The following is a 69275-nucleotide window of genomic DNA, read 5'->3' as shown; positions in this document are numbered from 1 at the left end:
GAGAGTTCATCAAGAATTCTATACTCCTGCCTTTCCTAATGTTACAACAAGACAGGAATGGAGAGAAAAGAAGAAGATCACAGGTCTAATAGCTCATACATCCTTGAGAGCTTCTTCAAGAGAAACATGGTACTTTGATAGTGGCTGTTCTAGACACATGACAGGTGTTGAACACTATCTTGAAGACTTGAAGTCATATATGCTACCAGTTTTGTAACCTTTGGAGATGGAGCCAAAGGAGAGATCAAGGGAGTTGGTAAACTTGCAAACCATGGCTTACCAAAGCTTGATAATGTGCTGCTTGTAAAAGGACTTAAAGCTAATCTAATCAGCATAAGCCAACTTTGTGATCAAGGCATGAAAGTTAACTTCACAAAAGCTGAATGCCTAGTTACAAACGAGCAAGGAGAGCTGTTGATGAAAGGAGTAAGGTCAAGAGACAACTGCTATCTCTGGATCCCTAAAGAAGAAGATGTACCAACATGTCTTATTAGTAAAGAAGATGAGGTAAAGTTGTGGCACCAAAAACTTGGCCATCTGCACCTCAAAGGGATGAAGAAAGCAATAGCTAAAGAGGCAATCAGAGGTCTTCCAAAACTCAAAATTGAGGAAGGAAGTATATGTGGAGAATGTCAAATAGGGAAGCAGACAAAGATGTCGCATCCAAAGTTGCAACATCTTACCACAACAAGGGTTCTAGAATTACTGCACATAGACCTGATGGGGCCAATGCAAGTGGAGAGCCTTGGAGGAAAAAGGTACGCGTTTGTCATGGTAGATGACTTTTCAAGGTTCACATGGATTGAATTTCTAAAAGACAAATCTGAAAGTTTTGATGCATTCAAAGAACTTTGTCTTCAACTCCAAAGAGAAAAGAACTCTGCTATTGTTAGAATACGAAGTGATCATGGTAAAGAGTTTGAGAATGCAAGCTTTCTTGAATTCTGCATCTCTGAAGGAATCAAGCATGAATTCTCAGCTCCAATCACACCTCAACAAAATGGTGTTGTTGAGAGGAAGAACAGGACAATACAAGAGTCAGCCAGAGTGATGTTGCATGCAAAACATCTTCCATATCAATTCTGGGCTGAGGCTATGCATACTGCTTGTTATATTCACAATCGTGTCACACTCAGAACTGGAACTTCTACTACACTATATGAACTGTGGAAAGGCAGAAAACCAACTGTCAAACACTTTCATGTGTTTGGAAGTAAGTGCTATATCCTATCTGATAGAGAGCACAGAAGAAAAATGGATCCTAAAAGTGAAGAAGGATTGTTTCTTGGTTACTCAACAAACAGCAGGGCCTACAGAGTTTACAACCAGAGAACTAAGGTAATAGTAGAATCTATCAATGTTGTGATAGATGATTTGACATCTGCTAAAACATCTGATACTGAAGATGATGTTGCAACAACTTTGCCAACATCTGAAGAAGCTGTAGCAGAAAAGGAATCAGATTCAGATGATGAATCAACCATTCCTACACCTCGCCCTGTGAGTAAAGTTCCTTCAATAAGAATACAGAAGAACCATCCCAAGGATCTCATCATAGGAAATCCTAACCAGGGAATTGCTACAAGAAGGACAAATGAAGTGGTTACTAATTCATGTTTTGTCTCAAAGGTTGAGCCTAAAAATGTAAAAGAGGCTCTCACTGATGAGTTTTGGATAGAAGCCATGCAAGATGAATTAACTCAGTTTAGAAGAAGTGATGTGTGGGATCTTGTTCCTAGACCCAATGGTGTTAATGTTATAGGCACAAAATGGGTGTTCAAGAACAAGTCAGATGAAAATGGTGTTGTAACAAGAAACAAGGCAAGATTAGTGGCTCAAGGGTACACTCAGGTTGAAGGACTTGATTTTGATGAAACATTTGCGCCTGTAGCAAGACTAGAATCTATTAGGCTACTCCTCGGTGTAGCATGCATCTTCAAATTTAAGCTGTACCAAATGGATGTCAAGAGTGCCTTTCTAAATGGGTATTTGCATGAAGAGGTCTATGTGGAGCAGCCAAAAGGTTTTGTAGATCCTGCCAATCCTGATCATGTGTACAAGCTGAAGAAGGCGCTTTATGGATTGAAACAAGCTCCAAGGGCTTGGTATGAGAGGCTGACAAATTTCCTTGTTAGTCAAGGATACAGAAAAGGAGGCCATGACAAAACCTTGTTTGTTAAAGAACAAGAAGAGAAGTTGATGATTGCCCAAATTTATGTTGATGACATAGTATTTGGTGGAATGTCTGAAAAGATGGTGCAACATTTTGTACAACAGATGAAATCAGAGTTTGAAATGAGTTTGGTGGGTGAGCTAACATACTTCCTTGGTCTGCAAGTAAAACAAATGGAAGACACCATATTTGTCTCTCAAAGCAAGTATGCGAAGAACATGATCAAAAAGTTTGGAATGGACACTGCAGCACACAAGAGAACACCAGCTGCTACTCATCTAAAGCTAACCAAAGATGAAAATGGCATTGATGTTGATCAAAGCCTATACAGGAGCATGATTGGCAGTCTATTGTATCTTACAGCTAGTAGACCAGACATCACCTTTGCTGTGGGTGTTTGTGCAAGATATCAAGCAAAGCCAAAGATGAGCCATCTTGTACAAGTCAAAAGGATTCTGAAATATATAAAGGGCACCAGTGATTATGGGATTCTGTATTCCCAGACCAAGAACTCAACTTTGATAGGGTATTGTGATGCAGATTGGGCTGGAAGTGCTGATGATAGAAAGAGCACTTCAGGAGGATGCTTCTTTTTGGGTGATAATTTGATCTCATGGTTCAGCAAGAAGCAGAATTGTGTGTCTCTGTCTACTGCAGAGGCTGAATACATAGCTGCAGGAAGCAGTTGTTCCCAGCTGATGTGGATGAAACAGATGCTGAAAGAATATAATGTCGATCAAGATGTCATGACATTATATTGTGACAACTTGAGTGCGATCAATATATCCAAGAATCCAGTTCAACACTCAAGAACCAAACACATAGACATCAGGCATCATTTTATCAGAGACCTTGTTGAAGAAAATTGTGTGGAACTCAAGCACATTGGTACAAGTGAACAGCTAGCTGACATTTTTACAAAGGCGCTTGATGCTAATCAATTTGAATTTTTAAGGGGCAAATTAGGAATTTGCCTGCATGAAGAAGCATAGCAGTTACTGCAGTTGTGGCGTGCAAAAGGAAACCGTTTTCTCTCCCATCAATCAATGCACGCTAATTTAGGGAAATCATTACAAACTTCCCTTAAATACATCATCACACGCATTCAATTGTTTTTCTTCCAAATTCTAACCTTTGTCTGCAAACCCTATTCTCTCACTTTGCTCATCAAACTCCATCTATCCATCTTCCTAAACCTCAAAAATCGTCATCCAAACATGTCTGAATCTTCCCAAACTACAAAGTCCGGTCGTTCTACTCGATCAAAGGCACTAATCATCAAGGATGCTGTACCTGTTACAACTGTCCGTGCTTCCAAATCTAAAGCTCAAACAAATGTCGCTGAGAAGAAAGGGAAAAGAAAAACTGCTGAAAAGAAAGAAACTCCAAAAGTAAGTGATGATATCTCTCCTTCGACTGTTAAATCTAGCAAAGGAACTTCTAAAAGGAATAGAAGGGATTATAAATCTAAGTTTGCTCTGTCTATGTCCGATTTGGTTTTTGAATCGAATGTTAACACATCCGAGAAAGCAACGGAAGAAGAATCTCAAAAACCTAAACCTGTGTCTGAAGTTGTTGAAACAATTCCTCCTGCTGGTGACCCTAGCGAAGAAAATTTGGGATCTGACGCTGCAAAGCAAGATCTTAACTCTATGCCTGTTGAAACGGAGATTGAAGACACCCATACAGAAGTTGAGCCTGACATTGCTGATAAATCACCAACTCTTGCTGAAATGGTAACTGAAAAATCAGCCCCTGTGGAAACAGAAGAAGTTGTGATGAAGGATGTTGAGACATCCTTGAGAGAAGATGAAGAAACTGAAACCGCTGAGGAAGAACCTGTGAAGGAAGCTGATGCTGCAAAAGATGTTGAGACAACTATCACAACATCTGAGACCTCAGATGAAGAGACTGAAATTGCTGATGAAGGAGCTTCTGCTGATGAAGAAGAAACTCAATCTGAAGAAAGCAACCAGTTCATCCCTACAGATGAGCAAGAGGTTGAAGCTGACAAGCCTGCAGAAGCTGAAAAAGATGTAGTAGATGTTGATGATTATGTCACCACCAAGACTGCTGTAAAATCAACTGGTGGTATAACAAAAAGGTTGAGAAGCTGTACAGGGAAGGCTGTGGCCACTGCAAGCAAGACTCCTACACCAAGGGTGAAAACAAAAGGTGTTGGACCAGTCAAAGGTTGGAGTAAGGTTTTCTCCCCTCCCAGCAAGAAGAAGGAAACACTGAAGAGAAAGAAGGAGTCATCTAGTGACTCAGACTATGATGTTGCTGAAGATGTTGCTAACATCTCATCTGCCAACCCTAAGAAGACTACTGTGAAGAAGGCTCCTCAAGGTGTTGAAGAAGCCCCCTGTGATAACATTTCCTTCCATCGTGCTGCCTTTGCACTGAGATGGGACTACATTTACCAAAGGAGATTGGCTGTTGAAAGGGAACTGACCAAAGATGCTCTCAAATGTCAAGACATCTTTGACTACATCAAGGAAGCTGGTCTGATGAAGACAGTCTGTGACTTCAGTCCCTGCTATGAGCTGCTGGTGAAAGAGTTTCTTGTGAACATCCCTGAAGAATGTGATAATCCACTGAGCAAGGACTACCACAAAGTTTTTGTCAGAGGTAAATGTATCAATTTTTCTCCTGTTGTGATTAATAATTACTTAGGAAGATCTATAGAACCTAAGGCTGAATTAGAGGTTGCTAATGATGTTGTGAGTGCTGAGATAACTGGTGGTAAGGTTAAGGTGTGGCCTACAAAGAAGCTGATTCCCACGAGTAAATTGAATGTCAAATATGCCATCCTCAATAGGATAGGGTCAACCAATTGGGTACCAACCAAGCATGCAACCAATGTTGCAACCAACCTGGGTAGATTTATATATGCTGTAGGAACCAAGTTTGACTATGACTATGGGACCTTTATTTTTGATCAAACCATTAAGCATATTAGATCAACAGCTGTGAAGATGCCAATAGCATTTCCATCTTTGCTATGTGGAATTATCTTGGCCCAATATCCAGACATTAAGGTTGTGACTGACACTCCAAAGAAAAGGGAACCTGGTTTTACTTTCCATCACAAGCTTTTTGGTAATCACAATGTTACTGATCATGTTGGAACATCTGCTGCTGGTGCTGGTGTTATGTCCAAAAAGGAGATTATTGCTGGTTTAAAGGTTCAATGTCAGGAAATAGATAAACAGCAGGCTGAGCTTGAGGAAAGGAAGAATGTGTTCTTGAAGATGATTGAAGGATTGGAAGCTGATGAAATACCTGTCAAAACTAGTGCAAATGTGGCTGCTACAGGTGATCAAAACAATGCAGATGAGGATGAAGGTTATGCTACTGCTACAGATGAGGATGAAGCCTCTGACAGTAGTGATGATGAATGATTTTGTAATCTGTTTTAATGTTTTACTGCACTTTGTTTTTTGGTTTGTGGGTGTATTTGTGCCCTGGATTTTAGCACCTTCTGAGTGCATGGTCTGTACTTTTAATTCTGCACTTTGGATACGTAACTTTCCTGTTTTGGCACATTTTGTGGCTAAAAAGGGGGAGTAGTACTTTGATTTGTTTGTTTTTGTTTGTTTCTGCTACATGTTGTTGTGTCTTTTGTTATGACATGTTTTTAAGTAGCAGTAAGCAAGTATTCAGGGGGAGTAAAAATCTTTTACCCTGAGATGATGCACAATCTGATGAAGTCAGGGGGAGTTTGCTACTGAATGGATGCTGCCCTGATTGGACGAACATGTGCTAGAAGATGTGCTCCCATATGTCACAACACCTTTGATGACATATGACATATGATATATGTTTTGCTCTGATACCACGTTTTATTTTTGCTCGAGGCAATTTGATGATAACTCCGCTGCTGCTGCCTCTGATGCATATATTTTTCACCTATGTGAAATTTTGTTTAAATGATGCTCTAACATTCCTTCTTTTGTGTGACCATGGTGATTTGAAGGATTGCGCTTTTTAATCTCTCAAGAGTAATGGCCTGAAATTGTTTTAGCCAAAAATTGCCAAAGGGGGAGATTGTTGGATATTTGAATTGGCTTAATTTTGCTAAAACAAATATACTAACAAGATGTTGGAAAACATGTTACAACATCATATTTATTCAAGGAAATCTCGCGCATTTATGAGAGCATCTGCTATTTATGGAAATCCACTTAAAGAGCACGCTCAATGGAGATTTGATCTGATCAGGAGCTTTAAGGATAAGACAAACTTAATGGAACAGCTGGATGACTTATCCTATCATATAAAGTCCTTTAAACACTTTTGGAAAGTCTTGATATATCCTTAATGAAGATTGAAAAAGTATCAGATCATCCTTTATGATTCTCAAGGAGCGTCTGAGCATTTGTGAAGAAAGAGGAGCGTGCCTAATTATTATATATACGAAGACCAAGCTCAAGGCTAAGTATCTCATTGAAAAATATTAGTTCACATATTGAGTCTTTGTTGAGTCTTTTATTGTTTGATTGTAATTCTTGCTTGTGGATTCTATAACACGAGTTAAGAAGTAAGTTTATTATTTTAAGGTGACTCCCAAGCTTTGAAGTACGGAGTTTACCGTGTGTGATTCACTTGAAGCTTTTAAGCAAAAGTGAAGTGTTGTCTTGGCAAGTTGTCGCCACATTATTCCCAACATTGTATAATCAACACAGGTTGTGTTGTGTGAGTGGAAGTGAGATGGGATCTCATGTCTAGGAGTTCCTAGGCAGAAGTTGCATGAGTAGTGTCGAGGTTATAAGGCGTAAACCAAGGGTTTGCTGGAGGTCTTAGTTTAAGGCGTAAATCCTAGGGTTTGCTGGAGGTCTTAGTAACTAGAGCTATTAGTGGATTTCCTTCCTGGATTGGTATCCCCCAGAGTAGGCAGTTGGCTGAACTGGGTTAACAATTACTTGTGCACCTTATTTATTTTCTGTCAGTATTTTATATGTTATGTAAGATGTGCCAACAATAGAAACAACATTATTCATAAAGTAGTTGTTGGGACATCTTAGGCAACATCATTCTAGTGATACCAGAATTTCAAACTTATCAGGTACCTGAAATTTATGAAAATAAAGAGATCTCGACAAATTATGTCATGAATGGAATCCGATGAAACCGAAAGAAAATCAACGTTGACGGTGTTTATTTATATAATATAGCGCTATATATGATAAGAAATAATGAGGATCATAAATCAAAGTCTATTAAGGATTATAGACAATGAAATGATTGACTAAATAGATAGACGTAATTGATACAAAATTAAACTAGCTTTGCAAAGCGGAACGTTTTTGGACCAATAGTCCATTCCATCTGCAGATGGAAATAATTTGATATGAATAAATTTTCAAGAGAAAAATAATGAAAATCAAATATTTAGAGTTTGAATTGTTATTCAAGTATATTGATAAATGTCTATCTTTTATTTTCAATAAGCATATTCACCTAAAGTGAATTTCAAAACTTCTTTGTAATTAATTAAGTTGAGTAGCATATGAAATACTCAATTTATGTGAAATATGTGTTTTAACGTATTTGACTGGCTCACTGGATAATGATGATTATATGAAAATCCCAGAAGGATTTAATTTTCGTAAGACACATATATATTGGAGAGATGACTTAATAAACATGAATAAGTCTCCTTATATACTCGAGCAACATCTATATGCATGTTGTATAATATTCCTGTTGAATATTTCCAAGTGAGAAATATGAAAATGACAATTTGTTCATTTTAAGAAAATATTTGGCAATGAATTTGATATATTTAAGATTTATGTCGATGATAAAAATATGATCAAGAGACTCCTGAAGAGCTTGAGATATTGTCATTTCTTACAAAATAAGTATTTGAAGAATATTTTGTGAATCATGAAGTTTATATACAGAAGGTTCTAAAATGATTCTATATGAAAGATAAAATCAGTTACGTTTTGTAAGATCACCGATGTAAACAAATGTCATTTTAGAGTTCGAGTAAATGATGAAGAACTATAATAACAATCTCATGAAATAAAATGATGCGGAAAGTTTAGCACTATATGAAATAGATCAAGAATGTGATTTGTTTTGAAGTACGCTATTCACCAGATACAAGGGGTTGTGATTTTTCTAATAAAGGGTTTTTGCTACCATTCAACATGAAGATCATATCACAAACACTACTAATTTGAAGAATATAATAACGAAGATATAAGATTGTCAACACGTCATCACCAATCGTCAAAGCTTTGGAGCAACTAATATTGAAGATTATTTGACATTTTTCTTCTTAGATATATTTGTATTTATCAGGGGGAGATATAAATATGTTATGCACTCTTTTTCCCTTCACCATGGTTTTATCCCACTGAGTTTTTCTGGTAAGGTTTTTAATGAGGCAGTTCACACACAAAAGACTATGTACTCTTTTTCCTTCACTAGGATTTTTTCCCAATAGGTTTTTTTCTAGTAAGGTTTTAATGAGGCATATCCTCAATGGACATCTAAGGGGGAGTGTTATGAATATATTAGTAGATGTCCATTAGTCTTGACCCATATTCATTGGCCCATATATTGTCCTATAAATAGAGCATATGATACAATGTGATATACACCTTGAATAGAACAATACAAGAGTCTATTCTCTCTTCTCTTTCTCTCCTTCATCTCTTCTTCTCTATTCTTGTTATTCTCAATAAATATTCATAACACTTTTAATTTTTTTTTAATTTTTAAAATTTTTTTTTTGCAGTATTTTTATTTTATTGTAAGACATATGATAGACTATGGTTTTGTTTGTTAAACGCAATTCTTAATTTTGACTCACCCAAACGATCGTCCACAAGTAGAACTGTAGAACAAAACTCGGGTGTTTCCCTACAACAAGCTAAAGCTCCCGCAGCTGACACAGTCGTGCAGCACCGCCACATCTCAACACTTTCTCTATACACCAAACAACAAGAATGGGTAGACAAAAAGGAGAAGGTGCTAGAACCAAAGCACGTCCTTCAAGCAGCAGGTAAAATCAACAATCCTCTCCTTTCCTCAATCCCTAATCATCTTATCGATTTTTTCTCCTTCGCAGTCTTGCCGCATCGCTTTTATCTTCAGCTCCTTCCTCCGCCGCCGCTGCCTCCGTTGGATTCGGTGGTTTTGTCGGTAGCTCGCGTCTTGATCCTTCTCCTTCAACCGAAGATTCTCTCCCTTTGGCTGTAAGTGTTCTTGATTCCATTAATTTTTATTTATTTAATGTAAATTGGTATGATTTTGTTTCATAAGTTTATTTTTAATATAATTAGGTATAGTTTTGTGTTCATAACTAGGGTCATGTTTCAATTGACGTATCTCTGAGTATCTGAGCTTTATCTACTTGAATAAGTTTTGTGAGACTGTTTTGTAAAACTTATGAAAACAGCTTATGACATTTTTTATAAGTTTTTTTCAGCTTATTTTTGTAAGTTCTCCAAATTAGCTTATGAAAACAACTTATAACGTATACCAAAGCAATTAACTTAACCAAGTAATTGGGCTCAAGTGGTGGCTCTGGGGAGGAACAATTCTTGGCCAGATACTTACTTCGCAGCCGAATTCATGATTACCAGTGCCCCATTCCCTGAGAACCGGAGGGTTAACACAAAGCTAAAAAAATTAACCTTATTTTATCTTTTGTTATAGAAATATCTTATGTAAGCTTTATACATAAGTGGTTATAATGATAAGCACTTGTGCTAAGTTGCAAATAAGCTGTTTATCCAAATAGGGCTTAGATAGTAAATAGATTAACTTACTAGCATGACACTGTTGCTGCTACTTACACGTGTTTCTTGACAAGAATGAGCTTGAATTGGAAATGGATTGTCCCTTTACTATTTGGGGACTTTGGTGTATTTAGGAGATAGATAAATGATTAAAATGAGTTATTTAGATGAGAGAGAATTATTGGCTATGAGAAATATAGAGACAAAGTTACCAAAGGTAGATAATCTTTATCTGCTTGAATCAACCTAATAACCTATGAAATAGAGAAACTAGACATGACACTGACACATAAACACTAGTAATAATTTAAGAAAATAAAAGTGATTGAATGTAATGTAATCGTGGAAGATTACTTGTATGGTCACAACCCAAATAAATATAATTTGGACACACACATAAAAATACACATCATTTAACTTTGTCCTCTTCTAGCTTTTTTCATGCGTATGTGCCCAAATGATGTTTATTTGGGGTTGTGATCACCACACAGGACTTTCTCTTACATGTGACAGTGTCTGTAGTGTCGGACACCAAGGCACAACTTTGATCTCAAGTGTTTGGCGCTACATAGGAATTAACTATCTTTCATGTGTTCCTTTGTTTGTCTGGGTTTTTATGCCATGAAACTGTTTTCCACTTTGACTTGAGCTGTTGAAGCTGGCTAGAGTGTTAATATTTCTTTCTCATAAGTTTTTTTATGTCTCGCCTCAATGTGTGGTATTGTTTGTTACTTTCGTGCACACGCAGGATGTTGATGGTGAAATTGCGGTTCACTTGAAGAGGCTAGGCAGGAAGGATTCCACCACTAAGGTAATTTTGGATCAATCTCGATAAGAATTTGAGATGTCATATATATGTACATATGGCACAAGCTCAAGTTCCACTTATTATGATCTTTGTATCTATTCCTCTTCTGATACATCGTGTTCAAATCTGCTTTAAGTTTGTAAATTCGTGCTTTTAATAACCAGTAATCGTAGATTATGAGTGTTGAATAGATGCATGCTTAAGTTGAATTGAGAATCATCAACCATTGGCCCGTTTGGATTGACTTAATATTTGAGCTTATGCAAATAAATAAGCTTTTATGTATTATTGTAAGTTTTCCAAGGTAGTTTATGAGAAAATAGTTTATAAAGATACAATTTTTGTTAGTGAAAACTTATGTATTATTTGCATAAGTTATTTTCATAAGCTCAAAAATAAGCCAAATCCAAACGGGCCCCATTTGTCATTTTTAAATTTTTGTTTTCTGGGAACATGATGGTGCCACTTTCTTAATTAAAAACGGAGGTTTGCTGAGTTTTTGTGAAGCTTGTTCAATTACTGTGGTGATTATATCTCGGCACTTTGCATTGTATATAATAAGACAAGGTGCTGGAAATCACAGATATGCATACATGTGGTATGTTGGATGTATGTTTAGTTGCCCGATAGGCAGGATTTGCATCGCTGTTCTTTTCTCAGGAGTGTCTTTGGTCATGCTAATGCACCTGTACTATCATGAATTTACTTAGCTCTTGAAGTATGGACATAATCCAACAGGTTGATAACCAGTTTCTGACGGTTCGATTTGTCACCTTTGCCCAAGCTTTGGGGCACCGTTTTTAACACTAAAATCTGTTGTGCAATCTTCCTTTTATTTCGTATATTTTTTAACTGTGATTTATAAGTTTCTAGGCTGTACCTTTTTGTCCATATATTTTCATTTATATAATTTATCATTAGGGCATCATAGCTGAGCTTCACAATGTATAGTTGATTTCTTCCTCCTTATGTTTTTCAGTCTGTGACTGCCATGAGTCGCGACTCCATACATTTACTGTTTCTACTAGTAGTTTTGCAATAAATTAATCAATGATTGCAATCATTTTGCCTGGTCGTGGATCTCTTCTCTTATTTATCTCATTAGCTTTTTATTTACAATTTTTTTTTTATATAATATTTTTTAACAGCTTAAGGCGTTGTCAGCTTTATCTTCGCTGCTTCAGCAAAAGTCAGCAAAAGAAATTGTTCCAATTATTCCTCAATGGGTATGTGTTTTTAATATATACTGTATAGTTATTTATATGTATTAGATTACATGCTTGTCTCTGTATTTCCTGCATTAGGTCTCTTTCCCTTCATATGAGGAACATCTATGTGTTGACCGTTGAATAAGTTGTTCTTTTCAATGGCAATTTTCGTTTTTCCCATATATAAAACAGAAGAGTTTTATTCCCCCTCTAATGGTCTAGTAGTTCATAAATGGTCTTGTCTCAATTTTTGAATATACTTATTTAATATACTCGATCATTTAATTTGTTTTCGTGTAGGCGTTTGAATATAAAAAGCTGTTGCTGGACTACAACAGGGAGGTTAGGCGGGCTACTCACGATACCATGACCACACTTGTAACTTCTGTTGGGTTAGAACTTGACCTATTCTAATGAACATTTATTCATGTTTCTTTCTTGCATTTGCCACTGTATAATTTTAAGTTTTTGAACACTTGGGAATTTGATAAGTTGTTGTTGCTTCCCCTACCATGTAAGTTTTGCTGATTCATTCCTAGGTTCTATATCAAAACATGCTCCCCAATCATAACATTTGAAGTTTGAACTCTTACCATTCAATTTTCTGATTGGTAATAACTTATAAGTTACTTGCATCAATAGCGTATGAAGAAGCCAAATATCTTTTGGAAATTGGTGTCTACATTCTATTCCACCCAATAATAAACAAAGCATGATTCCAGTTTCCACCAGGCTTGGATATTTTAGTCTACCAAATATACATACATTAAAGAGCTGTTTTTAACATGTACCTACCTACCTACCTATTCAACTGGTTTTGAGCATATCTTAATTTTATTGAATTAAAATTATTTATGGGTTTAATATGTTTTTGGTTCTAAACCTGATCCTTCTGAAGTCTTAATATTCCATGAATGAGTGAATTAAATTCATTTAGTCGGTGACTTGTTGTTGACTTCACTTCCCACACCCTTCTCAGGAGAGATTTAGCTCCGCATTTAAAGACTTTGATGGGACCATGGTGGTTTGCACAATTTGATCCAGCTTCTGAAGTTTCTCAGGCAGCAAAAAGGTCTTTGCAGGTTTGCTATATTAATTTTATCTTACGTTCTATTTTAAATGATTTCTATTAATTATTGGTGTTGAGAAGGAAAAGAGACAAAACATGTGATGGAATTCGTGCGTTTAACATCAGAGAGTACAATATATACGAAGAGTCATAACATGGACATCAGAGAATGACCTTCAATTTCTACCATCATAGTCTTATGCTACTAGTGATATGTTAGGCGGAGACATGTCCAATGCCAATCCACAAACAAGCCTTACTTTTTCACTGGGATCCTTTGAGATATTGTGTTAGTTTGTGATATCAGCATAAGGATGAACCATCTGGAAAAATTATTTTTAATTGTAAATGTAAGCTTTGGAACAAATAGTAGTTGCCCCAAGTTACGTCAATAAAATCCTCTAATTTTTTTACTTGAGTTCATTATCATCATATCATAAATAATACATCTCGAAGGCTTATGCATGTTTTTCCCATGCAGACCTGTGTTAGGAATGCTCATATTTTGAATGCTGAAAATCATGACAGAATCCTGAGATTGTGTTAGGATTCCGGGTAATAGAATGAATAGTACGAATACTTTTATTGAGAAAATAAGAGAATAGGAGAGAAAACTCTCCTCCAAGGGTTCTCCCTTCTACAACAGAGCCAATGCTCTATTCACTTAAATTTTAAAATACTCGATAATGATCCTCCTCTATTCACGCGTGCTCCCATTTATACATGATACTTTCTGACTAATCAATTAACTAACTTCCTTAACTAACTCCCTGTTATTCTATATCCTAAAACATTGTTGGAAAAGGTTTTTCGTTTTGGAAACTTCAGTGTGATATAGAAATTTGTAAAATGGCTTTGTATTCTCTGGTCCTCTTCTACTAACGTTTTTGTTATACTACCTGGTTATGTTTCAAAAGTACAGTGATAATGTACCAGAAAAGAAAGTAAAGTTTCACCAACTTATTATTACACTTAAATTGAAATATGCAGGAGTCATTTTCGGTCGCAGTATCTCTAAAATTTTAAATATGTTGTACTCAATTGCATTTTCCTGTATTGTAACATTTATTCTCAGTGTACAGGACTGCCTCAGTATATTCTCTGATGGCAGCTTTATGCTTGTACCTGCATAAGTTTGTCAAATTTGTGCCACATGTGATTTTTGTTTTAATCCTTTGTTTGAATATGTATTAGGCTATCTTTCCAGCTCAGGAAAAAAGACTTGATGCTTTGATTTTATGCACAACAGAAATATTTATGTATTTAGAAGAAAACCTAAAGCTCACGCCACAAAGTTTGTCTGACAAAGCTGTAGCCAAGGATGAGTTAGAAGAGATGTACCAGCAGGTATAGAATGAAAATCACTTTAATATACTTGTAAATCAAAGTCTTGAATTTATTGTGTTCTATATGGTAAATCATGATTGTAGGATGTCTTATATTGGTATGAAAGGATTTTAAAATAGTGATTGAAATCTTGCTCTGGGTTTGAATAGCTATTACTTCATGGTAGCACGGGATACATAATTACTACAAACTAGGTTAAATATGTTTAGCTCCAATAAAATTATGAATCTTTCATGCTTGTCCCTATAAATTTTTTTGTCCTTTTGTAGTCACTAGTCATTCATTTTATAAAAACGGGGTGCTTTTAGAGGGAATAATAGTACCCAGTTTTTAAAAAATGAGAGACTAAAAGACCCCATTTTTATAAAAGGCAGGGATTAAAAATTTTCTAAAATAAAAAAATGGATGGACGGAATTCATATTTAACCCAAGAAACTAATATTGTGCATATAGCTAGTTTTAAGTTTTTTATATTATCTTTTTCTCTAATGTGTCATATATTCATATTATCCTAGTGTCACAGGAGAAAAAGGTTTACCTAGAAATGGAAAGAAATTACTTGACTTTATTTTCATTGAACTCCTCTGGCATAAACTAAAATTACTGTAGCTGCATTAAGCTTGTTAAACACAGTTCCCCTGTTGTGTCCATGCGGGATTCAATTATAACCTACTTTAGTTACTATCTTTGGCATAAACTAAATTTACTATAGCTGCATTAAGCTTGTTAAACACAGTTCCCTTGTTGTGTCCATGTGGGATTCAATTATAACCTACTTTAGTTACTAGCTTTTGTCCTCTACTTGGATTAAACTTTATTGGCACATAAGTAAATAGTAATATGGAATGGATGGTTTATGGTCTGTACTTTGCTGCCCATCGTCTTGGCTATGTAGTACCTGGTTTGCTTGGCTGTTATGTTGATGCAATGCAGAACCCAAAATATTCTGTCATACACTAGCTGCAGTATAACAATGAAATTCACTGCCAAACAATACATAAAATACTTTGTAAAGAGAGAACAGTGAGCAAAATTCTAAACTCACAGAGCTAAGGGATATCAAGTCCATGGCCAAATTTCATCACAAACTTTCCTTTGCATTCCATGCCTCTATATTTCAAACCTTCCATTGCCCTTTAGAACAGCCATTCAGCATAACAGACCCCCCTTCCTTTTGTTTGCCACTAGTACCAGTCTTACTTCATGATTACACTCTCTTTACCTTTGTGCCTTGGTTGATTTGACCCAATATTTAGCCCAAACTCTCTTGGGTTTATTACATGGTCCATCTTCAACCCAGATAGCCTTATCTTTGGTTACAGTTTAATAATTCAGCGTGTGATGTATCCTACTTGTTCAAATATTCTTTTTGAACGATGTACTTTTACTTCATGAAATTTATCCTTTATTTTGGTCTTACAGGTCATATCATCAACATTATTGGCATTGGCCGCTCTTCTTGATGTTTTAATTTTCCCGCAACAAGAGCAACCTGCTTTTGAGAATACAACTACTGAACCAAAACATGCTTCAAAGGCCAGGGTGGCTGCTGTTTCTTTTGGTGAAAAACTGTTAACCGATCATAAGCACTTCCTAGATTTTTTGAAGTCTCAAAGACCTACTATACGTTCTGCTACCTATACTGTATTGAAGAGCTTCATAAAAAATATGCCACATGCTATTACTGAAGGAAATATAAAAAGTCTTGCGGGTGCAATTCTTGGTGCTTTCAACGAGAAGGATCCAAGTTGTCATCCCTCAATGTGGGATGTAATATTACTTTTTTCTAGAAGATTCCCAGGGGGCTGGAGTTCCTTAAACGTTCAGAAAAACATATTGAATCCCTTTTGGAATTTTCTTAGGAATGGGTGCTTTGGTTCCCAACAGGTCTCATACCGAGCTTTGGTTTTATTTTTAGACAGCGTGCCTCCTAAGGCTGTTTCAGGGGATAAGTTTTTTCTCGAGTTTTTCAAAAACTTGTGGGTGGGAAGGAAAACTTTTCTATCAGCAGATAGACTAGCATTTTTTCAGGCATTCAAAGAATGTTTTCATTGGTCCTTGAAAAATGCTTCAAGGTACATATTTTTCCTTTTAATAGTTGCCTATATTTGGATTCATTTACTCCATGCCTATGTCTGCCCTATATTCATTTTTTTTTCTTCCTGTAACCAAACTGTCTTCTAATTGTATTAGATATAATGATGGAGAGGACTCAATCAGTCATTTTCGAGTTACTCTCGTTGATAATATCGTAGTAAAGCTTATGTGGCGGGATTTTCTTACAACTGGAAGCTCCAAAGGTTATGATATAATCAACACAGGAAAAGAATCAGATTCATCCGAGAAAAATGTTTCTCATAGCAAGAAAGCGGATATGCTAAATACGAAATGCTCAAAGCCCTATTTGCAAGAGTTGCGAAAGTGCTTTGTTGAAATCCTTTTAGGCATTCATATATTAGATAGCAATCTGCTATCTGTTTTTACTGTGGAAATTGAAGATAATTGTATGAGTGTCCTTCAGCAAGCAGGCAATGTGGAGATTGTTGAACAAATCATATTGTTCATGTTATTGCTGGAGCAACATGCAGTAATGAATGGTGCAACTTGGCCCTTGGCCTATATTGTTGGACCGATGCTGGCAAAGTCTTTCTCATTCATTAGGTCTTCTGTAAGTTGATATTACTACAAACTTGTTTGCCACTATGTTTGTAATTTTTTATGTGATATACTGATATTAATTATTGGGTTGATTGTGAAAATTTTGGTATTGACACCTGTATTATGGAGCATATTCTTCAATATATTTATCTTTGTCAATTTAGAGTTCCGGTTCCTACATGCTCACATTGTAATTATCTTCTGGTATAACCATTTATATCTTAATTATGCATATGGAGTGGGAAAAGGTTTTGCTATTGTAGAATCACTTAATCAGTCTCTTTTTCACACTTGGTGATTATGTCTTAGGTTTTTTAACACAAGTAATTTACAATATCTTGACAAAGGTGGTATACCAAAAACTTTTTTGGTCCTCAACAAGAGACTGATTCTATGCATAAAGTATATCATCAATTTAAGGGAATTAATTAAGCTGTCAACTCTGTTGTAGATTTAGCCTGTTAATAAAAAGGGGGTGACTGTTGCATAGGCTTATGTTATTTTTTAATTTTTTATTATTTGGATGATTGTTTTAAAAGAATAAATGGATGTTTTCTACCGAGTTCTTCCTTACTCACCTGGTTTTAAATATCAGGATTCACCAGATACTGTGAAACTTCTATCCGTTGCTGTTTCAATATTTGGACCACAGAAAATGGTCCAAGAAGTTTTCAATCAGAAAAGAGGGCACTGTACTAATCAGCTTTCATATGGTGGGGATGAATTATTAGAAGCTGAAGACTTTCTGCAAATCTTCAAGAACACTTTTGTCCCTTGGTGTCTGCAGCCAAATAGTTTCTCGACCAATGCTCGTTTAGATTTGCTGTTGGCCTTGCTGGATGATGAGCATTTCTCAGAACAATGGTCTTTCATCGTCAATTATGTGATTAGCCAAAATAATTCTGGATGCCCGGCAGGTTTGGTAAACTCTGACCAAGCAGCAATGTTGGCCATGCTCCTGGAAAAAGCAAGGGACGAGAGTATGAAGAGGAAGGCGAGAGATGGTTCCAGTTATAGACCAGGGACTAATGCTGAAGATTGGCATCATGAATGTCTGGAATCATGTGCTATCACTGTTTCTCATTCTCTGCCTCCACATAGCACTTCTCATGTGCAGTTAATATGGTATGTCAACAAAGATTTTTCATATGAATTCATGCAGAAAATGTCTTATACTATGAATTTGTCACCTGTTGAAACTTAATTTCAACAATGTAATATACTCATCTGTCTTCTTTCTGATTTAAGTTCGGTTTTCTTCATGTATAAATTAATCTTAGTCCCCATGCCTTGCATGCATGGGACAGTCTGAATATGGATACAGCAAGAAAAGAAATCGAAAAAGTCAGCTAGAAATGGAAGGCATCAGTTGGTAACAACTTACATATATTGTTGTATTAGGGAAATCTCGTTCTGTTTTTGGGGTTGTTTTGTCATAGTACTGTTTTTTTAGGCTGTTAGAAAGCCGTAACACCTCAAATTTGAGTTTGACGGATCTGAAGTTTTTTGGGGGTTTTCTGTCTGTTTGAAAGCCATAGCATGTTCAAGTCTGATCTGGTAAGGGTTATCTTAGAATTTTGGGTTGGGCCTAACGCAACCACACAAAACTGGCTTGTTAGGTGAAGATTGGCCCCACTTATAAAGATATCTTCAGGCCATCTATTGTTCAATGTGGGGCTTTTAACACACTCCCTCACGCCCAACACTATTGTGCTTGGTGCGTGGATATAAATGGTGGGTGGCCCGATAGCAGAAACCTGATTGTAGGTGGCCCAATGGATCTTAGAGGAGGCTTTGATATCTTAGAATTTTGGGTTGGGCCTAACTCAAGCCTACAAAACCAACTTGTAATGTGAGGATCGCCCCCACTTATAAACATATCTTCAGACCATCTATACTCCAATGTGTGGGACTCTTAATAGGTTATTAAAAATAAAAGGCATATTTAGCTATTTAAGGAGAGCACTATGCGAAGCTGTATATAAGATTAATTGGCTTGAGTGGTCTTGACTCTGACCTTAAAACTTTTTATATGCAGCTCCCTTCTTGGTGGTTTAACAGAAGGAAGATCTATTCCTTTTCTGTCCAGAAATGCATTGAACCTCATCTATGAGGAGATTCTGAGGAAGTTAGTCAGTTTTATACAGGATTCGTCTTTTTCATGGGTTCATGATGCAGCTTTTGTGTTAAGCAATGATGCAGAAATCTCTGTAGACCATGATAGTTCTCTCAACATTGTTGAGATGGCCAAGTTCTCTCTTGAGATACTCGATGGTAGTTTCTTTTGCCTGAAGACACTTGATAGGGAAGGTGGAATTGTATCAGGAATTTTATCAGCAATATTTGTCATTGAGTGGGAGTGTAATTTAAGTAAAGCTTTGGAATATTCACTTGATGACAAATCAATGACCAAAGCCAAAGACCGACAATCATTTGGGGAATATGTGTGTGCTTTCCATAACAAGATAAATGGCCACTTTTTAAAAAGCTTATGCAGAGATAACTGCCGGAGGATGTTGAATTTCTTAATTCAGTCAGTCAAGTCTGCAATTTTTGTTGAAGATAGACTTGTTAATGATGGAATCACATCATTATGCTGTACATGGGTGCTTGAAGTTCTTGAGCGTGTCTGTGTGGATGAAAGTGATGAACTCAATCTTCTGCATCAGCTGCTGAGCAAAGATGAAAGATGGCCTGTGTTTGTAGTGCAAAAATTCAGCTCAACAAAGGTATTCACACATTTGGTTATTTGATAGTATGTAAAGTAGAGTATGTTATTTTGGTTTATGTTGCTATTTATATTGGGATATCAATGTCAATATTGGTAAGTGAGTGACCTGTCGTAGGCTTTACCAGCCAGATAATCTGCATTTTTTAATGCTTTATCCAATATTAGATAGTATGTTACAGATGGAACAAGTGATAACTTGCTTATATGATATATTATAATTCAGACATATAAGATGTAGTTGAAGATCCTGCCGAATATATAAAGAAAACAAAGTAGTACTTCTAATCTGCAGTTTTTACTGTCTGCAGGCTCCAGGACACCAGAAATTCGTTGCTCTAATTAACAAGCTAATCCAAAAAATTGGAATAGATAGAGTTTTTGCTGGGTGTGCAACGTCTGATTCACCTATGCTCGAAAGAAATCAAGTGATTGCATCATCTGCATGGCTAGCTGCTGAAATTCTGTGCACATGGAGATGGCCAGAAAATGGTGCTATGTCTTCTTTCTTACCTTCACTGAGTGCATATGCCAAAAAAAGTGATTCTCTCCACGAAAGCCTGTTAGATGGCGTATTGAGCATCTTGCTTGATGGTTCTCTCATTTATGAAGGTGATAGCACAAAGAGTTCTGTGAGTATGTGGCCAGTTCCAGCTGATGAAATGGAAGGAATTGAAGAACCGTTCTTAAGAGCGCTTATTTCCTTTCTGTCTACTTTGTTCAAAGAGAACATATGGGGGATTAAGAAGGCATCATATCTTATTGAACTTCTTGTGAATAAACTCTTTATTGGTGAAGAAGTAAATACAAATTGTCTTAAGATTCTTCCTTTGCTTATTAGTGTACTTCTAGAACCATTTTATGGATATGTACAGCCTGGTAAAGATGTTCAACCTTGTTCTATAGAAGAAAACTTTGTGCAAAACATCATTATAGACTGGCTTGAGAGGGCTCTAAAGCTTCCACCTTTGGTCACATGGAAAACAGGACAAGGTAAATTCCTCTTTCTTTAAAATTGAACACGCTACATGCTAATTCCTGAGTTCATTTTTTATCAGCAGGTATAGAAGGTTTAACTAAAATTAACTAAAATTCCTGGGTATTTGTGTTTGCATTTATGGCTTGTGCTTATTTGAAATATTGCAAATATCTCATTTCGTTTAAAAAACTTTTTTAACATAATTTTGTATTCATTTTTTTTAAACACTATGTTAGGAACCAAATTTTAGAGAAAATAGAAAAGTATTATTAATGATTAAAAGGAAAATATTACAGAGATTAAATCCCTATAATCCCAGAGCTAAGCTCCTCAGAGAAAGATAATTCTCTCTCTGCCAAAACCTTTCGTTTCCTAAACTGAGAAAATACTGAATGCCCTTCCCTCTCTCTCATTCTCCTTCTTATAACAAACCTGATCACATCATTTCCTCACACTCACTGCCACATCATTATTTACCTCTCCTTATATTTTGATAATATCACTCTCCACTTAAACGGATTTGTGCAACTAACTGTCCAATTAACTATTTGGGCCTACACTCTCATTTGAGGTCCTAACAATACCTCCCCCTTGAAATAAAGACTTGTCCTCAAGTCTGAGTTTAGACACCTGACTTCTAACATTAACTTCCTCCTCCCATATCGTTCTTCCACAACTACTCTTCGGCACGGCACGACACTGTAATGAGAACTTGAGAGTAGTATTGTTTCTTCCATAAGCTCTCCTTTTGCAATAGTTACTGAAAAACATGTTCCTCCCACCTGGATCCCACTGTTGGGAGTTGGATGGTCCGTCTTCAAACACTTGAACTCTCCACACAGTGCTGCATTTGGGAAGCAACCTACAGATATTCTCTTTTATTTGCAAAGTGTGTAATCCTCCATCACTCTCAGCTGGGTCAAAGAAAATAACAAGTTCGTTTGAAATATCAACTGTATCTAAGGCCACCTCATCAACAGATTGCATCAACATGAGTAGATAAATTGTTGTGTCGTCCACCAACAAGAATCTTAATATGAGGAATACCAACACTGGCAGGTTAAAAACCTCTTGTGTCAACCCTCTAAACTGACCAAAAACTTTCCCTTTGTAATAGTAATTGGAAATCAAGCATTTCTCCCCAGGATCCCATTGTTGGGAGATTGATGAGTCAACTTCAAACCACTAAGCTCTCTGCATAGCTTCACTTCCACTACATCTGGGTGACAACTTGCAATTACTTACTTCCAAATTCCAATAAGCCACTGTATTATCAACCCCAACTCCCATTAAGAAAACAAGTGCATTTGAAGCCTTCAGTATATCAAATGCTGTGACTCCTGTATTACCCAGCAGTGTGACAAAAGCATTGGTTATAGAATTTTCCAGCAACATAATAAAACAACTTGATATATCCTCCATAAAAAAAAAAAAAGTCTATATGAAAAGATACTAGTGAGGATACTATATCCCTTTTCCTATTCATTCCAATGATAGCAAGAACTAACATCTCAGTTGCACAAGATTCTTTCATTGGCTTCCTCACCTTCCAATAATAACAATACCTCAAAACCTTGATGTAGAAAATTGAGGTGGAGCACACATAAGTACGTATAATATTTGCTGAAGAAACAAACCAAAGGGTGCGGCAGATGTTCTTCGATTCCATGCATTGGCCTACCCAAGGACACCAATGATCTAAACACTCAACACCATTGATGCAAAGAGAGTAATATGAACAATGAGAAGGACAATACAACATATAAGTGTCACCATTCTTCACCTTTATAGGAAGCTCATTGACCATTTCTTCATCTATTAGAAGGAATCCAAGGTCTACTATTTGCCACTTCTTAAATTCAATTGAGGCAGGAGAGTGTTTCTCAACTGCATCCTTATAGACTAATGTCTCCCCCACAAATGAGACCAAGACAAGATTGCAGTAAACCCACTTTGGCAGTGCTCTCAACAATGGTTCATTATTTTGCAAATGACTTGATGTATGAATTAGAAACATATTTGAATCATCCACTGAGGCTTCTTTTGTGACATCAGTATCCTCATTTTCATAATGCTTAGCTAATATGGGAGTTTGAAGTCTAAGTGCACGTGTCAGCAACTGCTTAACAACTCCTAGTTGAAATGGGTCACAAGCATTTACCATGACTTTAAACTTGGGTTGTAGGAAGCAACAATCAATTTTATTTACTGTAGTAGATTTTCCAACTCCAATAGATACAACAACATATGGTTTACTTAGCTCTCTGGCAGCATGAATACCCATCATTATGTCAAAAGAATGATTAGGAATTAGAATAGGAACAAAACCTATTTTCATTGCCGCATGCACTAATGTGGACATCCTTGTAAATGAAACTAATACTCCTATTTTTCTTTCAGAACTAGCTGCCACGTATTCAAATAGTTTCTTATCTATCTCCTTAGCTTTAATTTGGGTTTGACACGTTAGTTTAAAAATTAGCTCCAATTCTCTAACCTCAATTTGGGTTGACACATTAGTTCCAAAATTAGCTTCAGTAGACAACTATGCAACCTCCATTGTTTTTTCTCTTGGACCCAGTCACTAAGATTAGTTTGGGCCTGGCCCAATAGAATAAGACAAGTATTCAACTTACGGATTACCGAGATTGCCCCTTGTTCCTCCTCAGATTCGCAAGTTCCTTCAACCGAGAGTCTTCGACGATGGCGGTTGGCGGCAATTCTTCGTCCGGTGGCTTGGCTGGTGGTATGATTGTGATATAAGAACAACCCACATGCCTCTTTCGTAAACTCGCCTTCTTCAACTGCATCGGCTTTCTCGATGGTTGCTTCCATGGTGATTCGTTCATCATCTCCTCCCACAGTGATTCCTCTGATCGTGGATGTACAGAAATCCCTGGGTTCCACGTTTGGTGAATCACTCCGACCACGATGTGCAGATTTGGATCCGGTGGTTTTGGTTGCGACGGAACCGTAACAACTGAGTCGGAGTATGGAGGCTCTAACAGGTCCATGGTAGTTCCGATAGCGGTTCCGACAGTTCTGGTGGTGGCTTGGTCGAAATCGCATCCCCGTACTAAGAAGCGTCTCGATCCGGTGGCTTCGGCTTGGGAAGCTCCTTAACTGATGAACCCGACGGCTGCGGTGTATCAACCACCATTGTATGACTCTCCGTGACACTTATCCTTGTGCGATCTGCTTCTATCTTCTTAGGTGCTACATCAAACTCAGTCATCGATTCATTGCAATTTGCACCAGAGCTAAGTCCTCTTTCCAAATCTTCTCACCAAAGCTATGGAAAATGTTTTCCAATCAGCATCTAAGTTCTACAGACACCATGACTCACATCATAGCTACCCCTTCCATTCTCATGAAGGCCCATTGCACCTTGTCGGAGGAATAAATTTTCTGCTCATCAATGATCCTTTCTGCTGTAACGATCCACCCCATTGGGTCTTCACCCACAAATTCTGGCAACCATTCATCCATGAAATTGTACGACTCTTCCATCTCCATCTCACACTGGCTCTCTGTCGATAATCCGGCAGGTGGGACCATTTGTTAGAAACCAAATTTTAGAGAAAATAGAAAAGTATTATTAATGCTTAAAAGGAAAATATTACAGAGATTAAATACCTATAATCCCAGTGCTAAGCTCCTCAGAGAAAGTTAATTCTCTCTGCCAAAACCTTTCGGTTCCTAAACTGAGAAAATACTGAATGCCCTTCCTTCCCTCTCTCTCATTCTCCTTCTTATAACAAACCTGATCACATCATTCCCTCAGACTCGCTGCCACGCCATTATTTACCTCTCCTTATATTTGGATAATATCACTCTCCACTTAATGGATTTGTGCAACTAACTGTCCAATTAACTATTTGGGCCTACACTCTCATTTGAGGTCCTAACACACTACACATGCTAACTCATCAGAGTCCTGAATTTTCATTTTTTATCAGTAGGTATAGAAGGTTCAACTAAAATTATTTGTGTTTGTGTTTGCATTGATGGCTTGTGCTTATTTGATAGTGCAAATAGTTCATTTCGGTTAAAAACATTTATCAACATAATTTTTTATTCAAGAAGTTTCTTGCAATCAATTGTGCATACTATATGGTATTAATGAACTTGGTCATGGCTCTTGTAGATATGGAAGGTTGGCTTCAGTTGGTAATTGCCTGTTATCCTTTCAGCGCAATGGGTGGTCCACAAGCATTAAAGCCAGCGAGAAGTATCAGCCCTGATGAGAGGAAACTTTTATATGAATTATTCCTGAAACAGAGACTTGTTGCCGGAGGGTCTGCAATGACTAACCAGCTTCCAGTAGTGCAGATGCTGCTGTCAAAACTTATGGTTGTTTCAGTAGGTTATTGCTGGAATGAATTTAATGAAGACGATTGGGACTTTCTGTTGTCTAACCTAAGGTCTTGGATTCAATCAGTAGTTGTTATGATGGAGGATGTAGCGGAAAATGTCAATGGTTTAGTTGATGTATCATCTGGTAATTCAGATGTAACGTGTACAAAAATTGAGAAAATTATTTCGATTTCAGATCCTTTTCCCTTAAAGATTTCTCAAAATGCCCTTTTATCCTTTTCACTTTTCCTTAAGCATTATAAGCATCAACAAACTGAAAACGGGGATGATTTAAATACAATGAAAACAGAGAAGTTGGATTCTGCTAAAGATCGGATCATAGAAGGTATACTACGCTTACTCTTTTGTACCGGCTTATCTGAGGCTATGGCAAATGCATACTGCAAAGAAGCTGCATCAGTTATTGCGTCGTCACGGGTTACACATACATCATTTTGGGAATTCATAGCTTCTGCTGTTCTTAATTCCTCTTCACAGGCTAGAGATAGAGCAGTGAAATCAATTTCATTTTGGGGACTAAGCAAAGGAGCTATTAGCTCATTGTATGCTATACTTTTTACTTCTAGGCCAATTCCTTTGTTGCAGTTTGCTGCATATTTTGTTCTCTCAACTGAACCTGTTTTAAGCATGTCTGTTCTTGAAGATAGTCCTTTCAACGCAGACATAAATGCAGCTAGTGACCAGGATTCCAGCCGTTTCGACGCGTCAATAGAAGAAAAGGTCTGTTTGAAAGAGGAAATATCTTACATGGTTGAAAGGACACCTCATGAGGTTCTTGAAATGGACTTACTTGCGGATCAAAGAGTAAGAATACTTAATTTGGAAACATAGCTTACATGATAGGTAATGTCTTAGTTAGTTAGTTAACTAGTGAGCTAGTTAGGGGTGTGAGACGAGAAGCTATCAATAATAGGAGGGATTACAAAGAGTATCTCGGTTTTGTAAGGAAAACTGATATCATTTTCATGAAAGACCTGATTCTTTTCCGCTCTGATTTCCTTATAAAACCGAAGACACTCTAATATGTCCTATTATTTACAGTTTCTCATCTAACACCCCCTAACTTACTGACTGACTAACTCTACCTAGCTAACGAAGAGATTACCTACCAATATGCCAAACATTTTTATGTTCTCCTTTCCATTGGGGCACTAATGGTCTACAAAAATTATTGCAGGTAAATGTCTTCCTTGCTTGGTCTTTGTTGATATCACGTCTATGGTCGTTACCTTCATCATCATCTGACAGGGAGAGACTGATCCAGTACATTCAAGATTCTGCTACTCCAGTTATTTTAGATTGCCTTTTTCAACATATTCCTGTGGAGATTTCTATGATTCAGAGTCTGAAGAAGAAAGACCCAGAGCTTTCTGGTGGCTTAACAAAAGCTGCAAGCGCTGCGACCCAAGCTACCACAACTGGTTCACTCTTGTTCTCTGTGGAATCTCTTTGGCCTATTGACTCGGAGAAACTTTCAGCACTTGCTGGAGCAATATATGGCTTGATGCTTCATGTTCTTCCTGCTTATGTCCGTGGCTGGTATAATGATTTGCGTGACCGCAACACATCAACTGCCATTGAATCCTTTACAAGGACTTGCTGTAGCCCTCCTCTCATTGCAAATGAATTGTCCCAGGTATTGTGTAGTTTCATGTCCACGTAAAAATGTATAGTTTTTTTTTCTTTTTTTGTTGAACTGTTAGATTCTGTTATGTTGCACAATATAATCAGTACTTATTTGGTGAAGGGGAGAGGGAAATGAGATAAAAAACATAAATTAATTGAACATTTTAGTGCAATAGTCAGGTCACTACTGCCATATCATGTTGTATTGTGATAAAGACAAAGCTTTGCATTATTAGACATCAACTCATGATTGAAGCAGTTCCCCTGCTACTGATTCTTATGTATATTTATTAATTTGTTAGTTGTCCACATCTAACAGCGTATGATTTTACTGCCTCATTTGCATTAACTGTGACATTTGCAAGGACTGAAAATTTGTTTTTGTTAATTGTTTCTTAAAGTTCAACTACCAACCTGATTTTATGCTGTAAATTACTGATAATCATTGTTATAGTTACTGAGAACTTGTTTTTAGCCGGTTCAGCATGTAATTACTGAAAAGGACTTCTAAGAGTTGCTTTTAGCTCAAACAGTTGACATTATTTAATCCATGCAACTGTCCTCACCTAGTGAGGAAAAAGTTTTAGTTGTTACTCATGCAGTTAATTTAGTCACAGTCCCGTTCTAATATGGATGTGTATATTGTCTCGAATGCAGATTAAGAAAGCCAACTTTCGTGATGAGAATTTCTCAGTTAGTGTAAGTAAATCAGCAAATGAGGTTGTTGCTACTTACACCAAGGACGAAACAGGAATGGATCTAGTCATCCGTCTCCCTGCATCTTATCCACTAAGGCCTGTAGATGTTGATTGCACTAGGAGCCTTGGAATTAGTGAGATCAAGCAAAGGAAATGGTTGATGTCAATGATGCTATTTGTTCGTAATCAGGTAACTTCTTATAGCTCAGTATTATATTTTGCCATTGGCTTCTGCTGCCCACTTTTGTACAATACCTAGATGTGTAAAAACCCTTTTCGAGTTAAAAGTTAAGATATAAATTACTCTTTTCAGTATGTAGTGAGTCATTAATTTATGTATATCTGAATGACATTGACTTTATTTTTCTGTTGCTGAACGCTATGCACTTATTTTGTGAAATGCAGTAGAAAATACAAATGTCAGAATTAACGACCATTAGATCACATTCTTGATAAAGTTAACAATTTCTTTGCTGTTCCTGCAGAATGGTGCTTTAGCAGAAGCTATTGGAATTTGGAAGCGCAATTTTGATAAAGAATTTGAAGGTGTTGAGGAGTGTCCAATCTGTTACAGTGTCATCCACACCACAAATCATGGCCTTCCCCGCCTTGCTTGCAGGACATGCAAACACAAATTTCATTCTGCTTGCCTCTATAAATGGTTTTCAACTTCTCACAAATCATCTTGCCCCTTGTGTCAATCTCCGTTCTGAGGTTGCACCTGAATCTGAATGATTGAAAACTACCAATTTTGCTTGATAGAGTTATCTACCACTGAAATTATTAGTGCATGGTGAGAATGTGCTGATAAATGAGAATCATTACAATGTTTGCGAATCAATGCTGGCTTACAAATTACTACTGGTTCATGAAAAAAACTTGAATGATTTCCAGCTTTTCTCGGTTATGCTTCACGAGAAGCAGACAGCTCCACTCCTTGAAACTAAAAAGGAAACTGGGCAGCAGTTTTGCAACAATGACATTGGTATGTCATAGTTTCTATTTGAGGTGAAAGATCCAATTCCTTTTACTAATCAATTTATCTTCTCGATTTAGATCTCTCTTGGTGGTTGTAGAAGTTAGTTATGCAAATTTTTGTGTGTGCTTAGAAAAGGTCAGTTCTGATGATAGGAGGTTATCTCAGCAAGAATGTTGTATATCAGCGTTATTATTGATCATGTAATAATTAGAAAATTTGCCCTAGTAAGAATAAGAATAGTTATTATACATCTGTATGGGAAGTATCTATATTAACCATATGATTATAGCGAAGAACATACTCTTAATGAATAGAAATGTTAACACAATTTTTATCACATTATGGTTGAGGTGTAATTTACGTGGGTCTTACTCTTAACAAATTGAGTTAGATTAAAACACGATATCTCAAAAAATGCCTATACTATTATTAGCCTTGAAATTTCCTCTTTAGCCACAAAGTTGTTCTCATGCGCTCTAAAATTCCGTTTTTTACCCGTTCCGAATTTGATGTTGGTTCGGAATTTAACTTCCTAACCAATTTCACATGAACACAATTCAGAATTTATCTTTTGTTGCTTTATCTAATTTGCTTTTTTTTTTTAATTTAATTTAATTTAATTTTTTTCACATCTTTGTTTTCTTTTTAATATAGAAAATTTGCAACACTTCAAGCACCGAAATTTCTACCATAAACTTCATTATCACTCTGTGAAGCTGTTTCTAAACATATTCAAAAGGGTAAGGTTCTTCTGCTTCGCAAAACGTGTCGAAATCTCTTGGGAGAAAGCTTTGTCAGACAAATCCATAGGTTTCTAGCTCTTTAAGTTTTTGAACTCTGGTGTGAGAGATTGAAACAAGGTTTTCGAACTATAGTTGAACGATAGGAATGGGAAGGTCTTTAACTACAACCTACAAACAAGATAGTGATGTTCTTCTTTTAACCTAAATTTCATATTGCCATTGGTTCAATGTGAAATTGGTCTGGAAGCTACGTTCCGAACCAACATCAAGTTTGGAATGTAAGTTATGAACTGGATTTAAAGGTAAAAAATAAATTTTGGGGTCCTTGTTGCAACTAAGAGAACCTAAAGAGCAGAATTCATTAGCCATTGACCTTGAGTCTTACATGGATCTTGCCATATTTCTGATGAGCTACAGATGCAGATCTAAATCGATCCTTGTTACAATGCCATTGCCCATTTCAAACGATGTACCGTTGACTCTCTTTGTTTTATAATAATTGGTTTGAAATGGTTAGTCCTTCTAGGCAAGCTTCCAGGTTTCGAACTGAGTATCTCTGGATTGAAGATCTCAACCAAGTGACCTCTCATATTTGAAATGGTTAGTCAATGTGCATGTATAATGTTGACTTAGATTTCCGTTTCTCTATTCAGTGGAGAAAATGACACAATAACCAATTATAAGTTATTTTTTTGTAAGAGCTAATATAATCTATTTATAATATATTTTGACTTTAAAAAAAGTATAATAATAATAATAATAATAATAATAATAATAATAATAATAATAATAATAATAATAATAATAAATCCTCTCCTCAAAGGAAAGTAATAGAACCAAAGGCATTTTAGTGGGAAGGGAAGTGCACAAATGAATGTGATTCTTGAGGATTTTTGTCTATAGCAACATAAAAACTAAGATCATGCATACCTAAATTCTATTAAATTGGACCAATACTATAAAACTAGAGCCACACATTCATGCAATGTGACGTGTAATGCACCACGCGCAATTCTTCATGTTTTGGTGGGCACTCCGTTAGGTATAATTAACTTTTGATGCTGATGCAAAAATTTACTCACAATTGCATGAAAGAAAGATTTATGAAGCAAATGTTAGTTGGTTCAGTGGTGATTGACACTGAACTTGGTAGGGAAGACCACGGTTGGATCCCCCGCAACTGCATTTGGGAGGGGACTAGGACCACTTGATGTCATAACTCGGCCCGAACTCTAGACTACTAGGGCCCCATTCCCCTAAGAACCAGAGGTGAAAAAAAAAAATTATGATTAAATTTTAATGGAATCAATATTACATCAGAAACATACTCACAAGTCACAAATTATATTTCAAAAGGCCTAAATAAGACAATTTTCTTCACGATTTTTAACTAATGATATTGAATTTTAACTTCAACTCGTTTTGTTTAGATGGAATTAAAACATAAATTCAATTCGTAAATTTGTATAATTTAATTTATATTAGCATCTATTTCAAAATTTCAACTTAATTTTAAATGAAAAATATACCAAAAATCATACCATTAGTTTCTAATTCAACTATTCATCATATAACACATTAACATGTAAAGTTTGAGCAAAAATGGTACCACACTTACTTTTTAACATTTGCCATTTGAAGTTTGAATACAATTATTAACCAAAGAAACAAAATTCAGAGAAAGGGAAACTATTATTGAAGAACCGGACCACTTACTTTTTAACATTTGACCGGTTGAAATTTTGAACAATTTATTAACTAAAAGAAACAAAAATTAGTAGAAGGAGAAATCAATAGAAGTAACATTTGAAGTTTGGACACACTTTCAGAAAGAAGAAAAAATGAAGAGTACTCTGGCATACACCAAACTTGAATTCATGTTGCGTCAGCGACAAAATCACATAGCGTCGTGGTCATCTTAGGGTTTAAAGATCACATTTTCACTTCTTATGGAACTAAAATGTTTTCTAACTTGTTGTTTTGTTTCTCTTCAAAACTTGTCTAGGAAGTTTTTAAAAGTAAAATCATTCAAGTAGTTAAAAACATGTGAATTTAAGAAATTTTATAGAGAGTTTAATTGAATAACTCAAAAATGGATATTTAACTCGATTTAGCACGAGAACCGTAGAATCGATAGAATTTAAGATTGCAAATAAAATATTTGTCAATTGGACAAATCTTTGTTATTATTTTTTGAAACAACCAATGTTAGTAGTTAATCGAACTCGGGTTCTCCCGAACGATATATTATTTGGTGATGCTCATTAACCACTTGAGGCCAATAACTTAGTTGATGATTTCTACCTGGTAATCTATTATTGGTGGATTATAAGTCCTTGCCTGTTAATCTATTATTGGTGCATTATAAGTACTTGTTTTTTTTTTTGTTTGTTGAAAATTATAAGTCTTGGGTGGGACTTTGAAATGCAATATTTTTCACAGCACTAAATTAATAAAGGAAAACTCATTAGAAGTTATTGCTTGCCAAATGTGATGACAAAAAAGGAGAAATCCCATAAGAAAAAACAAATATATATATTACCAACGAGAATTAGAGGAGAATATAATGCACCACGATTATGACTTCTCTATTTTTTTCAGGTGAAGTTTTGAGACCAATTAGAGCTCTTTTAATTGGTTCATTCTTGTTTAGGTCGGTGTGTACATATATCTTATGGTAGGAAATCAACCACGATCTCATGATCCCTAAAGCTTCTTTAATCAAAATTATATTTAATATGAATTAAGTAGCCTAAGATAATCTTTTATATTGAATCCATTGTGAGATATTTTTTTGTTGCATTTTATGTTTTCATTGGGATGAAAATGAAATGAAAGTGATGCATTACACCATGTTTTATGAAAGTGATGCATTTTATGTTTAATCATAGGGTTTCTTTGTGCAGGCATTGATAATCCTAGTAGGTCAACTATCATTAGATTGAATATTAATATACTAATAGTAGTAGGCCTCATATTCGGATGATCTTCTGTTTTAAGTTTTGAAAATTTTCAAAAACTATAATTAATTTCAAACATATAAATAAATATTTCAGAAATATATATAATGTATTTATTTAGTAGTAAATTTAATAATAGTAGTTGAAATTACGTGGTAGTTGACAGCAGACGGATGTCGTAGACAGTGGTTCAGAGTGGTAGTCGTTGGTAGTTAAATTGGTGATCGGAGGTGATCGAAGACCAATGCAAGTGATGGGCAATGGGCCAATGGCTAGATTTGTAGTCGGTTGTGGTCAGATTGAAGAGAAGAGATGGATAGAGTAGTGATCGACGATAGTCACACTAGGATCACACTCCAACTATGCCCCAACTAAGCCGAAGCAGGACTCTATAATAATACTTGTTGAAGAATCATAGGAGTGCTAGGAAGAACAATGGGTCTAGAATGCATCACCTATAAAATTCTTAGAATGTGTTTGGATGAAGTAATTAAAAACTCTAAAAGAAAATTAGAGTTATATATAATTCAAAAGCTAGCTTCAATTGAATTTTCTTCATTTCTATTAACATAGTGTTGGAAGAATTGACAAACATGACTTCTCCCAAAAAAAAAAAAAGAAATAGGGTACGATTCATGGAGTCATCCAATTGGGAGGTAGCATAGCTTTGATTAAAAAAAAAACAGATGTTTTGTTTTCGACTCGAGGATTAGTCATATAGTGATTTCAAGGAACCTAAGTCATGGTGATACCTTGGAGTGCATACTGTGAGTCAAAGATCATAATTACGATGGGTTATAAAAAAATAAAAAATAAAATGTTCATTCTTAGACATTGTTGGGATATATTTATAAACTTTAAGTTTTGAGATAAAAGTATATAATGAAAAGTTATCAAAATGTGAATTTCAAAAACTTACCAAATTTGACATGACAAAAGGTTGAGGGATCAATTTCAAAATATAGAAAAATATGAACCAATATATACAATTTGAAAAATATGGGAAACAATTTGCAAAATTCAGGAAATAAAGGACTAGTACTCAAATTATAGACTTTGATATATTTATCATGTGTAGTTTCTATTTTTCTAAAATATTTATATATCAAAATATAAATTTAGTGCTCCAAAACTCTCTAAAAACCAACTCACAAATAAAGTCTTGTGGTAAACTACGATATTGTGTTCAATTGGTTATTAATGAACTTTCACTAGGATGACTCGTTTGAGAGAACTTGAGTTCGATTTCTAATAAAACTAATTCTTAATTAGAATTTACTTATCTTACAGTTGAATTCTAATTTATTCGAAACCTATTCTCCTAGAAAATTAATACCAAAATAAATAAAGTCTAAGCTCCAGGACATTGCATGAATAAAGTCCTTTGATTTCTTTGAAAGTGATATTTGCTTATTTCGGTACTCAATCAATCCTTGTTGGTTTGAATTTTGGAATCATCTAAATATTTATCTCAACAACATGCTTCACATTATTTATCATTTTTTCTTACTCAAATCAAATTGAGTTTTGTATATTTCATATTCTTAAAGTCATTTTCAATACTACAATATTAAATCATTTAGTATATTTATAACCACTACAAAAGTTGTCCCGTAGTTCGGCCTCAGTCAGGGATAATTTCAGTTTTTGTCCTGTCACTCGGCTCTCAATATGTCCAGTACCAAGAACAATTTAAAATTAAACACAGTACAGTTAAAGTTATTAAATTCAATCCCTTATTTTTTAGCAGATCAAACGCACCATAAATTTCACTATTTTTTAATGAACCATTCATTTATACATGTAAACCTTACCATACCATACCATGTATTTGAAATGGTGCAGAAATGGTGCAGAAAAGTAGTGGAATAAACTAATTAATTAATTCATTCATAAAGGGTGTGTTTGTTTAAGCTTTAAAAAAAAGTAATTTTGTTTTGAAAAAATTTAAAAATTCTTTTTTAGAGATTTTTAAAAAAATCTAAAGCTACTTTCCATTTGTTTACTATAAAAAACATCATTCTTTTTTAAATGGGAAACTCCTACATTTAGATTCCTTAGTTTAAAAAAAAAAATTTCTTGAAAAGCTATTAGGAATAGCTTTTCATGCTGTTCAAAAAAAAAAGAAAAAGGAATAGCTTTTCATTTTGGTGTTAAAAATAATTTGTTTTACAAAATGATTTTTTTAAAAAATCTATAACAAACACTATCAAAATGATAAAATGAATATTTTTAAGAGAAAAATAGATTTTTTCTTAATAAAGTCCAAAACAAACGGACCAAAATATCTTAATTGATATGTCCCTATCACTCATCTCACCTCCAAACCAATATAAGAACACCCTCTCCACCTCCACACCCCATCATTCATTTCTATCATTCTTATATTCTCATAAATTACAGTATCTTTTGAAATTCCAAATCTTTGAAACCAAGACATGAAGACTATAATAGAGAAAGAGGACCACAACAAAAAACTAGTAACTGACCTATACAAAGCCTTAGTTTCCAAAGACACAAACACAATGCAACAACTTCTTGCATCTGATTTAGAATGGTGGTTCCATGGTCCACCATGTCATCGTCACTATTTAGTCTCTTTACTCACAGGCTCATCATCATCATCATCTCAAAAATCATTAGTTCCTAATCTTATAATTGGATTTGGATCAATTATTGTTGCTGAAGGATATGATGAAAAAAACATGGTATGGTGGGTACATGCATGGTCTATTTCTAATGGAATCATTACTGAGGTTAGAGAGTATGTTAACACTTCAGTTAGTGTTACTAAACTTGGTTTTCATTCAGAAGATGTTGTTGTTGGTTCAACTTTTAGGTGTATTTGGCAAAGTAAGCTTTGTGATGATTCTGTTCCTGGACTTATTCTTACAATCTAGAACAAGTTTCCCTCAAAATGAAGTACTACTTCCAAAACTTCCAATCTATATTCAATGTTGAATTTCTCGGTAAACATCTTATTTAGATATGTATCAATATAACACTGGGGTGAATAATTCTGATAAATTCACAAATAAGATGTGTAATGAGGTTTATTAATTTTTGAACATGTCAGAATTATCCACATCAACGTTGTACCGGTACATATTCAAATAAGATGTATACTGAAATATTTACCATTTTCAATAGAACCGTTTAATTTGAAACTCTAATTTTTAGTCTTTTAATAAGTACGATTTTCTCTTCAAAATAATGATTAATAGAAATAAAGCCCCATCTAATAGAATTGATCTTTATTTGTTTTTGATGTGTATGTAAGTTTTGATGTTTAAAGTAAATCAAAATATTTTTTTTTGAAGGAAAAGTAAATCAAAATATATCTTTTAATATATTAGGTAAAAAACCATTTGTGCGTCTTTTATTATTATTATTATTATTATTAAACAAAAACTGAATTTTAAGAAACGTAAGGTGTAGTCGATCCTTACAATTTAAAAGAACATTCCTAAGATCTAAAGGGTTATTACACGAGTCTATAAAGCTAAACGAAGAATTACAACCAATTCAATTGGCAAGAGAGTTGCCATCTTTGTCATCTGAACCTTACGATTTTGAAGAAAAGTATAAGTTGAATGCTAAAAAAGAAAAAAAAAAAAATAACCGAGGCTGCAAGATTCCACCGTCTCCTATATCTTCCCTATTCATAGGGGCTGAACGTTAGCCAACAACAATCCTAAGATCTAAAGGTTATTACACAGATCTATAAAACTAAATGAAGAATTACAACTAATTCGACCTATGAGTCAAAACAAGAAAAATAGATAATTTGATCAACAACCTCTGTCTCTGCTGTTTGAGACATTCCCTAATCCCAATCAGCTGCTACACCAGCTGTTGTCCTCCCAATAACAACAGATTGTTGCAGCGATGAATACCTAGCCACTTCTTTTCCAAAATCTAATATGATGACCATTTTCCAAAATATTACTCCTTATTATAAGAGAAGTTTTCCTTTTTAGATTCATCGTAAAACTAATGTAGGTGAACAATATTATAGTCTAGATATATTAGTTTTACAATAATTATGATTTTAGTAATAAAAAACTATTATAATAGAAAGAAATGAGATTATTGTCAATCTTCCAAGATTTTAAAGGATGTTTCCGCTAGGAATGCAAAGATGGAGCATACTAGGAACTAGGAAGAAGTAGGGAGAAAACATAAGTTGGATTTTAAAAAAAAATGACATCATTTTTCAAAGAATCAAAGGGTTAATTACAAGGAAAAAAGAGGCAACACCTCTTACATTAAAATGGTGCTCATCCATAAAACACATCCATAATTAATCTACAACTAATGGTTATAATTGAATATTCAAACCAATTATCATAACCGGTTTTGTTTTCATAAAACCACCCGTTACGTCCATAATTACTGTTTTTATTTTTAGTAACTCTAAATTTTTAATTTGTAATTTTGAAAACTGAAAATTTAAAGGGACCAAAGTTCGAAGAAATTTTTTAAAGGTACTCAACATAAAATTTAATAATTTAGAGGACCACAAATATATTATCATTTTATTCATTTGAAACAAAAGTATTCTTTTGATATATACCATTTTTATTGGAATTTGTTTTCTAATAAGTTAGGTTTAAATGCAGTTTTATCCCCTATTTTGATTGAATCAGAATTTTACCCCCTATTTTAAAATTTGAAATTTTAACCCTCCTATTTTGTAAGTCCTTGGATTTTGCCTATCCCTATAATATTTGACTCATATAAACACATATGATAAACACGTATTCAATACTTAATCTCATTCAAGAAGTTTAGGGCCCGTTTGGTGCACAGGATAAGAGACAGGATAGGATAACTGTATCATGTCCTGCCACAATCCAGTGTTTGGTGATACAGCAGGATATGATAAGTTAATCCTGAAGATTATCCTATCCTGTCTCTCTAGTTATAATTCTTATCCTGAATTTGAGCTGGGTTACCGGCAGGATAGGATAAGAAAAAAAAATTACTGATTTATTTTATAAAATATATTTTAAAATACATAAAATAAAATTAATAAAATATAAATAATAAAATAATTAATTTTTAAATATATATGTGATTTTCTCATATGGGTAATTTTGTAATTTATATATTCTAAAAAATCAAAATTTTACTAAAATTACAATATTTTAAAGTAAAATGATTATTAAAAAAATTGACAAATAGGGATATTAATTTAAATTTTATAAAAAATTAAATATAATTCTTTTGCAATAGTAGTTTTATTATTTACGTATGAGATATATCATATATTTATTTGGCTTATCTAACATGTATATATTATTGAGTTATTTATTTGATCATGATTCATAAAAAATTAAACTTGATTATTTTCTCATGATTTTTATTTTAAATTATATAAAGTTATTTGATTACTTATTTATATTTTTTATTTATAAAATTTAAAGTATTACAAAATAATTTTAAAAAAATAACAATTGTTTTACAATAGTAATTTTGTCAATTTAATATGTTATATATCTTATCATATTATTATGAGCAAGTATATATTAAAAACAAAATATAATAGTTATCATGTTTGTTATCCTGTGTGCACCAAACACAGGATATGATAACTGAGTATAACTGTTATCCTGCTGTTATCCTATCCTATCCTTATCCTGTTTTATATCCTATCCTGTCACTATGCTATCCTGCGCACCAAACGGGCCCTTAAGGCATATTTACCATACAAGTATTATGCAAGTAGTCAGAAGTTACATCATAAATCACATTAAGTAAATCTCAACATATGTTATGGTGATTTCACCCAATAGAATCAGTAATTTCACTTGTTAAGTGAACTGAAAATTAAAAAGTATAGGTTTTGCCAATTGCAAACTCTACTGATAACACTATGCTAAGCGTGTATGTCATTGGAGTCCAACATTGGTTAAATATAATAAAATATGAGTTAAATATTATAGAGGTAAAATCCAAAGAATTATAAGATAGAAAAGTTAAAATTCAGAATTTTAAAATAGGGAAGTAAAATTTCGATTCAATCAAAATAAAGGGATACAACTGTATTTAAGTCTGTGTATTAAAAATATCATGAGGAAAAAGAGGGAAGAGGGTGTCACACTCTACCCTTTATTATATTTTTAATTCAATCAACTACCTTCGGTGAAAACAAACAAACAATTTTTTGCATTGTCTTCTCTAGCCATCTTATCTTATATAGTATAATGGAATCATTACTGATGTTAGAGAGTATGTTAACACTTCGGTTACTGTTACTAAACTTGGTTTTCATTCAGAAGATGTTGTTGTTGGTTCCACTTTTAGGTGTATTTGGCAGAGTAAGCTTTGTGATGACTCTGTTCCTGGACTCATTCTTAAATCTAGAACAAAAGTTTCCCTCAAAATGGAGTACTACTTCCAAAACTTCCAACCTATATTCAATGTTGAATTTCTCCGTACACATCTTATTTAGATATAATGATATACTAGATAGGTGAATAATTTTAATAGATTCATAAATAAATGTGTACTGAAGTTTTGTAATTTTTGAACCTGTCAGATATACCGAAGTGTTCACCCTATTCAATAAAACTCTCTCTTCAAAATAGTCATTAATGAAAATAAACCTCATCTAATATTTTAGAAGTATTGATCTTTATCTGATTTTGATGTGTATATAAGTTTTGATGTTTAAAGTAAATCAAAATATGTCTTTTTATATAGTATGAGGTAAAACCATTCGTGCGTCTATCTGTTTGTTTTATTATTCTTTTATTTTATATAAACAACAATTGAATTATAAGAAATGTAAGCTGCAGTGAATCCTTACAATTCTAAAGAATATTCCTTAGATGCGGTATATGCAATGTAAAGGGTTATTTTATACCGGTCCATAAAGTTAAACTTAGAATTACAACCAACTCGACTAATGAGCCAAAATCAAGAAAAATAGCAAGAGAGCCCTTAAACAAGATGCTCAATCTCCAAATGTACCACGTGGTGGACAACCAAATCAAGTGACTTACTTTTGCTCGTATTTTGCCTTTCACCATCAAACCAAAAAAATTAAAGGCGCTCCACCCTTCTTCAAGAGGTTGAAAATCAACACCCGTCTACCCACTAATTCTTCGCCAAACTTGTAAAGAAAAATCACACTTAAAAAACATATGATTAATATCTTCAACCTCTAAAAAGCAAAAAACACAACACATTTCATGTGGATTATCAATGATGCCGTTATAAGCTAGAGCCAAACGAGTCGGAAGTCTTTCCAGCAAACAACCTCCACCAAAAAATGCTAATCTTGGAAGGAACGTATCGTTCAACCATAATCTTTTCAAAGCTCCCACCACATTAATATTAATAAGTTTAATTGCATTTTTTGTCCCTTATCTTTATTTTCGGTTTCAAGTTGGTCTTTAAGTTAAAAGTTTCAAGTTGGTCCCTTAAGTTTGGTCTCTGTCATGTTCGATGTCATTTTCTTTTAATTAAAAAAAATAAAATTAAAACATAAGGGACCAACTTGAAACTTAAAATAAATGTAAGAGACCAACTTAAAACCTAAAATAAACATAAGGGACCAACTTGAAACCTAAAATTTGACAGGAGGACTAACTAATGTTACGGAAGAAAAGATAAAAGACTAACATGAAACTTTTAAAAGATAAGGGACTATCTTAAAACTTAAAATAACGATAAGGACCAAAAATGTAATTGAGCCATATTAATATCATATGTACCTTACGATTTTGAAGAAAAGTATAAGTTGAATGCACCGAAAAAATACTTGAGGTTGCGAGAATCCACCGTTCCTATCTCTGATGTTTGAGACATTCCCTTGTCCCAAGCAGCTGCCACACCCGGTTGTTGTCCTCCCGGTAACCCATATTAGCAATAACAAGAGATTGTTGCGGCGAGGAATGATAAAACAAAGAAAACAATTCACACATAGAGCCATGCCTAACCATTATCTTTTCAAAATCCAATATGATGACCATTTTTCAAAATATTACTTACATTATGTGAAAACCAAGACTAATATTCCACAGCACCCATTTTCTTTTATCTTATTTCACTACAAAAAATTTGCCGTTTTCCTTCAGATTTGGGCAAAAAATCTGCAGGAATCAGGTTCCTAAAAACCTTCGTGGGTAATTGTTTTCTGCGGTTTTTAGAATCCTCAGGAAACTTTCCTGCAGAATTTTCTGCCGAAAATGAGAGCAAACCCACAGATACATTCGCAGAAACATCCTTGGAAATATTTGCGAATTTTCCCCAGGGGCGGCCTAGGCCCATGTGCGACATGGGCCGTGACACAAGGTCTCTTAAAAATGAGGGCCACAAATTTTTTTTTATAGGGTAGTAGTATTAGTAAGTTAGGGGGTGTAAAAATTAATTTTTTATGTTAGAAAATATTGTAAAGGCAGTAAGACCCGGCCCAACCCGTTTTCCTAAGGGAAAAAAAAAGCAAACAAGAGAAGCCTATCTTCTTGCGTTTTGCGTTCTATTATTCGTTCTACGTATTCTTTCTCAAAAACTCCATTATTTCACCACCACCAGGTGTGAGGCGTTGACCTGCCACCATCACCGGCGACATTAACGTCGGTTAACCTCCTTCCTTCTATTCTCAAAAACTCCATTAAAGTTGAAACAAAGGTAAAAACTAAATTTTACAAGTTAGGGTTTCTAAAATTTGCAATGTAAAATCACTATTTTTCTATTTTAATTGTGTTTCCCAATTCTCATTATTCTTTAATTACTGAAGTCTTACTTGCGGTCTACCATGTTACAAGAAAGACTTAACGGCTTACTTAGCATTGATAGCAATTGAGAATAATCTCTTGGATGACATACAATATGAAGACTTGATTGATGAATTTGCTTCAAAAATTGCAGCAAGAATGAGTCGATTTAAGTAGCGAGAATTTTTTTTTATAAGCAAAGTAGCTATAATGTATTTTGTTGTTATTGTTAGACTATGAATCTTTTTTATGTTAATTACAAGAATGATTATAATTTTATATTATTTGCAATTTAAACCGATGATGGTTTTTTTATAAAAAAAAGTTACGTTTTTTTTTATTAAAGGTCCACTTTCATATTTCGCACAGAGCCTCCAAAAACTCGGAGACGCCATTGATTTTCCCAATACCTTCAAATCCGCAGGAAATTACTCTTAGCGTGGCAAAATCTGCAGGAAAATCCTTATGAATATGTGGATTTTTTCCGCAGCAAAATCCGCAGGAAATTAACAAATTTATTGTAATGTTTATTATAACAATTTAGTCAATTTTAAATTTTATTTTTAGAATTTTTATATCTAGAACAAAAATGCTATGTGGAAGTTGCATGTGATGATGTGAATATTACCGAGGTATCAATTTTTACTTTTAGAATTCTTACTTTTAGTAATTATAAACTATTATAAAGAAAGGGTAAATATGTTTTTGGTCCCTATATATAATTTTCCAGAATTTTTGTTTTAGTCCATGAAGTTTGTTTTCACATTTTTTAGTCCCTGAAGTTTCATCAGTCAATGTTTTTAGTCCCTACTTTTCATTCAACTCGTGCGTACCATTTAAAATTTTAATTTTTTTTTTCTGCGGTCATGATTAATACATTATATGAATATTTGTTACAAAAGTTTAAACTTTTTTAACAAAAGATGAATTAAATATAGATTTTTTAGTTTTTTGCACATAAAAATTCATAAATAATTCATCTTATGTCAAAAAATTCTAAATTTTTATCGGAGATGTTCTTATAATATTATAAACATGAATAAAAAAATCATTCAAAAATGTGAAAGTATACATAAGTTGAATGAAAAGTAGGGACTAAAAACATTAGCCGATGAAACTTCAGGGACTAAAAAGTGTGAAAACAAACTTCAGGAATTAAAACGAAAATTCTTGAAAACTATAGGGACCAAAAACATATTTAACCTATAGAAAGAAATATTGTGAAGCTTCCTAGATTTCAAAGGATGTTTCTACTAGGAACATCCAAAGATGGTGCATACGGGAGAAAAAACGCAAGCATGTGATGGAGAGAAAACATAAGTTCGACTTTATTTTTCTTTCTAACGAAATAAACATAATGTATTACATTAATAAGCAAAAGTTCAATATATAAAAGAATAATTTCAAATCTATAGAAACTAGTCCAAGAATTGGCAGCCCTAGCTAGCGTATATGAGCAATCAAATTCACTTGTCTCTTAATAAACTTAACTTCAAAGTTTGCACAAGATAACATAATAAGAATAATATCATTAACGATTGAAAGAATTATGAGTTGTCTTGCCTCTTGGTACGAATTAATTGCCTCAGCCAGCACTTGAGAGTCACTTTCGAATTGTTATAACTGAATCATGCTCATCGTGCTCATTGTGCTATTCGATTCGCTGATATTTTTGGTAATTATTGGGCTTGTGGTGTTCAGTCCTATTGATTGACCATCCATCGATCTGGCTATCAATTGGTTATGTGCTCTTTGGTTTCTAACAAACTAGTGTCGGGGTTATCACAATATATGAATCATTCCATGACTTTGGACTACTTAGCTTGAAAAAGTCATCATAACTTGTTGCTTGCTGTATGAAGTGGTGGGTACGTGGATTGTTCTGTGCTGACGGTAAGTGCATTCGCCTTAAATTACTATGGACTTCTATTTTTAGGATTAAAAAAGAGTTGATATGCTTCATTACTTGTATGGTATGTTTAACCTATTCCTATGGATCACATGGCAAATGTTATCATAATAAATGTTGTTGTGATGTCGATCGTGTAGCTGAATGTGCTAGATCATAGTACTCTTGCAATATGTTCTTGAAAGTGTATAAATGAATGGATCCGACTCCTTTAAATTGGAAAAATCACTTTATATAGTTAAGTATTATAAGGACTGTTCATTTACAAATAGATATTGTATATTATAAGAAATTATGTGTAAATAACAACTCTTTATTTCCTCGCTTTATTCATGTACTATTTTTCAGCATAACAAAATAAATACATACAGTAAGTATCATATATATATATATATATATATATATATATATATATATATATATATATATATATATATATATATATATCATTTTTGCCTTTCAAAAAAAAAAAGATTTGTCAAAAAAAAAGTATAAATTAATTTTTTTTTATAAGCAAAAATTGAATTATAAGGAGTATAAGGGGTACTCAACCCTTACAATTCTTATAGTAACCATTACATGCTAAAGGAAAATTTCATTAGCTTGCCTAAGGAGAGTGGAGGTTTGGGGGTTAGGAGGTTGCGGGAGTTTAATCAGGCCCTTTTGGGCAAGTGGTGTTGGAGGATGTTGGTAGACAGCGGGGGACTGTGGTTTAGAGTGTTGGCAGCTAGGTATGGGGTTGAGGGAGGCAGAATTCGGGATGGAGGTCGGAGGGGGTCCCTGTGGTGGAGGGAGATAGTACGCATTAGGGAGGGAGGCGGTGAGCCAGGTGGTAGGTGGTTTGGGGGGCATGTGGTGAGGAGGGTGGGGGACGGGTCAGAGACTTATTTCTGGACCGATCCCTGGGTGGATGGTACTCCGCTGTGTGAGCGTTTTGAGCGTCTGTTTGTCTTAACGGCAAACAAATATTGTACGGTAGCTGAGATGGGTGCTTTAGGGTGGGGCGTAGATGGTGGAGCGTGGGTGTGGCGGAGGCAGTTGAGGGCGTGGGAGGAGGAGATGTTGGGGGAGTGTCAGACTTTACTTTCTAACATTTCCTTGCAGGCTATTTCTTTGGACAGGTGGCAGTGGCAGCCTGATCCTGACACAGGCTATACTGTTAGGGGGGTTTATCAGCTCCTGATATCTCATGATTTGGTTACTATGGATGCTGCGGATAATCTCATTTGGCACCCTCAGGTTCCTTTGAAGGTTTCCATTCTTGCGTGGCGTTTATTGCGTGACAGATTGCCTACGAGAGTGAATCTGGTTACTCGTCGGGTTTTATCTCCTACAGCTCATACGTGTGTTTTTGGGTGTGGTGAGGCTGAGTCGGCTCATCATTTATTCATATCTTGTGATTATGTCGGCTCTCTTTGGGATTTAGTGCGGTCATGGATTGGCATTCCTTTGGTGGATTTTGTTTCTCTGCGCGATCACTTTATTCAGTTCACATCATCAGCAGGTGGATCTCGAGCGCGCCGTTCTTTCCTTCAGCTCATCTGGCTTGCTTGCGTTTGGGTCGTATGGACGGAGAGAAATCATCGTCTGTTTAGAGGATTAGTAGATTTACCACAGGTTTTGTTGGACAAGATCAAGCTATTTTCATTTAGGTGGTTGAAGTCGACGAATATTACGTTAGCTTTAAACTACCATAGCTGGTGGTCTAGTCCTCGATCTTGTTTGGGCTTTGTATGACTGTTGTATTTGTTTTTTTTTATTGTTTTGACTATTCTTGTAAACTTTTTGTAGTCTGTCATGGTACGTCTTGTGCCAGGGAGACTGATTTGGTTAATATATCTTATTTTGGTTTGTTCAAAAAAAAACCATTACATGCTAATAATGTATTTTAATGGATCCTTACACCAATCTGAAAAAACACAAGAAGACTTACTAGCTATTTTACCTATAAACCAAAACCATGAAATATAAATAATCTTGTCTTCTAATACTTTCCAATTAATAGCTTCTCCTCTAAAAACCACATTGTTACGCGCACGCCATATACACCAAGTGGTGCCAACCAAATAACGTGACGAGCTTTTTCATATTTCTTATTTTTCAATAAAGCTCCAAAAGAGGAAAAATGTTTCCACCCGTCATCAAAAGAGATGAAATCCACATTCATCCATTTAAAAATCCGCTTCCACTACTTTTGAGAAAAAGAGCAATTAAAGAGCAGATGAGATAATTCCTCTTCTTCTTCAAAACAAAAAAAGCAACATTGCTCATGCGGATTAACAAGGATAGATTTTCTTGCCAAGGCCATTCGAGTTGGAAGTCTTGATAATAATAACCTCCATCCAAAAATGCTTACTTTGGATGAAACATCATTTAACCATAATTGTTGTAAAGCTTTCACTACATTTTCATCAATAGCCACAACAACTTTACGAGAGTGAAGGAACTCATAAGTCGAATTCACCGAAAAAATACCTGATTGAGTAAGCCCCCATCGTCTGCTATCTGCGCCATTGCTCACATTAGTCCTGAACCACGCATCATTCTCAATACCCCCAATCTTCATAATATCACGCCACCACAAAGATTGACCTTTGACATATTGCTAAGATTAGAGTGCAAAAAATTATCAGCCAACCTCCCATATCTATGCTCTAATAGTTTGGTCCATAAGGTATTATGATCACACAAACCTCTCCACTTCCATTTACAAAGTAAAGCTTGGTTGAAATAATTTAGATTATTTATACCCAAACCACCTTTATCTTTTGGGAGGCAAATTGTGTCCCAACTAACCCAACAAATTTTCTTAATATCAGAACATCCTCCCCAAAGAAATCTCCTTTGGATACTAATCAATTCTTGTAACACACACACCGGTACCTTGAAAAAAGAGAAAAAATATAATGGGAGACTAGAGAGTACCGAATTAATGAGTGTAACTCTTCTGCCAAATGATAAATTTTGACCACTCCAAGTATTAAGTCGTTTCTTCATAGCTTCCACTATAGGATTCCAAGTGACCTTTCTCCTTGGGTTAGCTCCAACTGTAATTCCTAGAAAACGAAAATGGATCGATTCTACTTCACAGTGTAAAAAGGAGGACGCTGCGGACAAAAAATTATTATCAAGATTAATGCCATAGAGCTTACTTTTGTAAAAATTAACCTTCAGTCCCGATACTAATTCGAAACTTCTCAACACAGTTTTAAGCGACCACAAATTCTCCCACTTTCCTTCACCTACAAGAACGGTATCATCTGCAAATTGGAGAGTGTGCAACTGTAAGTCATCACGAACTTTAAAACCATGATATTTGCCATTGTCAACAGCCTTCTGGATTAAGCAAGTGAGACCTTTCGCAACTATCAAGAAAAGAAAGGGAGATAACGGATCCCCTTGTCTCAGCCCTTTACCAACAACAAAATCCGCCGTAGGACTACCATTTACAAGCACAGACATTGAGCTAGTAAAAATACAAGCTCTCATCCACTTCAGCCACCTCTGTGCAAATCCCATTCTCCGCATCATATACTCCAAAAAATTCCAATTTACCGTATCGTACGCCCTCTCAAAATCTACCCTCAATAATAAACAGTTGTCTTTTCTTCTCTTGGCAAAATCAATCAGTTCATTCACTACCAAAACTCCATCCAGAATCTGACGATTAGGAACAAAGGTCGTTTGACAATCTGAGATCAATTTACCGATAACTTTTTTTAGACGAGCCGCCAACACCTTTGAAAGGATTTTATACAAACAACCAACAAGGAAAATGGGTCTATAATCTGATAATATTTGAGGATGGTCCTATTTTGGTACTAGTGTCAAGAAAGATGCAGTGATCGCCTTTGGAAGGGAAGCACTACTGTGAAATTCGTTCAGAAACTCCATAACATCTGTTTTTAGGATGTCCTAACAAGTCTTCAAGAAGTTAAAGTTAAACCCATCAGGACCCGGACACTTATTGCCATCACTATTCCACACAAACTCTCTAACTTCCTCAACCGAAAAGGGAGATAATAAAGAAGAATTATCTGCTTCCGACAAGGAGTTAAACGAAAGCCCATCTAGAGTAGGAAGGTTACGCCATTCTTCGGTGAAGTTATTAGCAAAATAATTTTTTACAAAAGACTTGATCTCATCGACCCCTTGAACCCATTTGTCACCATCTCTCAACGCCACTAGTTGGTTATTCCTCCTTCTACCCTTTAAAGTCCGATGAAAAATTTTGGTATTAGAATCCCCTTCTTTAATCCACTTTGATCTGGACTTCTGTTTAAGTAAGCTATCCTTAAAATGAAGTTGCTTCCAAAAATCCTTATTTAGGCCCTCTAACATAAGGTAATCAACATCCCCATTAGTACTTGAAAGAAGGCCTTCAAATTCATTAATATCGGAGACTGTCTTCTCTATGTTTAGATCCAAATAACCAAACACCTCCTTGTTCCACTTCTTTAGACTCTCTCTAAGAAGTTTTAGTTTTTCTTTCAAGACAAAAGCTTTTTTACCCCTAATATCGTAACTTTTCCATGCTGATTCCACAAAACCATTAGACTCTGGATGTTCTAACCAACCGTTTATCACCCTAAAAGGTTTAGGGCCCCAATTACACGACGAGCTGAGGAGCCAAACTGGACAATGATCAGATATATCACGGTCTCTGATCCATTGCCCCTTAACACCATTCTTCTTCAAGAAGCCCTCTAATAACAAGAACCTGTCTAAGCGGCTTATAGCTATACCGTCTAGGCTAAACCAAGAAAACTTCTTTCCCAGCACAGGTATATCAATAAGCTCCATGTCATCCACAAACTCTCTGAAAAAGTTAACCTCACTCCTCCTTGTAGCAACACTACTTCCTTTTCTTTCGGATAAATGAAGAATAGCGTTAAAATCACCACCAATACACCATTCACCACTATCCCCTCTTCTAAGATTCAATAAGTCTTCCCATAATTTTCTTTTGCCCGCTAAATTACAAGGAGAGTATACATTAACAATGTTCACCCTCATACCCTCCCAATCAACTCAAAGCCCCACAAAGCCGTCACCATAAAATATATTGAGCAATTTGAATAAGTCAGAGTTCCAGATTGTTAAAATACCTCCAGATGGTCCTACTGCCTCCTTTGCCGCCCAGTGAACATCTTGATGCCCCCACAAATTATATGAATCATAGAATCATCAAAATGTGCTCTCTTTGTTTCTTGTAACATACATAAATCAAACATACCTTTTTTGAGAAACTGACTCAACCTCCCCCTCTACCATCCTCATCTCTTCTTTCATTATTGTGAATGTGGTGAATACAAACATTTTCATCTTCCTATCCTCTTACACCTAAGTCTCTGGCCCCCTTCCAAATTTTTGACATAACTTCCTTTTCTCTATTCTTTAAAAACACCCTGTTATAATTTCTAATATCTGACGATTGCAAGGAGCTACAACAAAGTACCGTGCCTGCTGAATAAACAGAGTTGGAAGTAATATTTGGTTTCTTAATTATTCCAACAGGATTACGCGTGCACTTGTTGTTCTTAACCTCGAGACCTTTAGCAGATAAACCAGTAGAAGTTTTATTTCTACTAGTGTCATACAAAGGGGGGCGATGATGAATTATGTTATTCTCCTTAATCAAACCATTGTTTTTTTTTCTTCGGGTTGTTTTTAAAACCCTCCCTGCGCAACACAAACAATAGGCTCCAGAATAGGATTCAGCTTAGAATTACCTATGGAATTAGTGCATCCCATGACTCCCTTAGATACTGGCTTGCATTCCCCTTTCTTAAGATAAATTCAAGTTGCTGGACATCACTGGACTGTTAGCATTGGGTTCACTGCTAACTGTACCTTTCTCCACACTATTGACCACCGGGCTAGAAATAAATTGACTATTATTAAAAGAACCATTATCATATACGCCCAACTCACCCTGGTCATCGTGAGAATCTAAATGTAACGAAAAAACATTATTATTGGGTTGATTAGGAATAACTTCTTTAGGCAAACTTTCCTCTACGATTTCTACAACCTCAACTCTGTTGACATTTGGATTTGGAAGAGCAACCAAAGCCAAAGAATGCATTGTCTCCTCATCCAATTCTCCATCTTGCTCAACGTGATCAAGGTTATCACTTGCTGAAACTACGTCCTCCGTGAATTTTTATTTCTAACAAATATTATCAACCACCATTAGAATTTTTAATAATTTACAATGGATTATTTATGAATATGGTTCATTGTCTTGTTACACTAATTTATTTCTAAAAAATATTGTCTGACGGTAGTTATAATTTTTAATAATTTTAAGCACTAACACTAACCTTTTGTAATAATCTTAAATTTATATACTAATAAAATAAGTACATCAGGCGGGCATTAGCCCTCTTTTATAACCCAAAAATAAATAAAAATAAGTACATCAGCTGGGCATTAGCCCTTTTTTTTTACAATACCCGAGTTAATAACATAGATAGGCCTATTGATAAAGTCTACAATTGATATGAAAAAATTTAAATGTCCGAAATAGTCTTCCTCCAGATATTAAATATTGAAGACGCTAAAGTCATTGAATTTACACAGAATTTGGATGAAGCAGATATGTAAATCTGAACAAAACTGATAAACTCGCGTCATTACTTGTCAATTTAAGTTGATTTGAGTAAGATTAAAGCAAATTGGAAGCCTTTGGAACCTAAAGTGAAGGAAAAATGAGGGTTAAGTTAAGGTTACTTGCAAGACAAGATATTTGAAGAAAATAGGAGTTTTGTCTCTGGAAGTGGCGCACGATGCGCAAGAAAGTGGCGCATGATGCGCCAGGAACCAAGGAAGACCGTTTTGTCTCTGGAGGTGGCGCACGATGCGCAGGAAAATGGCGCACGATGCGCTAGAAAGGCTGAAGTTGAGGGTTGCCTCGGGAATTTGCGCACGATGCGCAGGTATTCGGCGCATGATGCGCAGGAGATGAAGGAAGTGGTGTTATCTGATTTGGACCAATGGGTGGATGACACGTCAGCGGGAGCATGATGCAAAGGTCGGGGATGCATGATGTGCAGATCGGAAAGGAAAAAGTATAAAAGACTGGTTCTTGCACCTGTTGAGAGGTTCAGAATTTTTGACTGAGAATTGGATTTTTGAGTACTTAGAGCAGTTAATCCCATTCTTGTTGGTGTTGTGGACGAATTCTTCCGCTAATTCCTCCATGGATCCTTCTCTACATAAGCTTGTGATGGAGAAAGCTCAAATTGACATGAAGAACTAAAAGCTTCAAGGTTGGATCTAGATTAGGAATCGAATAATGTAATTCCTTTTGTAACTTTCTTTTGATGTAATAAATTCCTCATTTCAAGTATTATTCAATGAATTGTGAGTTTAATGCTTTTCACTATTGATCACAATTGAAATTGATTTTAGATTGCATTTATTATGAGAATATTAAATGGAATTGGACGGAAATTCATTGAGCACTAGTTTAATCTTGAGAGATCTTGATTGAATTAGTGTGATTCATAGGTTAACAAGCTTAATTCCTCCATTGATCATAAGTTCTACTAAGAAATTGGGAATCTAAGTTCAATGGTGTGGATGACCTAATCAAGAAATTGGAGTTTATCACCAAATTTAGCCTTATCGTAATACTTGAGGAATTTGTATTGCATCAAAGTTGTTTATGTGGAATTGCATTATTCAATGACTTATCTATGATCTAGCCTAATTTTCCTACTTGATTTTACCAATATTTGCCTTAATTTTGCGTTACTATTTGAAAAGAAATCTTTCCCCCAATCATGTTTTTAAAGTTTTATAAGTGTTTAGATACGATTGTTATTGCGTGAATTGACACATTCCCTGTGGACGATATTTTTACTACTTGACGATACTTCGTGCACTTTTTAACGACCCGATTTTTATTATTCACTATTTAAGTGTTTAATTAAATTTGAAATTCTGGTATCACTAGAATGATGTTACCGAAGATGTCCCAACAACTACTTTATGATAAATGTTGTTTCTATTGTTGGCACATCTTACATAACATATAAAATACTGACAGAAAATAAATAAAGTGCACAAGTAATTGTTAACCCAGTTCAGCCAACTGCCTACTCTGGGGGATACCAATCCAGGAAGGAAATCCACTAATAGCTCTAGTTACTAAGACCTCCAGCAAACCCTAGGATTTACGCCTTAAACTAAGACCTCCAGCAAACCCTTGGTTTACGCCTTATAACCTCGACACTACTCATGCAACTTCTGCCTAGGAACTCCTAGACATGAGATCCCATCTCACTTCCACTCACACAACACAACCTGTGTTGATTATACAATGTTAAGAATGATGTGGCGACAACTTGCCAAGACAATACTTCACTTTTGCTTAAAAGCTTCAAGTGAATCACACACGGTAAACTCCGTACTTCAAAGCTTAGGAGTAACCTTAAAATAATAAACTTACTTCTTAACTCGTGTTATAGAATCCACAAGCAAGAATTACAATCAAACAATAAAAGACTCAACAAAGACTCAATATGTGAACTAATGTTTTTCAAATGAGATACTTAGTCTTGAGCTTGGTCTTCGTATATATAATGATTAGGCACGCTCCTCTTTCTTCACAAATGCTCAGACGCTCCTTGAGAATCATAAAGGATGATCTGATTCTCTTTTGATCTTCATCAAGAATGTATAGAAACTTTCCAAAAGTGTTTAAGGACTTTATAGGATAATTGTGATCATACCGTTGTACCATTAAGTCTTATCTTATCCTTAAAATTCCTGATCAGATCAAATCTCCATTGAGCGTGCTCTTTAAGTGGATTTCCATAAATAGCAGATGCTCTCATAAATGCGCGAGATTTCCTTGAATAAATATGATGTTGTAACATGTTTTCCAACATCTTGTTAGTATATTTGTTTTAGCAAAATTAAGCCAATTCAAATATCCAACAATCTCCCCCTTTGGCAATTTTTGGCTAAAACAATTTCAGGCCATTACCTTTGAGAGATATAAAAAGCGCAATCCTTCAAATCACCATGATCACACAAAAGAAGGAATGTTAGAGCATCATTTAACAAAATTTCACATAGGTGAAAAATATATGCATCAGAGGCAGCAGCAGCGGAGTTATCATCAATTAGCCTCGAGCAAAATAAAACGTGGTATCAGAGCAAAACATATATCATATGTCATATGTCATCAAAGATGTTGTGACATATGGGAGCACATCTTCTAGCACATGTTCGTCCAATCAGGGCAGCATCCATTCAGCAGCAAACTCCCCCTGACTTCATCAGCTTGTGCATCATCTCAGGGTAAAAAAAAATTTTACTCCCCCTGAATACTTGCTTACTGCTACTTAAAAACATGTCATAACAAAAGACATAACAACATGTAGCAGAAACAAATCATCAAAGTACTACTCCCCCTTTTTAGCCACAAAATGTGCCAAAACAGGAAAGTTAAGTAACCAAAGTGCAGAATTAAAAGTACAGACCATGCACTCAGAAGGTGCTAAAATCCAGGGCACAAAACAACCCACAAACCAAATAACAAAGTACAGTAAAATATTAAACAGATTACAAAATCATTCATCATCACTACTATCAGAGGCTTCATCCTCATCTGTAGCAGTAGCATAACCTTCATCCTCATCTGCATTGTTTTGATCACCTGTAGCAGCCACATTTGCACTAGCTTTCACAGGTACCTCATCAGCTTCCAATCCTTCAATCATCTTCAAGAACACATTCTTCCTTTCCTCAAGCTCAGCCTGCTGTTTATCTATCTCCTGACATTGAACCTTTAAACCAGCTATAATCTCTCTTTTGGTCATAACACCAGCTCCAGCAGCAGATGTCCCAACATGATCAGTAACATTGTGATTACCAAATAGCTTATGATGAAAAGTAAAACCAGATTCCCTCTTCTTAGGTGTGTCAGTCACAACCTTGATGTCTGGATATTGGGCCAAGATAATTCCACATAGCAAAGATGGAAATGCTATTGGCATCTTCACAGCTGTTGATCTAATATGCTTAATGGTTTGATCAAAAATAAAGGATCCATAGTCATAATCAAACTTGGTTCCTACAGCATATATAAATCTACCTAGGTTGGTTGCAACATTGGTTGCATGCTTGGTTGGTACCCAATTGGTTGACCCTATCCTATTGAGGATGGCATATTTGACATTCAATTTACTCGTGGGAATCAGCTTCTTTGTAGGCCAGACCTTAACCTTACCACCAGTTATCTCAGCACTCACAACATCATTAGCAACCTCTAATTCAGCCTTAGGTTCTACAGACCTACCTAAGTAATTATTGATGACAACAGGAGAAAAATTGATACATTTACCTCTGACAAAAACTTTGTGGTAGTCCTTGCTCAGTGGGTTATCACATTCTTCAGGGATGTTCACCAGAAATTCTTTCACAATCAGCTCATAACAGGGACTGAAGTCACAGACTGTCTTCATCAGACCAGCTTCCTTGATGTAGTCAAAGATGTCTTGACATTTGAGAGCATCTTTGGTTAATTCCCTTTCAACAGCCAGTCTCCTCTGGTAGATGTAATCTCATCTTAGTGCAAAGGCAGCACGATGGAATGAAATGTTATCACAGGGGGCTTCTTCAACACCTTGAGGAGCCTTCTTCACAGTAGTCTTCTTAGGGTTGGCAGATGAGATGTTAGCAACATCTTCAGCAGCATCATAATCTGAGTCACTGGATGACTCCTTCTTTCTCTTCAGTGTCTCCTTCTTCTTGACAGGAGGGGAGAGAACCTTGCTCCAACTTTTGACTGGTCCAACACCTTTTGTTTTCACTCTTGGTGCAGGAGTCTTGCTAGCAGTGGCCACAACCTTCCCTGTACAGCTTCTCAACCTTTTTGTTATACCACCAGTAGGTTTTACAGCAGTCTTGGTGGTGACATAATCATCAACATCTACTACATCTCTCTCTGTTTCCTTCTCAGCTTCTTCAGGCTTGTCAGCTTCAATCTCTTGCTCTTCTGTGGGTATTGACTGGTTACTTTCCTCAGATTGAGTGTCCCCTTCATCATCAGAAGTACCCTCATCAGCAGTTCCAGTTTCTTCATCTGTGGACTCAGATGTTGTGGCAGTTGTCTCAACATCCTTTTCAGCAACAGTTTCCTTCACAGGTTCTTCCTCAGCAGTTGCAGTTTCAACTTCTTCATTCTCATTCAAGGATGCTTCAACATCCTTCATAACAACTGCTTCAGTAACATGGGTTGATTTTTCAGCCACCATCTCAGCAATTGTTGGTGATTTGTCAGAAATATTAGGATCAACCTCTGTAGGAGTGTCTTCCATCTCAGTATCAACAGGCACATTATTCAGATCTCTCTTCTCAGCATCAGATCCCAAATTATCTTGATTAGGGTTTCCAGCAATTGAAATAAGTGTTTCAACAACTTCAGAGACAGATTTAGGGTTCTGAGATTCTACTTCGGTTGCTTTCTCGGATGTGTTAACATTCGATTCAAAAACCAAATCGGACATAGACAGAGCAAACTTAGATTTATAATCCCTTCTATTCCTTTTAGAAGTTCCTTTACTAGATTTAACAGTCGAAGGAGAGATATCATCACTTACTTTTGGAGTTTCTTTCTTTTCAGCAGTTTTTCCTTTCCCTTTCTTCTCAGCGACATTTGTTTGGGCTTTAGATTTGGAAGCACGAACAGTTGTAACAGGTACAGCATCCTTGATGATTAGTGCCTTTGATCGAGTAGAACGACCGGACTTTGTAGTTTGGGAAGATTCAGACATGTTTGGATGATGATTTTTGAGGTTTAGGAAGTTGAATGGATGAAAGTTGAAGTTGGAAGTGGAAGAATAGGGTTCACGATAAAAAATTAGGATTTGAGTGAAAGTGTATTGATTGCGTGTACAGACACATTTAAGGGAAGTTTGTAATGATTTCCCTAAATTAGCGTGTATTGAATGATGGGAGAGAAAACGGTTTCCTTTTGCACGCCTCAACTGCTGTAACTGCTATGCATCTTCATGCAGGCAAATTCCCAATTTGCCCCTTAAAAATTCAAACTGATTAGCATCAAGCGCCTTTGTAAAAATGTCAGCTAGCTGTTCACTTGTACCAATGTGCTTGAGTTCCACACAATTGTCTTCAACAAGGTCTCTTATGAAATGATGCCTGATGTCTATGTGTTTGGTTCTTGAGTGTTGAACTGGATTCTTTGATATATTGATAGCACTCAAGTTGTCACAATATAATGTCATGACATCTTGGTCGACATTATATTCTTTCAGCATCTGTTTCATCCACATCAACTGTGAACAACTGCTTCCTGCAGCTATGTATTCAGCCTCTGCAGTAGACAGAGACACACAATTTTGCTTCTTGCTGAACCATGAGATTAAATTATCACCCAAAAAGAAACATCCTCCTGAGGTACTCTTTCTATCATCAGCACTTCCAGCCCAATCTGCATCACAATACCCTATCAAAGTTGAATTCTTTGTCTGGGAGTACAGAATCCCATAATCACTGGTGCCCTTTATATACTTCAGAATCCTTTTGACTTGGACAAGATGGCTCATCTTTGGCTTGGCTTGGCTTGATATCTTGCACAAACACTCACAGCAAAGGTGATGTCTGGTCTACTAGCTGTAAGATACAATAGACTGCCAATCATGCTCCTGTATAGGCTTTGATCAACATCAATGCCATTTTCATCTTTGGTTAGCTTTAGATGAGTAGCAGCTGGTGTTCTCTTGTGTGTTGCAGTGTTCATTCCAAACTTTTTGATCATGTTCTTCGCATACTTGCTTTGAGAGACAAATATGGTGTCTTCCATTTGTTTTACTTGCAGACCAAGAAAATATGTCAGCTCACCTACCAAACTCATTTCAAACTCTGATTGCATTTGTTGTACAAAATGTTGCACCATCTTTTCAGACATTCCACCAAATACTATGTCATCAACATAAATCTGGGCAATCATCAGCTTCTCTTCTTGTTCTTTAACAAACAAGGTTTTGTCATGGCCTCCTTTTCTGTATCCTTGACTAACAAGAAAATTTGTTAGCCTTTCATACCAGGCCCTTGGAGCCTGTTTCAATCCATAAAGAGCCTTCTTCAGCTTGTACACATGATCAGGATTAGCAGGATCTACAAAACCTTTTGGCTGCTCCACATAAACTTCTTCATGTAGATACCCATTTAGGAAGGCACTCTTGACATCCATTTGGTACAGCTTAAATTTGAAGATGCATGCTATACCAAGGAGTAGCCTAGTAGATTCTAGTCTTGCAACAGGCGCAAATGTTTCATCAAAATCAAGTCCTTCAACCTGAGTGTACCCTTGAGCTACTAACCTTGCCTTGTTTCTTGTTACAACACCATTTTCATCTGACTTGTTCTTGTACACCCATTTTGTGCCTATGACATTAACACCATTGGGTCTAGGAACAAGATCCCACACATCACTTCTTCTAAACTGAGTTAATTCATCTTGCATGGCTTCTATCCAGAACTCATCAGTGAGGGCCTCTTTTACATTTTTAGGCTCAACTTTTGAAACAAAACATGAATTAGTAACCACTTCATTAGTCCTTCTTGTAGCAATTCCTTGGTTAGGATTTCCTATGATGAGATCCTTGGGATGGTTCTTCTGGATTCTTATTGAAGGAACTTTACTTACTGGACGAGGTGTAGAAATGGTTGATTCATCATCTGAATCTGATTCTTTTTCTGCTACAGCTTCTTCAGATGTTGGCAAAGTTGTTGCAACATCATCTTCAGTATCAGATGTTTTAGCAGATGTCAAATCATATATCACAACATTGATAGATTCTACTATTACCTTAGTTCTCTGGTTGTAAACTCTGTAAGCCCTGCTGTTTGTTGAGTACCCAAGAAACAATCCTTCTTCACTTTTAGGATCCATTTTTCTTCTGTGCTCTCTATCAGATAGGATATAGCACTTACTTCCAAACACATGAAAGTGTTTGACAGTTGGTTTTCTGCCTTTCCACAGTTCATATAGTGTAGTAGAAGTTCCAGTTCTGAGTGTGACACGATTGTGAATATAACAAGCAGTATGCATAGCCTCAGCCCAGAATTGATATGGAAGATGTTTTGCATGCAACATCACTCTGGCTGACTCTTGTATTGTCCTGTTCTTCCTCTCAACAACACCATTTTGTTGAGGTGTGATTGGAGCTGAGAATTCATGCTTGATTCCTTCAGAGATGCAGAATTCAAGAAAGCTTGCATTCTCAAACTCTTTACCATGATCACTTCGTATCCTAACAATAGCAGAGTTCTTTTCTCTTTGGAGTTGAAGACAAAGTTCTTTGAATGCATCAAAACTTTCAGATTTGTCTTTTAGAAATTCAATCCATGTGAACCTTGAAAAGTCATCTACCATGACAAATGCGTACCTTTTTCCTCCAAGGCTCTCCACTTGCATTGGCCCCATCAAGTCTATGTGCAGTAATTCTAGAGCCCTTGTTGTGGTCAGATGTTGCAACTTTGGATGCGACATCTTTGTCTGCTTCCCTATTTGACATTCTCCACATATACTTCCTTCTTCTATTTTGAGCTTTGGAAGTCCTCTGATAGCCTCTTTAGCTATTGCCTTCTTCATGCCTTTAAGGTGCAGGTGGCCAAGTTTTTGGTGCCACAACTTTACCTCATCTTCTTTGCTAATAAGACATGTTGGTACATCTTCTTCTTTAGGGATCCAGAGATAGCAGTTGTCTCTTGACCTTACTCCTTTCATTAACAACTCTCCTTGCTCATTTGTAACTAGACATTCAGCTTTCGTGAAGTTAACTTTCATGCCTTGATCACAAAGTTGGCTTATGCTGATTAGATTTGCTTTAAGCCCTTTTACAAGCAGCACATTATCTAGCTTTGGTAAGCCATGGTTTGCAAGTTTACCAACTCCCTTGATCTCCCCTTTAGCTCCATCTCCAAAGGTTACAAAACTGGTAGCATATGACTTCAAATCTTCAAGATAGCGTTCAACACCTGTCATGTGTCTAGAACAGCCACTATCAAAGTACCATGTTTCCCTTGAAGAAGCTCTCAAGGATGTATGAGCTATTAGACCTGTGATCTTCTTCTTTTCTCTCCATTCCTGTCTTGTTGTAACATTAGGAAAGACAGGAGTATAGAATTCTTGATGAACTCTCCTTGGATATCCGTGCAGCCTATAGCAGAAAGGCCTAATATGTCCTTTCCTTCCACAATGATGACATGTCCAGTTATAGAACCTGGGCACAGGATGTTCCATAAGATGTTGCGACAATCCTCCTGACACAAACGTGTTGTTGATTGGAGTATGTATAGTGGCATTGTTGAACTTCATCTGTTGCTTTACTCTTTCATGTTCAAAACCAATGGGCTTAGGTTTCCCGTAGTTTTGTCTTTGTAACATTTCCTCAAAGGCATCAGTACCTTTGGTCATCATTTTGGCCACTTTTGTGACTTGATCCAAGTCAGCTTTTAACTTGGTCACTTCTTCATTCTGTTCAGCAACTTTACACAGGAGGTCAGACTTCTCCATTTCCAGCTGTTGAATTTGACTACTCTGATCTTCAACCTTAACATTGAGATTATCAATGTTTATGAGTAAGTCATTTTTCTCAGCTTGTAGTTTACCATTGATCTTCTTTTGTTTCTCTAATGCTTTGCAAACTTCTATACTTCTAGTATGAAGATCTTTATAAGTAGCAGCTAGTTCCTCATAAGTTACCTCCTCATCACCTGATTCTGAGTCAGATACACAAACTCCTGTTAAAGCATTAACATATTTGGCAGATTCTTCCTCCTCTGAATCTGTATCAGACCATGAAACCACAAGACTTTTCTTTTGCCTTTTTAGAAAGGTTGGACATTCAGGTCTGATATGGCCAAAACCTTCACATTCGTGGCATTTTACTCCTCTTTCATCTTCATTTGTCTTTTTCTGAAAGCTGGACTGTTTGTTGTTGTTGAATCGACCATTTGGCTTGTGCCTTTGATCCACTTTCTTCATCAACTTGTTGAACTGTCTCCCAAGCATAGCCATAGACTCAGCTAAGCTTTCTTCACCTTCAGATTCAATTTGTAAATCATCAGCAGCACTTTTTGAAGCAAAGGCTAGATTCTTATCTTTCTTTTCATTTCTCCTGTTTAGGCCAATTTCATAGGTCTGAAGTGATCCTATGAGTTCATCTAGATTTAGACTTGAAAGATCATGAGCCTCCTCAATAGCTGTCACCTTCATATCAAATCTTTTAGGCAAAGATCTGAGTATTTTTCCAACTAGCTCCTCATCTGAGATAGGTTTTCCAAGTGCATCAAACGAATTTGCAAAGTCAAGCACATTCATTTGAAAGTCATGAATGGCTTCTTCCTCCTTCATTCTGAGATTCTCAAAATTGGTTTTGAGCATCTGAAGTTTAGATAGCTTAACTTTTGATGTTCCTTCATGAGCTTTTCTCAGAATTTCCCAGGCATGCTTAGCAGTAATACATCTCTTAACAAGCCTGAACATGTTTGCATCCACACCATTAAAAATTGCATACAAGGCTTTGGAGTTGCCAAGTGCCAGATCATCCTCATCTTTAGTCCATTCATCATTTGGCTTCTTGACATCAGTTTTATTGCCATCTTTGTCAAGAACCATTGGTGGTTCCCATCCACGTAACACAGCTTTCCATGTCCTGCTGTCAATTGATTTTATGAAAGCCTCCATTTTAGATTTCCAATAATCATAGTTCTCAGGACCTGTCAGTAAGGGGGGTTTAGACACTGACCCTCCTTCTTTATCCATTGTACCAGAAAGTGCTCTCCCTGGAGCTCACCCAAAATAACAGAACAGGGTGCCTGCTCTGATACCAATTGAAATTCTGGTATCACTAGAATGATGTTACCGAAGATGTCCCAACAACTACTTTATGATAAATGTTGTTTCTATTGTTGGCACATCTTACATAACATATAAAATACTGACAGAAAATAAATAAAGTGCACAAGTAATTGTTAACCCAGTTCAGCCAACTGCCTACTCTGGGGGATACCAATCCAGGAAGGAAATCCACTAATAGCTCTAGTTACTAAGACCTCCAGCAAACCCTAGGATTTACGCCTTAAACTAAGACCTCCAGCAAACCCTTGGTTTACGCCTTATAACCTCGACACTACTCATGCAACTTCTGCCTAGGAACTCCTAGACATGAGATCCCATCTCACTTCCACTCACACAACACAACCTGTGTTGATTATACAATGTTAAGAATGATGTGGCGACAACTTGCCAAGACAATACTTCACTTTTGCTTAAAAGCTTCAAGTGAATCACACACGGTAAACTCCGTACTTCAAAGCTTAGGAGTAACCTTAAAATAATAAACTTACTTCTTAACTCGTGTTATAGAATCCACAAGCAAGAATTACAATCAAACAATAAAAGACTCAACAAAGACTCAATATGTGAACTAATGTTTTTCAAATGAGATACTTAGTCTTGAGCTTGGTCTTCGTATATATAATGATTAGGCACGCTCCTCTTTCTTCACAAATGCTCAGACGCTCCTTGAGAATCATAAAGGATGATCTGATTCTCTTTTGATCTTCATCAAGAATGTATAGAAACTTTCCAAAAGTGTTTAAGGACTTTATAGGATAATTGTGATCATACCGTTGTACCATTAAGTCTTATCTTATCCTTAAAATTCCTGATCAGATCAAATCTCCATTGAGCGTGCTCTTTAAGTGGATTTCCATAAATAGCAGATGCTCTCATAAATGCGCGAGATTTCCTTGAATAAATATGATGTTGTAACATGTTTTCCAACATCTTGTTAGTATATTTGTTTTAGCAAAATTAAGCCAATTCAAATATCCAACAAAATTGTTGCGACGACTTTTAATTAAGTTAGTGGTGAATAGTTATTTATCGAGAGCTTTAGTTATTAAGAGAGTTAGTGAGAGTTAACGCGAGTTAGACCAAACAATTGGGCTTGAGGCACAATGAGCCTTGTCTCTTGAGTGGGGGGCGCTATATAAGCCCAAGTTAGAGAGAGAGAGAGAGAGAGAGAGAGAGAGAGAGACCATTATTTGGTCTTGATAGAGAATGAAGAGAGAAGGGAGAGCTTCAAGGGAGCGAGGGCAAAGCTTGGGTAGAGATTTCAAGAGCAAATCATCAAGATCTCGTCGAATCTAGGTAAGAGAGTTATATTACATATTCTTGAGTGATTATGGAGAGGGGAGGATGTTGATTCCTCCATTCCTAAACTCTCTACACTCAATTTCGTTTTGGGTTTTGGGATGACTTTTCTTAATAAAAGTGAAATTGTTGATCCAAACATGTTTAATAAACTCTTAACAAATTGTATGAACGAATTTGTGGGGTTTAATGAGGAAATTTGTAGATGTTTGTCAAGAACATGTTTTTTTATGAGTTTTTGAGTAAAAGTGTATAAATCTCATGATTTTGATGTGTTTGATGTAGATCTACGAAATAAATTGTACTTTCATGTTTATGTGTGTGATATATATGTGAAAACATCGTTTTTATGGATCTGGAACATCAAAAATGGGGTTTTGGGTCAATTTGAGCTCAAAATCGCAATGTTGAGTACCCTGTTTCAGGTACGGTCGCTGCTGCTCTCTAGATGGTCGCTCAGCAACCGTAGCTCGCTAGACCTCGCCAGATGACTGAAACATTCTGTTGTTGGTCGCTACCTGTCGCTACGGCTTGCTCAGCCACCGTGACAGCACAACACCTTGCTGTTTTGAAATTTTAATGGCATTGAAGGTTCAATCATGTTATATTATGTATGTTAATTATTGTAATAGACATATATGCTTATAATATGGATAATGAACATGTTGTATGAGATTAATTGAGTAATCTTAGAGAATAAATATGATTGTGATAATGATGAATATGTGTTGGTAACATGATTTAATCATATGCTTTTGTGATGATGTATGCAATTGAATTATGTGTGTGTATCCTATTTGGATTGTGCAATGAATATTTTAATGAGAAGATAATTATTAATAGGAATAATTATGATGTTGATGGTTTTAATGATGTTTGTTTAAATATCAAAGACGAATATTAGGTATAGTGTTATCTATAGTAAAGACGAAATGTTGGATAATGTTCCACATTTATAATTGACGAGCTTAGTGTTAAATCTATCTGTTGATGTGTCTTAATAAATGAGCAGAGTCCGTCATGACTTAAATCTGAACAATGCAGAGTCCGCCATGACTTAAATCTGAACACGAGTAGTGTCCTAAATGACTTAGAACTGTATGTATTATGTATCCGAAAATAAATGAATAAATGGTGCCACATGCATTAGATATGTCTAGGGTGACATAGCATGAAATTGAAGCATTAGAATGCATTAGGATATATGTGCAATTATGTGATAATTGGTATGTGACGCATATTTTGGCTAAGTGTGCTAATTGTTATTTGATGGATTGATGTTCGATTGTAGTGTTTAAGTATTGTTTACTTACACTGTATATTTGATTATGTTATCTAACCCTCCGTTTTGTGTATTTGACTGGTTTGAGACCAGATTTCACAGGTTATGTTTTTATCGATGTCGAGTCTTCGGTGAAGCTCCGCTCTGATTGTGACAAGGGAAAATGGTGTACTTAGTGTATAGAGTCTTTAGGACTTATTGTATTTATTTGGAAAAAATGTACCTTTTCATAAAGAGGATTTATTTTGTATAAACACGGTTTTACTAAATACATTAGTATCATTATTGTAGTGAGGAGTGTAATACCTTGAACCAACATCTTATAAATTAAAATGTGATTTTCCATTGCGAACTTTGAGAAAAAGATTTTATGTTTTTTTATATAAAGTTATAATTACCTAAATAATGGGTTAGGGTGTTACAATTGGTATCAGAGCCCCGTTGTCTTCAGACTGTGTGTGTTATGTGTCGATCAGAGCAGGTATGTGCAGTCAGGCCTAATAAGCGTTGTGTGTCAGTCGTGTTTGTCTGTAAGTCATAACTTCTTGTGAATTAAATGTTGTAGAAACACTTGACCTTAGTCACTAATTATCTATCTTGCAAATGTATGATAAGTTTCATGAATTTTGTGGACATGTTGTTTTACTTAATTCATGAGACATGTGTTTTAATTGGTGTTGATTTATGAATTTATAGTTTCATAAACAATGATGAGTTCTGAAGTGTTTCTTTTATGAATTTACTTAGTGTTGTTTATTCATGAACCGTAGGTAATGTGAATTGAATTAAGTTATCCATTCTTTTGTTGAGTGTTTGATGTGAATGCTATACTTTTATGTTTATAATAGTTGTGAATGCTTAAATTTTTAACCTTTGTGTGGTTTAAATTCGGTTGTTGTGGTTTGTTTATGTATTGTTGAAGATCCGGCATGATATAAAACTACACGTGACGATTCAGCATGGTATAAAACTGCATGTGACGATCCGGCATGATATAAAACTGCATGTGACGATCTGACATAATAAAAAACTGCATGTGAAGATTCAACATGATATAAAACAGCATGTGACGATCCAACATGATATAAAACTGCATGTGAAGATGATATTGACGTTAGATAACCAATTAAAATAATAAAATGATGAAGATTATGTGGAAAATATAAAATTATTTTCATTTGAGGAAGTGAAAATTATTTTTTCAAGAATGTGAGAAGAGTAAGATGTTAATGGATCCTAGTATGTGTTTGTTACATGCTTTGTTTATAACATGTGCTAGATTATTACTAGTATCTTGGGTTGTTCGTGTGAGTCATAGTAGATGACTACGTGGTGTTCTTAATGAACTTGGTAAATGTTTTACTTATGTTTTGGTTACCTTATGGTACCATGTGAATTCTCATGTTGAGCTAATTATTTCTTGCATGATAGGTGTATGTGAATATGAATTGTTGCTATGCAATATTCATTTTTCTTGTGTTGTTTTGTGTTCAATGATGTTGAGTGAATTATAACATGTTATAATTGTGTGTAATTGATGATGAATGTGCATTCATGTTAGTATAGAAGATAAATATGGATGTTAGACATTGATGATATTTTATGCTTGAAGCTTTGGATTTTATGGATCGTTGAGTCGAGAAAACGAGATTTTAGTGAGCGTAAGTTCAAAACTGTAGCAGAGCACCCAGGTTTTGGACGTGCTCGCTAGGTGATGGATGAACCTTTCTGAGTCTCGGTGAGTATCGCTAAATCCTGGGAAAGTTTCTGACTTGTATCGCCAGGAGCTCGCTAGCTCTCGCTAAGCGAGGAAGCCAAACCCGAATTTTATTCGCTGATGTTCTAAGTGGGATTAAACGCTTATAACATGATGTGATGGCATTCTTGTTGATTAATGATACTTGATGTTTTGTGCTAAGTTGCTTGAATGTGAGATTCTTGTCTTCTTGTGTTTGTTTGTGACTAAATTAAATGTGAATGTAGTGGTTGTTTTGTTAACAACATAAATTGTGTAGAATGAATTGAAATTTATTTTTATGCAACGTAGATTCAAATAAGACTTGAATATGTTGATGGCGCTAATAGTTAATTGAACTATTGTAGTAGGGTTTATGCGTATCCTTATGCATGTCCTTTTGTGGATCTTATTGAAAATATGAAATTATTTTCTTTTGATGTATGTGAAAACTAATTTTTCATGAGAGTAAGAAGAGTAGAATATTAGCTCATTCTAGTATGTGTTGGTATATATATTTTGTTGATAACATGTACTAGATTGTTGCCATGAAACTTGATTTATTCCTTTTATTTTATGTGAGTTATAGTAGGAGACTATGCTACTTTTCTAAGAATAGGAATTATTAATAGAAAGTGAATTCTAAAATATGTCTGACATGTGTTTTGCTTTGCATAATATGCGTATGTGAATTGTTGAAGTTTTAGAATTCTTTATTAAGCGATGTTTATCATTCCTTAAATAGGATTTGTAGATGTATGCTACTTGAATATCTATGTGTAGATGTTTAGGTATGGTGTTTTTGTTTTACACCTTGTATGCGACGTGCGTATAAACGCCGTCGATACTAGTTTCTTCTTGAGAAGAATATGTTTAGAAAATGATAGAACTGTTAGGTGTAAGCACCGGAAGTTCTAGTAGGAGAGTGTGGGTGAGTTTGAGATAAGTGGGGGAGAAAGTTATACCTCCCCGAGCTGTTTCGTGCGAAGTGGACGTTTTAGCGGTTTGATAAAAATAGTTTGTGCCGATATCATGATTGTTGACTATCTATCGACAAATTGAGGAAGTGGCCGTCCTTGATCTCTTGTTGATAATAGAGAAAAATTGTGTTGGATGGGATAAACTAATTTTGTCAAAACTAGTTTTGTGTAGCGTTTGGAGTGTCTTGTTGGAAAATGGATAAGGAGTTATCCGGAGTTGTTTTAGTCACGTAATTTTCGAGGGCGAAAATCTTTTAAGTGGGGGAGAGTTGTAACAACCCGATTTTTATTATTCGCTATTTAAGTGTTTAATTAAATTGTTGCGATGACTTTTAATTAAGTTAGTGGCGAATAGTTATTTATCGAGAGCTTTAGTTATTAAGCGAGTTAGTGAGAGTTAACGCGAGTTAGACCGAGCAATTGTGCTTGAGGCCCAATGGACCTTGTCTCTTGAGTGGGGGGCGCTATATCAGCCCAAGTTAGAGAGAGTGAGACCATTATTTGGTCTTGATAGAGAATGAAGAGAGAAGGGAGAGCTTCAAGGGAGCTAGGGCAAAGCTTGGGTAGAGATTTCAAGAGCAAATCTGTTGGATATTTGTGTGTTGGCCTCATTTTGCTAAAACAAATATACAAGCAAGATGTTGGACCAAATGTTTCAACATGTTGAGTACAAAAGATGTTGGACCAAATGTTGTAACATGTTTGGGTACGACAGTCAGATTGACCAAATCTCGCGCATTTATTACACGTATCTGCTATATATGGAAATCCACTCTACAAACGTGTATATCAAGATTTGATATGATCAAGACGTTATCAGTGAAGATATGTTCTTATCAAGACTTAATGGAATGATTCAACACATTGTTTATTTCCTAAAGAGGATAAACTATTTTAGGAAAGTTTTTATTAAGGTCTGATTTGCTTAGCTGGACGTGACTCAAAGACCAGTTGTATTCTGAAACTTATCTTGGAAGATCAGGAGCGTGCTAGCTCTGTCTATATAAAGAAGACTCAAGACCAAGATTTCAATGAACCGAAACCATTGTTCATCAAAGATGTAGTCTTTAGGGTTTCGTGTTTTTGAGCCACTCTCTAGGAGAGTTGGTGTAAGTGAACCACTCGGGTTGTGAGATGGTCACTATGTCCTCACTCAGAAACCTTTAGGTAATGAGTTGAGTATTGTAATATCTCTGAAGCTTTTAAGCAAGGAGATAATGTTTGTATTTTTAATTGTGATTCTTACTTGTGGATTCTATAACACGAGTTAAGAACTGAGTTTGTTATTGTAAGGTTACTCCTAAGCTTTGAAGTACGGAGTTAACTATGTGTGATTTACTCCAAGCTTTTAAGCAAGAGTAAAATATGTCACGGTGATTGTCGCCACATTTTATTCAACATTATATGAACAACACAGGTTGTGTTGGCTGTGTGGAAGTGAGATGGGATCTCATGTCTAGGAGTTCCTAGGCAGAAGTTACATGAGTAGTGTCGAGGTCATAAGGCGTAAACCTAGGATTTGCTGGAGGTCTTAGTGTAAGACGTAAACCGAGGGTTTGCTGGAGGTCTTAGTGACTAGAGCTATTAGTGGATTTCCTTCCTGGATTGGTATCCCCCAGAGTAGGCAGGTTGGCTGAACTGGGTTAACAATTTCATGTGCAGTTTATTTACTTGTTGATTTTATTATGTTTCGTAAGATGTTCCAACATTAAGTATGACATTCTCTTTAAATTGAATGTTGGAACATCTGATAAAACATTATTTCTCAGTATCCGTTTTAATGTTATATGCCTTGCCGTGTTATTTCTGTCAGACCAGATGTCTCGACATTCTATACAACATCTGGTTCTGCTATACCAGAATTTCAATTGGTATCAGAGCGGGCATCCTGTTCTGTTTTTTGGATGAGATCCTAGGGAAGATACTTTCTGGTTATGGGCAAGAAAGGAATACTGAAAATTTGTTTGAACTTGGAGAAGTTCACATTGATTGAATGGTCCCTAGAAGTGGAGGATGGACTATTCATGATAGGGTGTGTATTAGACCTATCTTTTGTTGTTCAGGCGTGTAGATCTTGTGATGAGTTGTTGTATGGTTTGATTTATTTTCAAACACGTGTTATTGTAGTGTGCCTGAAGTTTGTTGAGGAGTTTTGTGGTTTGAATTCCGCTGCATATATATCTGATGGAAAACTCCTGGTGGTTTTGTTTGTTGAGGATGCACCACTCTGTTCTATGATGTAAGCCCTGGTGTGGTGATGCTCGAGGAGAGTTTTTTTTTTAATTAACTTGTTAGAGATGCCAAAGATACTTAGGGGTGATCTCAAGTCCACTCATAAAGGCACTCATGTATGAGTTTGTTGAAAAGGGGTCTGAAGGAAGTTATGAGCAATTTATTTTTGCTTTCAACTCAGAAAAGTCAACTTCCAGTGTCTTTGATAAAGGATTTCTTGGTGTGTTTCGTTAGAAGGGAATTGATGTCTTACCAGATGTTGGAACATCTGACGGAACATCTGACGAGCAGATTCTGCAGAATCTTGTTGGATGACAGTAGGGCATGGCAGATGCTTGGGTGCTAAACAAAGTGTGTGTTGGTTACATATGTTTGGAACCTTCTCCTGACCTGGAAGAGGAGGCATCTGTGTCTGAGATGGTTTCTACGCTAGAAACATATCTTAGATAAGTTTGTTGGGACACGATCAACATATGGTTGACCTCTTGGGTTAGTTCATGTCTGATCCAAGTAAGTGATAGTTGAAGTTGTGTGCAGTGTTGATGTGTTATCTGATGTTTTAACCATGCATGTTATATTCTTATGATGATATCTAGTTGTATGAATGCATGATTAAACAAGGAGGATTTATTATTTTTGGGACCAAAGAATTATGGTTCTCTTGTATTTTTGGTGAAGTTAATTCTTGACCTTGTGCGTTAAAGATATCTTTTGAATTAAGATTGACGAAGTTTTTACTTCCCTTCAAGATGTATGCTTGTGTTGAAGTGAAAGGAAGTATATGTTGCATCCCTCTCTCCATTGTATGGTGCACACTAATCAAGGGAAATCCATCTGATGTATTTAATGCTTCCACTAAGGTCACAAGTGTGTTTGTTGATAAGTCTCTCAAAGGATCTGTCTTTGAAAATGATGTTGTGTCGAATGTTGGTACATCTTTGGCACCTAAGACTGATGTTGTGCTAAGTACTGTCACATCTGTGGTACCTGATATTATGTTGGATCAAAGTGTTCCAGATACCTGTTAGAGGGAATCTCCTATATAGGTTCAGAAGAATGGCATCAAACATCTCAAAGTAAGACAAGGGGTTGGAACATTAGAAGAAGTTTTTGAGATGTAAAATATGCACGTCCCTGCATGTGTGGATGATTTGATATTGAAGGTTGATCAACTACTGATGGTTGATTCTCCTGTGCCCCCTTGCAAGAGTTATGGACTACTATGGTATCTTCAGACCATAGTTCAGGATGAAACCGATGGGATTGAGATTGATGTCAGAATTAATGTTGAAACATCTTCTCCAACATCTGCTCCTTCAGCCAAGGAAGCTGGTTCTACTCAGGGTGGAGTACAAGGTCAAGCAACTGACCTAATCTGGAATGACTTTTTTGTAAGAATAACTGTCATGAGTGGATGTTATCTGTTGGTGCCATATATGTGCAGAAGAATGATGTCAGATCTAATGTCCTACCTTGTGTGAGAAGGTAATCCTATCTGACAAATGATAAATACTTTAATGGGAGCCAAGTATCTGTATATCCTTTGTTGAAGTTATGCATAAAACTGTGCAATTATGTCTGAAGAGCTGTGCAATTATCTAGTCTGAACTTTATTGTTCGGAGAGTGTATTTCTCTTCATGGTATTCAGGTGTTTTGAAAAACCTGGATGATCTGCATTGATGGTACTCTATTGGGAGCTTCTTGAAGGATGTCTATGCACAATGAATCCTTTTGAATGATGATTTATGAACCAATGTAATTGGGTTCCAAAATCAGAAGCTGATGTCCCAAATGATGTTGTAACATCATATTTACTGATGGCTGTTCTGTGGAAGGTGCTTGAGACTTTGCATGGGAGTGCTCAAGCTGTGTGGTCAGAAGACGTGTTTCTGACTATGTGAATCAGAATGTGGAGGTTCTGATCTTGTTTTAATAGTATGCTCTAGCAATGCATGACTATTTATTCCACTAGTATCAACAACTACTAGTGAATGTAAGGCCAGAAGAATATTGTCAAATACTGAGGTTTGATAATTGTCTTTGGTTTTCTTCTGTTGCAAGTCACTCTAAAAAAAAAAAAAAGGTTGATAAT

The 69275-nt window shown here is 35.7% G+C and overlaps 3 protein-coding genes across 6 annotated transcripts; 2 read left to right on the top strand and 1 right to left on the bottom strand.

Moving 5' to 3' along the window:
* The first annotated feature begins 8944 nt into the window (after window positions 1-8944).
* Window positions 8945-28747, top strand: LOC123919686 (E3 ubiquitin-protein ligase listerin-like). Of its 4 annotated transcripts, XM_045971664.1 has the most exons (16): window positions 8945-9194; window positions 9261-9387; window positions 10682-10744; window positions 11890-11967; window positions 12250-12341; window positions 12929-13031; window positions 14213-14365; window positions 15788-16440; window positions 16559-17033; window positions 17619-18148; window positions 19062-19752; window positions 20063-20744; window positions 24878-25911; window positions 26285-26743; window positions 27391-27621; window positions 27917-28747. In XM_045971664.1, exons 1-16 carry the CDS (start codon window positions 9139-9141, stop codon window positions 28142-28144), a joined length of 5655 nt encoding a protein of 1884 aa, XP_045827620.1. In that variant the 5' UTR covers window positions 8945-9138; the 3' UTR covers window positions 28145-28747. The 4 variants fall into 4 exon arrangements, with proteins under 4 accessions (XP_045827620.1, XP_045827623.1, XP_045827621.1 ...); XM_045971667.1 differs by lacking the exons at window positions 8945-9194; window positions 9261-9387; window positions 10682-10744; window positions 11890-11967; window positions 12250-12341 and having other exon boundaries at window positions 12929-13021; window positions 14268-14365; XM_045971665.1 differs by lacking the exons at window positions 8945-9194; window positions 9261-9387; window positions 10682-10744; window positions 11890-11967; window positions 12250-12341 and having other exon boundaries at window positions 12929-13021.
* Window positions 28748-34508: 5761 nt separating this feature from the next.
* Window positions 34509-35376, top strand: LOC123924042 (senescence associated gene 20-like). Its single transcript, XM_045976805.1, has one exon. The coding sequence runs from the start codon at window positions 34552-34554 to the stop codon at window positions 35011-35013; it is 462 nt and encodes a 153-aa protein (XP_045832761.1). The 5' UTR covers window positions 34509-34551; the 3' UTR covers window positions 35014-35376.
* An 11287-nt stretch (window positions 35377-46663) lies between these two features.
* LOC123922522 lies at window positions 46664-47764 on the bottom strand. The gene has a single exon (XM_045975233.1). The coding sequence runs from the start codon at window positions 47762-47764 to the stop codon at window positions 46664-46666; it is 1101 nt and encodes a 366-aa protein (XP_045831189.1).
* Between the last annotated feature and the right edge of the window lie 21511 nt (window positions 47765-69275).

The sequence above is a fragment of the Trifolium pratense genome, linkage group LG4 (genome assembly GCF_020283565.1).
Source record: "Trifolium pratense cultivar HEN17-A07 linkage group LG4, ARS_RC_1.1, whole genome shotgun sequence".
Classification (NCBI taxonomy): Eukaryota; Viridiplantae; Streptophyta; class Magnoliopsida; order Fabales; family Fabaceae; genus Trifolium; species Trifolium pratense.
This window is presented reverse-complemented; position numbering and strand designations above follow the sequence as displayed.

What these genes read in the sequence shown, in the direction of transcription:
- LOC123919686 (XM_045971664.1), top strand. Translation starts at nt 9,139, where the DNA reads ATGGGTAGACAAAAAGGAGAAGGTGCTAGAACCAAAGCACGTCCTTCA. An exon ending in TTCCAATTATTCCTCAATGG is followed by an intron (nt 11,968 to 12,249) that starts GTATGTGTTTTT and finishes GTTTTCGTGTAG; the next exon opens with GCGTTTGAATATAAAAAGCT. An exon ending in TAGAAGAGATGTACCAGCAG is followed by an intron (nt 14,366 to 15,787) that starts GTATAGAATGAA and finishes TTGGTCTTACAG; the next exon opens with GTCATATCATCAACATTATT.
- LOC123924042 (XM_045976805.1), top strand. Translation starts at nt 34,552, where the DNA reads ATGAAGACTATAATAGAGAAAGAGGACCACAACAAAAAACTAGTAACT.
- LOC123922522 (XM_045975233.1), bottom strand. Translation starts at nt 47,764, where the DNA reads ATGAGGGTGAACATTGTTAATGTATACTCTCCTTGTAATTTAGCGGGC.